Below are 72,089 nucleotides of genomic sequence, written 5' to 3'. Positions count from 1 at the left end.
GTTTATTTTTATAATATTCATTAAAATAATAACAGATGGTTCAGCTACAAAATGAAAAGGTTAAGAAGAAGTTACATTTATGAGTTGTTTTGGGTAGGTTTATACAATTTACAAATAAAAAAAACATATTATTTAAGACTTAATTATATATTTTTATATTTAAATGACATCTTAACTAAGAGAGTAAAATACAACTCAAGTATTTAAATTCTAGAAGAGTACAATACAATTGTTACAAAAAAAATCATTCAAATTTGTATGTTACATGATTTTTATTTTTCTCTTATTCACCCTAATTTGATTAATATTTTATTTTCCTATCATTTTTGTAAAACTTAATATTAAAAACCCATTTAATAAACTAAAATATAATATAATAATATTAATCAAAATATTTTTTAATAAAAAATTATTAAGATAGTTGACATAAAAAAAGTAGTTATTATGAGATCGATTTCCACTTAAAGCATGGATGTTTTCATCCTGAAAAATCATACTAACTTTATATATATATATATATGCCCGTCCCGGAGAGGCAGGCAGCCTAGGCCACGGCCTAGGGCCTAGGACCAAAAATGGGCCCATTTTTTTTATAAATGTTAGATATTAGTAAGGATTTTTAGTTTCTTATTCTTTAATTTTTATTATTATGTTAGATTTTTTGGCCTATGGCTCTATAGTCCAAATAGAGAAACAAACTAACACTATCAGACAAAAAATTGAAAACTCTACTGTCTGTCTCACTATCTGTCTTTCTCAGTCTCTGTAACCTACATCGACAACGAAACTCACAACGAAACCGACAACGAAACTGACAACAAAATAATTTCGACGGTGACTCTGCTTCGCTGGGTTGAGCCTTGAGGTAAGGTTTAACCATTAAAAGTGAAAATTCAACATCAGGATTTGATTGTTATTTATTTTTATGCTTTGTTTTGAGATTTAATGGACTTGCTATTTTATGTATTGAAAAAGATATTTTGGAATATATTGATTACGATACAATTATCAATGATTTTGCATCTAAAAATGCAAAAAGAAGTCACTTTCGTTGACAATTTATGTTGCATCTTTGTAGATATTGGAAGGTTATTGAAGATCAACGGTGAAACACAAGTGAAGTTTATGTGTAGGGCCCCAATTTCGTGCTTTCTCCTAAAGCCTAAAAAATCTCATGAAAGGCACTATATATGTATATATTATACATTTCAATTTATAATTATTACTTCTTTTAAAACTGTATATTAATAATACAAACAAGGGGTCCAACCTAAACCAAAGACGAAATGAAATTTTTAGACCTAATTGATTATTGGTTAAACTACTATTTATTTGTCATTTTTGAAATGTTTAAATAAATAGCTCAACTTAACTCAAACTAAAATATTGTATTTATAAATTTATGAGACTAACTTATCTTATGTTAATTTAAGTGACATAGTTTTTGCTTAAAAATTTAAAATTTTGATTTTTATTTAAAAATAAAATAAAATAACTTTATAAGAACTAGCTTGTTCAAACTATATTAGACTTTGAGAATTTAAATGATTGACTTTTATGACACCAAAGTTAATCATTGTATAGTTGAATTAATTGAATTTTGTTTTTTTAAGGGTAAATAAGCTAGCTTGATATTCATTATTTTTCTTTTAGTAAATTCCACTTCTCATATATTATTTCTTTTTAACTATACAATTAAAATATTTATTTTATTTTTATAAATTTGTTAGGATATAGGTCGGTGCTGGAGAACCGGGTCTGGCCGGTTTTCACCTTTTACTCAACGGTTGGTGTTTAATCCGGTTAGAGATTAACACCGGGTTTCAATACTACACAGGCTATCACAAACCCTTGAACCGAGTTCAAGTGCGGAAGTGGTTTGTTTCAGACTGAAGCAACACGCACACGGGATGAATAAGATCAGATTTGGATAAGTTCGGTTTGGAGTTTAGCGGGTCGGTTTGAGATTTGATAAAACGGTTTAGGTAATGTTTAATCGGTTAGGGCAGTATGAGTCGGTTAGTATAAATCGGTTAGAACGTGAAGCCGACAGAAAGTAAAGAACAAGACAGGTTTTTATGGATGTTTGGAGATAAAACTCCTACGTCACCTCTTCTTCTCGAAACCGCGAGAAGGATATTCACTAAGGAATACACAATATCCGATCAAGACTTATTTGTTGCTCGATAAATACTCGTACAACTCTCACCGAAATTGTAGTCTTACTTCAAATGCACACTTTAAACCTTGAATCTTGTAGAGAGATAAACTTGTAATTAATAACTCTTAGAACTTGTAGCTGGTGGAACTGGTAACTGTATTTACTCTTCTTCAGCTCCTTCTTTTATAGGTGAAATGTGTCAACGGTCACATTTCTTCTCCTTGAATTTGATTGGTTGAGCAGGGGTTCAGTGATTCAGACCTGGCGGTTTAGGCTTCCAATGCGTAGGTCAAACCGGCTAGGTTTGTCTTTTACTTAATGTAGCAACTGTCGGTTGGACAGTTGCCTGCACCTGGAAGGTTGCGCCTCTGACTTATCCCAGAATGGAAAGATCTCTTCAGGCAGTCTTCTGCAGCCTGCAGAGTATCCTCAGACTTGTATGGATATGGCAATGTTACAGTCTGTTCTTTTGTTATCATCTTCCGCAGATACTCAACGTATCTGTTTGCACCGATTTGTAGATTGTACTTAGTTTGATATTCTTGGTTTCTTTCTCTAAGTGACTTCTTCATTGGTTTTTCCGGTTGGATGCATTTCGGTTTAGGATGTCTACTGGTTGTTTAGGTTAACCGGATGACTTCAAGTTTTTCATAGCTTCAGGTTAACCGGATGACTTCCGGTTTTGGTTACATCTTTTTCCTTGTCTTCTAACCGGTCTTGTTTTTCTGATCGGTTGGATTACTTGACCGGTTGGATTCCTTGACCGATCCTAGTTCTTTAACCGTTCCTGCACAGGAAGTTTGTTTTTGTTAAGTTCTATTTTAACCGGTCTAATTTTATTTAACAATTTCTCCCTTTTTGATTATTTTATTTAAAATATTCAAAACCATGTAAGAATTAAATTGTAGGCCGGTTGTTTTAAAAGTTAATTTGGCCGGTGTTTTTGGAAAATGACTTAGAAGAATTTTTCGAAAAATTTTGGAAAAAATTTGGAAAAATTTAAGAAAAAATTTTGAAGAAAAATTTTATCTTATTAATTTCTCCCTTTTTATTATTTTATTTAAAATATTCAAAATCATGCAAGAATTAAAATGTAGGCCGGTTTCTAAAAATACTTTATATATATAGAAGTGGGAAATATATTGAAATTGACATAAGCAGTAGATAATTAAAAACTTCTATTCCCTCTTCTTAGGCATGAATTTTTCCCGTAGGTAGTCGGTCATCATTCCCTTTCCCGGATTGCAGGGATCGGCGCCAACTCTGGAGGAGGATCCCTGACCACCCGAGGTCCCGGTGAATGGTGAGACCGATGGAGGAACTATTCTGAGTGGAATCGCTTCGAGGCCCCGCGTTCTTTTGTGCAACGGCGGTATATCCTCTTCCTCGACTTCTTCATCCTCTTGTGAAACAGGGTTGAGTGGAGGAGTAGTAACCAGTTCAACAATGTTGTCCAATAGCTTTTTAGCTGCTGCCCTCTTGGAAGGTGCCTTTCTCTTTCTGGTGACCGGTCCGGTTGATGGAGTAGTCGCCTTTGATTTCTTATGTGCATCGGCGATATCTTCCATTATCAGCTGTTGGTTGAGTAGCCGAGTCGCATCTTCATTTTCTTGAATCGCTTGTATCGGTGCAGCATCTTCTACTCTTTGGACATGTTGGTCCAGGTCTGCATCCGCCTATTCCCTTTCCTTTTGAAGTCGTATCCGCTCGTCCTCGGGCTCTTGAATTTTCTAAGCCGCGATTTCATTCACTTTTTCAAGCACTTTGTCGGCTTCCAACTTTTCCGCTATCATCTTCGCCAGCTGTTCGGACACCGCCCTTAGCTCGGCTTTGGTCTGGGCATTCTTCTCTTCAAGCGTTGTCATTCTCTCAAATATGGAGCCGGCCTGAATACCGGATTGAGACAAACCCTATTCAACAGTTGTCAGCCTTTGATCTGTTGTTATTAGGTGTAGATCTATTAAATCGACCTGTTGGTTGGTGTGAGCAAGACCGGTCTCCAGATTTGACGTTCTTTGTATCGTGGAGCTGAACAATTGATCGATTATGCCGTAGTTGTCTTCAACGGCTGTAAGCCGTTGAACTGCGGAGCTCAATTTTTCATCGGTAGACTCAATTAACCGGATGGATTTCGTCGCGGTTTCCTTTATTTTCTTTTGCCACGGCATGATGGCGTCATTGACAAATTCCTCGATTAAGTCCTTGACCTTATCCTCGGTTATAGCAGGCACCGATGCATTGTTGGTTTGCGGAGATCCGTGCAGATCGGTGAGCAGAGTACCCGTTTCGATCTTAATGTCGTTGACCGTGGGTTCCGGTGGAGTAGATATATTTTTGGCCTCATTTGGAGTTGGACCGCCATTGGATTCGTCACCGCCCTCACCTTCGTGATGAGATCTGGAAAAGAGTGATGCTTCTTGGTGAGCGGGTTACGATTCTAATAGTGCCAACTCATCGGTCAGTTCCCGTTCCTTAGCCGTTAGCATTTCCAGCACTAAGGCCTCGAACTGGGATTCCTCCGTCCTAGGGATATGTTTTTCACGAAGATAACGAACGTGGCCGGAAAGTTCTATCAATCTGGCATGCGGTTCGACCATCTTTCCTCTTCGAAGAGCGGTCACCACGCTCTTAACTTTTGTAAGGTTGAGCACCGACGTTTCCATCTCAATCAGCTTTTCATACCTCTGGTTAGCGGGATGCACCGGTAACATATCGGCATAAAGAACTTCCTGCCGGTCCAGAGCCCATTGAAAGTAGACATCGCTCGCAGCGTGAGCCTAATTGTAAAGTTGCTCCAATATTTAGAAGACAAGTTCTTCTCCCAATTGCCGAACGTTTTCGTCCGCGGTTTCAAATCTTTCTGGTTGCCTGGCTGAACCGGTTTCGACATTATCATTTCTGGCCGGTTGTTCATCGACCATCTTTCCCTTCCCTTTGTCTAATTGAGTTTCCTCGGTGTTGTGGGAGTGAGTCCGGCTAGAGCTAGACACTGAGTTTTCCGGATTAGGGGTGTCGGCTTGAATATAGCTGACCCGGTCGTGTGCGGAACCGCTTTGTTCCGGGACTGTTCACCCGCCGGAGCCCTTTTCTTTCTAGGCTGTGATTTCCTTCGGGTGTTTTTACTGCCGGAGACCTTTGTCCTTCCCGGTTTGTCCTTCGGTTTCAGAAAGTGAAAGCATTTTATTAATTTTCTAAGAGGAATAAAAACGCCCGGGCCGGTTTCGGCATTGGAGTGTCGCATCAGTTTGCCAAGTGGAATGGCGTATCTCCACGACCGTTTTGAAGATGGATCCATCATCTCACATAAGTTAGAGAAAATTACCTTTTCCCAGTTGATTTTAATGTTGTTGACCAAACCGGAAATCATCTCAATCTTTGAGCGTGTGAGGCTATCGTAGTTGCCTCCTCTTCCTTGAACCGACTTTGAGAGAATCTCGTAAAGTGGCCTATATTTTGGTTTGAGGGAGGTTTTCTTACCGGACACTGCTATCGATTCTTTAGTATCTGAAACACTATAGCAAACCGCATGGAATGCATCGTCGTCTGTAAAAATTGAGAAGTCGCTCCCCTCTATCGGTAATCGGAGAACTTTATCAACCGATTCTTTTATAAGTTGAAACGGTTTACCGCCGATTGTTGCGGATATAACACCCTTACTGTGTACGACGGTTTGAAAAAATTCCATGACCGCATCTTGATACAAAATGAACGGTCCGTTCAAAAAGTGTTCAAGACTAGAGGCAGAGATAAGATCTAGCACCCGTTTAGCCTTCGTCGATCCGTTGGATCGAATTTCTTCAAAATCTACCTGGATGATGTGAGTGAATAGCACAGATTCGCGACCCATATTAACTTGGAAAGACCGAGAGATTGAGAGCATATTGAATGCTAGAGAGAGAAAGCAGTTTCGCGGAAGAAAGAAATAAAATGACTGATGAGGGTATTTATAGTCGCGGATAGGAATATAAACCGCCGTGAACCGTCACATCAAGAGTGGGCGGGAAATTTCCCTCCAAAATGTCTTTGGGCGGCAAGCATTGGGCGGGAAGTTTTGAGCGGGAATTTATTTAAGGCGGTAATTCTTTGAGCGGTTAATTCATTAACCGTTGAATAAGTAGGCGGTGATTTAGTGTAACCGGTTATTTATGAGGCAGTTATTTAACTGGTGATTTAGGGAAGCGGTAATCGATTTTAACCGGTTGAGAATTTAAACAGATATTTTAACTTTGTGACTTTGAACCGATTTTTGAACTTAGTAATTTAAATGATCATTTGATTGAGGAAGAAAGACATAATTGATATCGATACAAAGATCGGTTTGAAGTACACAAAAGAAATAGAAAATTACATAACGATCATTTTAGAAAGTTTGTCATCCACCACCTCCTCGTTGAGGACATTCGAGAGGTTTACCGGGGTACCCGGTCCCAGGTTTGGAACGTAGGCCTGAAGGACCCGGCTTAGTTGAGAAGCATAGCCGAAACCTCTCTTTGTTTCGATCATGTTTTTCAAATTATTGAAGATGACCGACGCCCAGTTAATGGGGGTGTTGCTAACGATGTAGGTCATCATATCAAAAGTCCTTCTAGAATAATTTTAGTTCGGAGATTGGTAGATGATGGACCGGTTGACGATCTCATGCAGGAGTTGGATGTGAGGGGCAAGGCTGGTTTTCAGCATAGTCAACTGCCACTAGTGGAAAATGAGGTTTTGGTAACGAATGTTAGTAACGGCGCTATATCGCCCTTACTGAAAGTTTTTATCAGTAACAGTTTAATATATCCGTTACTGTTATCAAGATATCAGTAACAGTCATTTAAAATCGTTACTGATAAGTGCATATCAGTAACGGTCATAAGGAATAGCCGTTACAGACACTAGTGTTTTTATTCTTCTTTTTCGAAATGAGAATATCAGTAACGGTTTTAAGGATAACCGTTACTGATATGCATTCATTTAAAAATTTTCACAAAAGGTATCAGTAACGGTTTTCAAAAACCCTTACTAATACATACATTTGTAACGGTTATACTAAAACCGTTACTAATATCTAAGGGGTATCAGTAACGGTTATCCTTAAAACCGTTACTGATATGCATTCATTAAAAAAATTTCACAAGAGGTATCAGTAACGGTTTTCGAAAACCCTTACTGATACATACTTTTGTAACGGTTATACTAAAACCGTTAATAATATCTAAGGGGTATCAGTAACGGTTATCCTTAAAACCGTTAATTATATGCATTCATTAAACAATATTCACAAAAAGTATCAGTAACGGTTTTCGAAACCCTTACTAATACATACTTTTGTAACGGTTATACTAAAACCGTTAATAATATCTAAGGGGTATCAGTAACGGTTATCCTTAAAACCGTTAATGATATGCATTTATTAAAAAAATTTCACAAGAAGTATCAGTAACGGTTTTCGAAAACCCTTACTGATTAATACATTTGTAACGGTTATACTAAACTGTTACTAATATCTAAGGGGTATCAGTAACGGTTATCCTTAAAACCGTTACTGATATGCATTCATTAAAAAAATTTCACAAGAGGTATCAGTAACGGTTTTCGAAAACCCTTACTGATACATACTTTTGTAACGGTTATACTAAACCGTTAATAATATCTAAGGGGTATCAGTAACAGTTATCCTTAAAACCATTAATGATATGCATTCATTAAAAAAATTTCACAAGAGGTATCAGTAACGGTTTTCAAAAACCCTTACTGATACATACTTTTGTAACGGTTATACTAAAACCGTTACTAATATCTAAGGGGTATCAATAACGGTTATCCTTAAAACCGTTACTGATATGCATTCATTAAAAAAATTTCACAAGAGGTATCAGTAACGGTTTTCGATACATTTGTAACGGTTATACTAAAACCGTTACTGATATGCATTCATTAAACATTTTTCACAAGAGGTATCAGTAACGGTTTTCGAAAACCCTTACTGATACATACATATTATCAATAACCGTCATTTCCTTCTCTTTCATCTCTTTTTCTTCCTCAAATACTCTTTGCAATTTCTCCATTCTCTTTCATCTCCCCTTCTTCAATCGACAAGTTTGGCGGTCTAGAAATCTTCCTGATTAATTCTCAATCAACACCTTTGAAGAAATCATTGCGTTTAATCTCCTCAATCCCTAACCTCTTCATCGGATCCTTCTTGAGAAGCTTCTGGATCAGATCTCATAGAAACGTCGTCTCTCCGACTAGACATGGCGATTATGAAGTATTTTGTTAAAGGTATTCTTTCTGTTTATTCCTTTAAAAGGAGTTATACCGTATAACATCTCATATAGAAAAGTACCTAAGCACCACCGGTCGACGGCGAAATCATGGTCGTTTCCATGTATAATTTCCGGCATAATATACTCCTCCGTGGCGACGAACGATTCTGATTTTGTAGGGATGGAAGCGAGTTCATGTACGGTTATTGTTGTTGTTGAATCGTCTTTTGATGTTATGCCGGAGTTGTGATATTTCTGAAATCGGAATAACCGTTTCTTCTTCTTGTTATTTTCCGACGGAGATTGTTTCGTTGTATGATGAATTAATTGTGGAGATTTTATAGGGATTTTTGTTGAGAGATCGAAATCGATTAGCATTAGATGACTATTTTCTTGGATCATTATGTTTTCCGGCTTTAAATCTTTGTATACAAATCCTAATCTATGTAAATATTTCAATTCTAGGACCAATTCAGCAGCGTAGAATCTGAGGTAGAAGGAATTGATTGAGTTAAGTTAAGCAAGATTAACAACAATTGAATTGATGATTCTCTTCATTTCATTACCTGATGATGTTATCAAAGAACATCTTCTTTGTTTGTGGATGATTGTGGTTTTTGGATTATGATTGTGGTCTTTAGATTGTGGTTTTGGATTATATTAATAGTTTGTAAAATGGATAATTATTATTGTTTATATAACTATAAATATGAAATATTCGGAAAAAAAATAAAATAAATGATTATGTTTTTAGTAGCGGTATTAACATAAGAAAATCGTTACTAGTAATATATCAGTAACGATTTTATAAATAAGAAAACCGTTACTAGTAATATATCAGTAACGGTTTTATAAATTAGAAAACTGTTACTAGTAATGCTTTATCTGTAATGGTTTAACCTTGGCTAAAACCGTTACTAATGTTTATCTGTAACAGTTTAACCTTGGCTAAAACCGTTACTGTTGTTAGAGGAGCATCAGTAATGGCTTTCGAAAGTCGTTACTAATACTAGAAGAGTATCAGTAACGCTTTTTTCTGTAACGAATGGTAACGGTTTTATTCGCCGTTACAGAATGTTATCAGTAACGCTTTTGAGGCTTTCAGTAACGGTTTTCGCCCTTACTGATACCCTTTTTACTACTACTGTGCTGCACTGCCCACCCGGGATGGGAAGTCGGAGAACCCTTCAGTGGGCAGATTGAACATTCCGGCGAGTCCGCTCTCGGGGAGAATGATAATATTGTTTTTCACGATCGAAACAATGGCATCGCCGAGCATGGATGCATTGTCGAAAAATTCCAACACCTTTGGGTAAAATAGAGGTCCGGATTCTTCGAGGAAACCGCGAAGACTAGTTTCGTCAAGGGATTCAAAAAGTATTTCCCTTACTTCAACATTCTCCATGTTGAGGACAGAGTCGAAGTCGATGCATAGATAGTTCCTTAAAGTGCGATTAGACATTTTTCAAATCTTGCTAAGAGAGAGAGAATTTGAAAAATTATAAGTTGTTTGGAAGTGTGTCGGAGTGAGAAGGAGAGGTTTCTTAAATAGATTTGAAATTGGATGGAAAGTTGAACATTTAATGTAGATATTCCGTTTTGTCTCATTAATGCTGGGAATATTTATGTTTTCAAAATGCCTTGGGAAGGGATTACTTTTTGACCGGTTGCGGAGCCCGAGGCTGAAAATCTAGTTGGAAAGTAACTAAGTTTATGTAATTACCCATGCATTTGGAATTCAAAGTTAGTTTTCATTAATGGAAGAGGAATTACAATAAACTGAAAGAAACATAGATTAACCGAAAGGGATCATAATTTAGTAGGATAACAATACAACCGGTACATGGAGCAAAATGACCGGTTGTGGAAGGAGTGACTTTAATGGCCGAAGTTGGTAAGGTGTCGGTTCTTCTTCTTCTAGGCTTTCTCGAATCGCTCATAGAAGGAGTCGGTGGATTCCCTGGTCACGACTTGTGACTGGTTCAGCCCCTCGCCCGGACATAGCGGAACCCCGAGTTCCAGGAGTAGAAAACTGATTTGAGGAATGAAACCGGTATGAGGAGTGGTGATCATCCAGATCAAGATGTCGAATAACAACCTAGACCAGTTGACTGGAGTCTTAGTTGTGATAGCGGTCATTAAGTTGAAGATAGTGGCGCAGTAGGTGTTTGTGACGTCTTTCCCCAAGATGGCCCGACCGATGATGTCATTGAGAAGCTGGTATTCAGCCCTCAATGATGACCGAGCTCCGTGGTCATCAACTGGACGGTTCGAGCGAGAGAAGTTCAAAGAGATTTCGGCTTTTAGTTCGACCGGAACATTCAGATCGGTAAGACCTTTCTTCGGAAGATCGAAGCACCGAGCAAAATTACGCTCGGAAAAATCAAACACCGTTCCGTTAACTCTAGATTGGATGAGGGTATCAAAGTACGGAGTACCACGGAAGACCCTGGCGTTATGGAAAAATTCGAGTACGGTCTCAGGGAAGATGGCATGTTTGTCATCTAGGAAGGGTTTCAGACCGATGTCTTCTAGAGATTTGATCATTTTAATATCTCATAGTGATCTATCCTTAGAGTGGAATCAAAATCAACTTGGAGAATGTTTTGGAACTGAGACATTTTTGTCTTAGTGAGATGATAAGATGATATTGTGGATAATTTGTTTGATGTTCACCTAACTTATATATTAGTTGAGGGATGATGGTATTATCCAGTAGGTATCAAGTGATTTAGTTTATTAACCATAGGATAGGGAATTTTTTATGAATTAGGTATGTCTACAGCCTAAGGTGTGAGTCATAGGCCTGAACGGTGAGAGATATCATATCTTCACGTCTTTTGAGGTATGACTATTTTGTTTTGAAAAGGTATCTTTTCAGAACAGATACATCTAAACACAGACAATTGTTTCATTTCTGTTCGGAAGCCAAATAGTCCAGAGTATATTATATTCAGACCGGTCGGTTTTCAGTCATTGGTCCCGATGTAGTTAATTAGTGTAGGCACTAAGTAACCGGTCGGTTTACTGTAACTGATAGACAAAGCGGTTCTTCAATAAATACGATGGTAAATTCGGTTTCCGACATTTTAGGAAGAACTGTCGGTTATGTCTGTCCGAACCGATTTTCCCTTTAGAGATTAAAGGTTTAAGAAATGAGTTGATTAATATCGGTTAAACCGAGGATGTTTCTGAAGTAAGAAAACTTAGCTTCCTGTAGAGGCTTTGTGAAGATATCGGCTACTTGTTGTTCTGTTGATACGTATTCCAGCCGGATATGCTTCAACATGACATGTTCCCGGATGAAGTGATGCCTTATGTCGATGTGCTTGGTTCTAGAGTGTAAAACCGGATTGTATGTGATTGTCATGGCACTTGTGTTGTCACAAAGTATAGGAGATTCTTCGGCGGTGATACCGAAATCCTTTAGTTGTTGTTGAATCCATAGGAGTTGTGAACAACAACTTCTGGCTGCCAGATATTCATCTTCTGCGGTTGATGTAGCAACTGATGTTTGTTTCTTGTTGTGCCATGACACAAGTCGGTCACCTAAGAATTGGCATGTTCCGCTGATACTTTTTCTATCAACTTTATAACCTGCATAGTCTGCATCGGAGTAACTTGTGAGGTTAAAAGATGAGTCCTTTGGATACCACAGACCAAATTCAGGGGTTCCCTTTAGGTATTTCAGGATTCGCTTGGCGGCTATATAGTGAGACTGTTTGGGATTAGCCTGAAATCTTCCACACACTCCGACCGCAAATAGTATGTCCGATCTACTTGCTGTCAGGTATAGGAGTGAACCGATGATTCCACGATAGGCGGTTAGATCTACTCCTTGACCGTCATCATCTTTGTCCAGCTTAACTGATGAGTTCATTGGCGTAGCGGCAGAGGAACATGTATCCATCCCAAATTTCTTCAGAAGTTCCTTTGTGTATTTGGACTGACTGATGAAGGTTCCTCCTTCGAGTTGTTTAACCTCAAGGCCTAGGAAGAAGCTTAATTCTCCAATCATACTCATTTCAAATTTGTTAGTCATCAATGTTGAGAATTTATCACATAGCTTAGGATCAGTTGATCCGAAAATGATATCATCCACATATATTTGAACAAGTAGAATATGCCACTTTTCCTCAAATTTAAATAAGGTTTTATCCACTAAACCTATGGTGAAATCATGGTGTAACAGAAATGCGGTTAGTGTATCATACCAGGCTCTAGGAGCTTGTTTTAAACCGTATAGTGCTTTATTTAGGCGGTATACATGATTAGGCAGGTCAGCATTTTTAAAACCGGGCGGTTGCTCAACGTATACTTTCTCACGTAGGTCACCATTTAAAAATACACTTTTAACATCCATTTGGAAAACTTTAAAATTCTTGAAAGCGGCAAATGCTTAAAAAATCCTAATGTCTTCAATTGTAGCTACATGAGCAAATGATTCTTCAAAATCAATGTCTTCTTCCTGTTTGTATCCTTGTGCCACTAATCTAGCTTTGTTCCTCGTAACCAAACCGTCTTCATTGAGTTTATTTCTGAATACCCATCTTGTTCCTATGACCGGTTGATCATTCGGTCTAAGAACTAGGTACCAGACTTTGTTACTCTCAAATTAGTTTAACTCTTCTTGCATTGCCAAGATCTAATCCGGATCCGACAATACTTCATCCACCCTTTTCGGCTCAATTTGGGATATGAAAGCGGAATTAAAGTATTCCTCCAGTATTTGTTGCCTAGTTTGAATGGGTTTTGAAGGGTCACCTATAATAAGCTCAGGATGATGATTTATGTTCATTTTGAGATTCGGTTCAGGAGTGTCTACTAAATCACCGTTTGTTTGATCAAGGTTAGACATATCGGTAGGCTAAGCAATAATGTCAGGCCGACCGATTTCCTCAGTTTGAACCGAGGTGTCAGCTTCCTACTGTGTGGCAGCTTGATCCGGCTGGGTTTCATCATCACCCATTTGGTCATAGACAAACCGTCTGAAAACCGGAGTCTCATCTTCACTATCAGAATGAATATTATTATTTTCCAATCTGTTGTGTAGATCAAAGGATGATGCAGTGTTACTTTCAACCGATTCATCGAATACAACATGAAGAAATTCTTCCACGGTTAAAGTTCTGGTATTATATACTCTGTATGCTTTACTAACTGCTGAATAACCTAGCATGATCCCAATATTGGATTTTGCATCAAATGCAGATAAATAGTTTTTTCCATTAATGTGAATGTAACATTTACAACTGAAAATTTTAAAATACCGAATGTTAGGAATCCTATCAAAATACACTTTATACGGTGTTTTGTTGTGAAACTTGTTGATCAAAGACCAGTTTTGTGTATAACATGCAGTATTGATAGCTTCAGCCCAAAATTTTTGAGCAACACCCGAATCGGCTATCATAGACCTTGCGACTTTCTTAAGAGTTTGGTTTCTTCTCTCGGCCAGGTCGTTTTGTTGAGAAGTTCTGGCACTAGACAACTCGTGTCTAATGCCAGATTCATCAAGAAATGCATTTAGAGTACTATTTGTAAATTCAGTTTCTCTATCACTCCTAATGTTGTTTATGCGTGTTGATTTTTCATTTTGCAAACGTTTAAGCAATGTAAGTAAATTTGATGCGGTTTCAAGTTTAGATGCCAAAAATATTACCCATGTATACCTAGAATAATCATCAATGACTATCATAGTGTAAAGCATACCACCTAAGCTGGTGACTCTAATCGGTCCAAATAAATCCATGTGAAGAAGATCTAAGCATCGGTTAGACTGAATGTGTCCTTTACTCTTGAAGGTTGACTTAGTTTGTTTACCAATTTGACATGCTGAACACACATTATCCTTATTAAATACTATATCAGGAATTCCTTCAACTAGCTTTTTACTGCGGATATAGTTTAAAGTTTTGAGGTTTAGATGGTTTAGCCTTTTATGCCATAGCCAGGTTTGATCGGTTTTAGCCACCATGCAAATAGGATGCTCTACTTCATTTTTCCAGTCTACTTTGTATATGTTTCCTAACCTATTTCCGGTTAGTAGTATATTACCCTGAGAACTTTTAACTAAACATGTATGTTTAAGAAATTCTACGGTATATCCAGCATCACACATCTGACTAATGCTTAGCAGGTTAAAATGTAGATTTTCGACTAAAAGTACATTATCAATTGTTAAATTATCATGGACAATCTTACTCTTTCCCATAGTTCTACCTCTTGAGTTGTCACAAAAAACAATCATAGCACCGATTTCTGTTTTGATGTCGGTTAGAAGGTTGTTGTTTCCAGTCATGTGTCTGGAGCAACCGCTGTCTAGGTACCACTCAGAGTTTCCTAGCCGTTTCTTCATATCCTGGAAAATATAAATATTTATAGCTATTTGGTACCCACATTTACTTGGGTCCACAATTGATTAGTCCCTTAGGTATCTAGACTTTAATAAGTCGGGCAACCTTCCCGGTTATGGTTCTAGCTAATTTTCCTGTACTCGGTTTGACATCTTTCTGTTTTCATAAGAGTGCCTTGTTTTGTGGTGGCCTTTGATTTATTCTTTGTGGTCGTAGATCGGTTTGCTTACCTTTTGGCCGATTGACTTTCCTTCTCTCAAGATGAAGTCATTTTTCGGATTCATTTGGACTTACATTGATTATTTCTTCCGGTTTTGAATCACTTTTTTCTTCATCGTCGGTTGGAGAACTCTTGACAAATCTTATAAAGGGAAGATTGTCTTTTGTGAGTTTCATTTTGTCCGAATGGTTCCGGTTGGAAGATTTGTTGTTTTTGTACCCAAGACCAAATTTGCATTTGGGATGTCTCTTATACCTAGACAACTGGTTCACAATTTCACTGGATCTTTTCCATGCGGCTATTCGATACCGGGTTTGGACATCTTCCTCTTCGGTTAACTCTTGAACTGACTCCTTGAGCTGTTCAGTCTTAGAGGATAGTTCAGGTGCTGTCTCGGTTTCTAGGATTTCATTAGGTTGGGTACTATTGGTTTTAGGTTCGGACAGGGTTGGTGCTATGGGGTAGGTTCTAAAGTTGAGTTGGGTTGGTATTAAGGTTAATATCTTCTTATACTCTACTACCATGTCATTTAGTGCATTAAATAACTCATCTTTAGTAAATTCTTCACAAGAAGTATCAGATACATGTTCTTCGTTTGCCATGAGACAGGTGAGTTCATCATCGTTGTCACTGTGAGCCCATATGCTTCCTCCATCATCGGCTATCAGTGCTTTCTGAACTTCTCTTCCTTCACCGGTTTGTTGATAATTGTTTATGTGGTTCTGATCATCCGGTTTCCAGTCATCCCGTCTTGGTTTCTGCATTCCCACCTGAAATGTCCCAAACAATTGCAATTATAACATCTGACATTAGATTTATCACTGTAGTCATTGTTTGTCGGCTGACTTCTCTTCATGAATCTGCCAAACTTTTGTGCAAGCATTGCCATGGAATCCTCATTGAACTGTTCGGCGGTTCTGATCGGTGCAGGAGCAACCGGTTCCATAGATGTGACTAAGGCTTTAGTAGAGGTTGAAGCTGATACTTCATCTTCGATCCTAGATCTCATTTCAAACTCATATGCCTTTAGATCTTCGAATACATCGTGTAGCTTCATCTTGCTTAGGCAGTTTGATTCCCTCATCACCATCGTCTTTATATCCCATGCGAAGAGATCTTAAAGCTTTCATGATAATTTCCTTGTTATCATACTTCTTTCCAAGAGTTGATAACTCATTTATCACATCTGTAAACCGGTCACTATACTCCCTCATGGTTTCTCTTGTTTTCATCTTGATGTTTTCAAACTTTTGGGTAGCCACCATTAACTTGTTTTCTTGGTTCTTTCATTTCCCTCATGAAGTTGAATCACCGTTTCCCATATTTCCTTTGCGGTTTTGCAATCTCTGACCTTACAAAAGGTATTCTTGTCCAAACCGTTGATGATGTGGTTTCTGGCATGGTTGTCCAAATTATTTATTCTCCTATCTTCTTTTGTCCAATCCTTCCTATCTTTGTCAATCTTTATCGGTCCTTCAGACATAATGAACGACATCCCATCATCCATAGTGATTAAGTGCAGGTGCATGCGTACCTTCTAGTTGACGAAATCATCACATTCTAGCATTGGAGGCTTATCGAGAGTCATGCTTGCTTGAGTATTGAAACTAACTGCTCTGATACTAATTTTTAGGATCTAGGTCGGTGTTGGGGAACCGAGGTCTAACCGGTTTTCACCTTTTACTCAACGGTTGGTGTTTAATCCGATTAGAGATTAACACCGGGTTTTAATACTACACAGGCTGTCACAAACCCTTGAACCGAGTTCAAGTGCAGAAGTGGTTTGTTTCAGACTGAAGCAACACGCACACGGGATGAATAAGATCGGATTTGGATAAGTTCGGTTTGGAGTTTAGCGGGTCGGTTTGAGATTTGATAAAACGGTTTAGGTAATGTTTAATCGGTTAGGGCGGTATGAGTCGGTTAGTATAAATCGGTTAGAACGTGAAGCCGGCAGAAAGTAAAGAACAAGACAGATTTTTATGGATGTTCGGAGATAAAACTCCTACGTCACCCCTTCTTCTCGAAACCGCGAGAAGGATATTCACTAAGGAATACACAATATCCGATCGAGACTTATTTGTTGCTCGATAAACACTCGTACAATTCTCACCGAAATTGTAGTTTTACTTCAAATGCACACTTTAAACCTTGAATCTTGTAGAGAGATAAACTTGTAATTAATAACTCTTAGAACTTGTAGCTGGTGGAACTGGTAACTGCATTTATTCCTCTTCAGCTCCTTCTTTTATAGGTGAAATGTGCCAACGGTCACATTTCTTCTCCTTGAATCCGATTGGTTGAGCAGAGGTTCAGTGATTCAGACCTGGCGGTTTAGGCTTTCAATGTGTAGGTCAAACCGGCTAGGTTTGTCTTTTACTTAATGTAGCAACTGTCGGTTGGACAGTTGCCTGCACCTGGAAGGTTGCGCCTCTGACTTATCCCAGAACGGAAAGATCTCTTTAAGTAGTCTTTTGCAGCCTGTAGAGTATCTTCATACTTGTATGGATATGGCAATGTTACAGTCTATTCCTTTGGTATCATCTTCCACAGATACTCAACGTATCTGTTTGCACCGATTTGTAGATTGTACTTAGTTTGATATTCTTGGCTTCTTTCTCTAAGTGACATCTTCATCGGTTTTTCCGGTTGGATGCATATCGGTTTAGGATGTCTACCGGTTGTTTAGGTTAACCGGATGACTTCAGGTTTTTCATAGCTTCAGGTTAATCGGATGACTTCCGGTTTTGGTTACATCTTTTGCCTTTTCTTCTAACCGGTCTTGTTTTTCTGATCGGTTGGGTTCTTGACCGGTTGGATTACTTGACCGGTTGGATTCCTTGACCGATCCTGGTTCTTTAACCGTTTGGATTCTTTAACCGTTCCTGCACAAGAAGTTTGTTTTTGTTAAGTTCTATTTTAACCGGTCTAATTTTATCTAAAAAAAATTTAATTTTAAATTTTAAATAATTAAACTAATTAAAAAATAAATAAAAATCCTCCAAATAACCCGACATCAAATGGGCCTTTTTTGCATTTTCTTACCAAAAACTCACTAAGTATTATTTTTTCAAACATCTAATTTATTAAATAAAATATTAAAATTCTTTTATTTTATTTTTATAAAATATAATTTTATAATAATTTAACTAATTAAAAATATAAATAACTACATTTTCATTAAATAATATTTTTACAGAATCGAATCGTAAAAAAATGATCGAAATAATTATAAACCGATCGAACCGAGTTTTGATAGGTTTATAATTTCCTATACCGACTATAGTCGATTTGGTTCGTGGTTTAAATAATGAAAAACCGACTGCTAAACCGACCGATCATATATATATATATTTTTAGATATTTTGTTTAAGTACATCTCCTTTTAGTTTAGTGGTAAAGATAAAAATGTTCTTTATGTTTTTTCAAAAATTCCAAACTCACATCTTTATTATTTTATATATTTAATGACTTTTTAATTATTTTTTAAATTTATTTTAATTTAATTAATATTTTAATATATTTTATTTTAAGTTAAATAAATGATTTGTTACTTAATTTATTAAACTTTTATTTATAAGAATTTTTTTAATCATTTTTTTATTCTTATAGTTTGTTATATTATAAATTTATTATTTTATTTATTTTATATTTTAATATATTATATATATTTATATGTTTGTTATTTTTTTAACGATTAAACTGATAAATTGATCGAAACAATTTTATAACCGAATTAACATTTAATCGCCAACCGACGACGGATGAATATTTTAATTAAAAAACCGACACTAACTATTGAAATGAATTTTTCGATGAAAAAACGATGAAACCGAACCGCTTAAACCCCTAATATGCCTGTAATATATAACATAGTATATTAAGGTTTTAATATATGAATCTATTTGAAGTTAGGTTATGAGCTAGCAAGTGTAAATCGATGAAATTATATAATCAATTCCAATAAAAATATAAATTAGAAGCCCATCACTCTGTCCTGGTTTGTTGGAATGGAATTATGGAAGTATATATTTCAACCGGTTCACATCATTATATAAGTTAATTATTATTGTATTGATGACATACTATATTATAATCCTATATTTGTTAATAGTCGAAAATAAATAAATTAAGAGAAATAGAAGAGGAAATTTGGGAGAGGGAATAGGGGAGAGAATGACTTGTTATCACATCACTTACTGAAAAATTAATAAAATGTGAGAAAAGAAAAAATTTTGTTATTTTTTCAGCAAATTGCAAGTAATTCTCTCTCACATTCACTTCTCCAAATTCCTTCTCCCAATCATTTCTCTTAAATTAAACAAGATATTTATTTTGAATCTAAATACAGATCTGACTCTGAAATTAAATGAAGAAAAATAGACAATATATTTTTATTAACTTTTTTTTTCCTTTTTAACGCAAGGCAAAAACCTTGTGACTTTGAAATTTATCAAAATCAATAATATTGATGCAATATTGCTTTGCTTTGGTTTTTCCAGATCGTTCATGTACAATTTCTTTTGTTCAATTGAATAATTTAGCTGTCATAGTCAATTAGAACGAGAAAGTTTTTTTTTATAATTTTAAATTCGAATTTACTACGTTGGTTATATTGTATCGAACCATATGTCTCATCATATATTTGACAAATTGAATGGAACGGATATTAGTCAGTTTGATAATTTTTTAGATATCCAACCTTGTTAACCTAGTAATTAATATTCAATAGTTAAGTACAAAATCACAAATATAATAATTTCAAACAATTTTTAATTAAATAGAACCAAAAAGATCAAGTTGGTATATGCCTACAAGTTATTTGTAACATTAATATATTTTTAGTTAGATTAAATTGTCTTAGTTATTTAAATAAATCATATATTCGATCTTAATATATAGATTTTTATAGTATCAAAATCTTATATGACTTTATAAACGACATATAAGATGTTTTCAATTCAAATTGAGTCAATATAGTGATCGGGCAATTCATATCGATTTGAATGCCCATCTTAAATAAATATATGTTGCTTTTGTGATTTATTGTGTATTAGAAAATCATAACTCATTCAATGTGTATTGAAAAATCTTAACTCATTTTGATATATTGTTTTTTATCGTATAAAAACTTATATCTATAACGGTTCAAATTAAGTTGGTATAGCTGTTGGACAATTCAGATCAATTTGAATGCCTTTTTTGTATTGAAAAATCGTGACTCATTTTAGTATATAAATTTTATCGTATTAAAATCTTATAATTGACCATGCAAACAACAAATTAGATGTTTTCGATTAGAATGAGTTGGAAAATTCAAATAGTTTGAATGATTACCCCTAAACATATTTATTAGAAAAGGTTGATAAAAAAAATCCTTACCTTTAACTAATTAAAATTTATTCTCTTCATTTATTTTTTACCTAGAAATATTTTATCTAATTCAATTATATCTTTCTTATCAAATAAAAAATAATCACTCTCAACTTTTATTTTGACAATTTTAAAAATTGATATTTAAAAAATTATAATTTTAAATTTGATTATGAATATATTAATTTATAATAAAAGGTTTCGTGGTGTAGTTGGTTATCACGTCAGTCTGAAGGTCTCCTGTTCGAACTCGGGTGAAGCCACATTTTTTATTTTAATAACGGACTCAAATCCAAGATCTGAGAATATAAATATATTGTTGTTAGACTATAAGTGGGATAAATTAATACTTCTTTAAAAGTTAATTTTGGGTTATCTATCCCTTGGGGGAATGAAGAAGTGGCCATCATCATCATTTATTATTTAAAATATTATTATTCCTGATCTAACCAAGATTAAGGGGAAATTTGATGAAATGGCCCTAATAGGTGTGGCTTAATTCCAAAAAAGGCCCGCGTCTGCTAATGTTTGCAAAATGGACCTTTTTGCCCTACGAAATGTCCATTTTACCCCTGTAATTGCACTTACTCGAATTACACTTGCGCGTAATACACTTACGCGAATTACACTTACGCGTATTACATTTACGCGAATTACACTTACGCGTATTACACTTACGCGAATTACACTTACGCGTAATATGTAATATGCGTACATTGAAAGACGCATATTAAATATACGCGCATTATGTAATATGCGTCTTTCATACTATATAAAGCGCCTAATTTTGATCCTCATTTTAAATCTCCAATTTTTAGGGTTCCGACTCTCTCTCAAACCCTATCCCTTCGATCCCGCTGCTCCTCTAAGGTAAGACATTCTCGTCTCAATGCATTCTTATGTATTTTAGGGTTTTGAATATTATCCAAGTGCTATTATGTTGGATGAGGATTTAGGATTTTAAGTAAATCTTACAAGTTTATCTATATAAATGACAATCAACAACACATGGGTTTGTACTTCATTGATCTATGGAAGCAGAAGTTAAACATTTCGACGGATATGGAAATTGAAGAGGAGAATCCGACGGAGCTTAACACTCTCAACATCGGTAGAGGATTCGCTAGCGTAGGCAGATTGATGGATGGAGTAGGCAGAAAGTTAGATTGGACGATGAACCATGAATTCAATGCTCATTTATATTAAAAACATGCTCTTTCATTTTGTCTTCCATCTTCCATTGATGATGAACCTATTCCTATTTTGATCTTCTAGAAGATGCATCCATATATTTTCTGCCAAATTTTCCTTTTGCTGCAATTAAGTAAATAACTTAACATATGGATTAATTACTATGGTACACATTTTCCATTTCTTGGTTTTTTGAAATAAACATAATTTTCAATTTGTTTGAACATTATTTTCCATTATTATAGGAGATTCTTGATGGAATTGAGTTTGTTAGGGGTGACTCCAAATCAACCTGGGGTTCCATGCGTGCAGCAATGGGGCACCCATAACCTTTTGACTTGAAATATGTTTCTATTGGGAATGAAGACTTTGTTACTATTCAATGATATTTTTTATTTAAAAAGATCCATATTTTATGAATAGTAATAAAATATGTTAGTATTCAATGATCTGCGAATGTGAAACCATCAAATGGCAAAATTCTGAAATGAAATGCATAATCTATTTGAAATTGCGAAAACCTACGTTTGTTTCAGGGAATTACCTCTAGTTCTATTCTGCCATAAAACACGCCTATCCAGACATCCAGATAATCACAATCTGTGACGGTTCTTCTCAACCATTGGATCATCCAGATGATTTTTATGATTTTCATGTAAGATAAGTAATTTTGCATAGATTAGAATTTGAACTGAATATTCTTACAATCTTCCTTCCTGTTATTAGATTTTTTTGTTAATAGATTGATTTTCTCAATAAATTTATAACAATGCATATGATGTCTTCTCTAAGACTTATAAGTTTGATCAAACATCACGAAATGGCCCAAAGGTACGCGCTAAATCTTGTCTTATATTTACTTAATTCCATAAATATATATTAACAAAAAGATAACTGTTGCAAGAAACATTTAGATGGTTCTGAGGCCGACTCTATTATTTCAGGCTTTCGTTAGTGAATACGCTGTGACAGGGAAAAATGTTGGTCAAGGAATCCTTCTAGCAGCATTAGCTGAAGCTGGATTCCTTATTGGTGTAGAAAAAAACAGTTTTTTTTTTATATAATTCTAAAAAAAGATCATTAAAAACTTGCTTATAGATGATAATACTTGGTTATATGTAAATATAGTTTTTTTCCACTAATATGCAAAAAATGAACAAGGAGGCAATTATATATCTTCTTTACTTTTTCGGATTTTTAACCTTTCTTTGCTCGCCTTTGATACTTGAATGCGGATGTTGTGTCAATGGTCAGTTATGCACCTCTGTTTGTTAACTCCAATGATAAAAGGTGCATATGTTTTATTTGACTCTTGTCTACTATAATACTATTACACTAATGATGGTGTTTATATCAAAGTGATACTCTATTTTTTTATATGATCCCAATGAAGAGTCAACATATTTTGTGAAGGTGGTACATAATGGAACACATAATCTGGAACAGCAGATTTAAGGAGGATTTCACCCATATATAAGTTCGTTGCAATGTGCAGTTGGCTCCAATCCAGAGTGTGTTTGATAACATAGACACGAAAATAGATGTAACGATCTCCCCGCATTCGTTTACATGTTTAGACTTGACAATTGATCAGTTTAACCATCTGCATACAATATCAGACAACGCCACTGCAGTCAATGCTTTCAACATGAGAAAGACTCAATCTATCTTACTCGAAATACAGTAATAAAATTGTGGGGGATGTATAACTATGATCACTACAAAGTAGTTAATTAATTATATATATGTTTGACTTCTTTATTATTGATTGTGCCTCTTGGACTGCACTGCACAGATGCATGTTTATTTTATTCTATGACTGTTGTTTATGTTTGAATTTGAGAAAAATATCTCATACTAATTTAAGGGTCAAAATTAATCTGGTTTCTTTTAGTACTTCCACTTAAAAGACAAAAAATATGTAGAAATGATCTCAAACCAGTCATTCTGGAAAATATAAAGGCAAACAAGAAAATAGAATTAAGCCACAAGCTTAAAGAAAAGATATCACTGTCATAGTAACATTTTTAACAAAATATCACAAACCAGATGACCATTATCTCACATTATGATTGTCTAATGTAACATTTTTAACAATGTTATTATTACAAATATCATATGACAGAAATTATTTGGTCGGTCGGTGTCTTATGAGTTCACACAGCTAATAAGTAACTTCATAAAGTCTTAGCCTGGTGGCCAGTTCATTTGACGTCCCCCAAGGAGATGGACATGAACGTGTTGATTTACATTCTGCTAGTCCATCATTAATCACAACTCTAAAGCCATCTTCAAGGCCTTCCTGCTTGGCAACAATTTTGGCAGTGCACATTAGTCGGCCAAGAATCTCACAGTGCCTCTCCTCAGCCTGACAAAAATATTAAGCAGCTATCTATTAGTTTTTCGTAGACTTCTGTTATTATGCAGCTTTCCATCTAGAAGGGTTAAGGTTTCGAACAAATTCCTTTTTTCTTATATAAAAATACAATTTTTTAGCTTGTCCAAGTTATATGCCCATTTATTCTTGGGAGTGAATGAAGCAACTAGGTTCAAAAGAAAATATAGTCAACCAAACCAATCCTTGGATTTGCACTGAAAAATGAGAATTCCCCATCAAATAATTGGTTTAGTTTAGTTATGTTGTCATAGGACCACAAATGGAAAGTTCTCAGGGTCATGTGGGCTAGCCTAAAAGACCCAAAAAAACTAACAAAATAGTTAGTTCAGTAAATTTAAGAATTTTTTAACCAAAATAGTTAGTACCTGAAGCAAAAACGACTTCATCACATTAACATCATAGACGTTCTCAGCAATCAGCCCCTCGATAAAAAGCCACGCCAAGGCTTTAGAACCTTTCTTGTCCTGCTGTGTTCCATATCTGCAGAGATTGATTACTATACTAAGAATATTGAGAAATTAAATATATAACAACTTGTGTAATGAAAATTGGAAGTAGAAGTGAGACATTTAGTTCATCACCAAACTGACATTTCCATGTTCAACTTATTAAAGAATGAAAAATGAATATAAATTATCATCTAGCCATTATATCAAGTATATAGGACCATATTGGCATATTCAACATAAACATTTTGTTCATTGCAAATCATTAGGTGTTTGAATCCCGTTGTTAAACCCTAAAGAAAATGGCACAAAATTTAACCTCATTATCCTTTTGTGACCACCAAATACATTTTTTTAATGTGTTTAAAGATCTTGAAAAAAAGAATCTAGTGCTGACATTACATACCAATTAAATAATCCAATCAAAATCTAATAGTGAAGAAAGCTGACCTGCAAAGTGAAGGCTCTGTCTTCAAACTTTAAATTGTTGAACTTCTTTACTAAGGAAATCAGCTCCAATGGTAGCCTTATACTGATTGCCAAACTTACGATTCACATACTTACAGAGTCGAAGCAATAAATAATCGAAGCAATAAATAAAACACTAGACAAAGAAATACATCAAAGAACTTCAACAAAAGAAATCAGAATGTAGGGTACCACATGATTCTTATTGATTCATCAATGACGTCTTCCCGACCTACCAGAAGAAGATGAAAGATATATCCATGTCAGCAAATCAAAACCTCGAACCTTAATATACAAACGAAATCAAAAGTTGAAATTCTACAGAAGGGCATGTTTTGACCAAATTCAGAAAATAATGTTTCAGATCTACGAGCAGCCAACATGATATCTCAAGTAAATGATTCGAATAGCAACATATTTAAAGTCAAAAGGTTATGGGTGCCCCATTACTGCACGCATAGAACCCCAGGTTGATTTGGAGTCACCCCTAGCAAACTCAATTCCATCAAGAATCTCCGGCAATAATGGAAAATAATGTTCAAACAAACTAAAAATTATATTTATTTCAAAAAACCAGGAAATGGAAAATGTGTACCATAGTAATTAATCCATATGTTAAGTTATTTACTTAATTGCAGCAAAAGGAAAATTTGGCAGAAAATATATGGATGCACCTTCTAAAATCCTAGATCAATAGATCAATGAAGTACAAACCCATGTGTAATTAATCCATATGTTAACTTCTGCTTCCATAGATCAATGAAGTACAAACCCATGTGTTGTTGATTGTCATTTATATAGATAAACTTGTAAGATTCACTTAAAATCCTAAATCCTCATCCAACATAATAGCACTTGGATAATATTCAAAATCCTAGAATACATAAGAAGGCATTGAGACGAGAATGTCTTACCTTAGCGGAGTAGCGGGATCGAAGGGGATAGGGTTTGAGAGAGAGTCGGAACCCTAAAAATTGGAGATTTAAAATGAGGATCAAAATTAGGCGCTTTATATAGTATGAAAGACGCATATTACATAATGCGCGTATATGTAATATGCGTCTTTCAATGTACGCATATTACATATTACGCGTAAGTGTAATTCGCGTAAGTGTAATACGCGTAAGTGTAATTCGCGTAAGTGTATTACGCGTAATTGTAATTCGAGTAAGTGCAATTACAGGGGTAAAATGGACATTTCGCAGGGCAAAAAGGCCCATTTTGCAAACATTAGCAGACGCGGGCCTTTTTTGGAATTAAGCCACTTATGAGGGCCATTTCATCAAATTTCCCAGATTAAGACACCCACTGCTAAGGCCACTTTGGTTTGTCCACAGCCTTTTCCTACACAGTTGAATACCAACCATTTCTTTACCCTCGATCATCATCCTTACATTCATCACTAGGTTTACCCTTTTAGGTCGTCTTCAATCTCGATTCTTTCTCCCGTTTTGTTTTTATTATTATTAGTGTTTTTATTAACCAAAAATGACACTTAAAAAAACTAGAAAAATCTCTCAAAAATAAATTACAAAATTTATAAATATATTTACTTCATTTTCAGAATCTTTAATATCAATGAAAATATTAGGGTGAAAGTGTCTTTCCTCCTCTTGTTTATCCTATTGAGATTCAATTTAATTACCATGTCTTATGTGATATTCTAAATTGATGATTGTCGGTTTAAATGTCTTACACTCTTAATGTGTGTTTCATCCAACATATATGTAGTTGTCGGTGAGAAAAATCTTGGATTAAAAAGTTTATTATACTATATGTTGAGTTTCAATTCTTATTGAAAATATCATATTAAAACGAGAGTCTTTTCCGAAGTTTAGGATGCCCTAGCCAGAGGTAGGTGCCCTAGATGGCTACCTAGCTTGCCTCACCTTAGGTGGCCTTGATGCTACCTATTTTATAGATTGGTCTAGGTGCACAAAAGTTGACTCTTAACATGTGGTAATGTATTTTTTGAAGTGTTATGTGGATTTTACCTTTGTTATTTTATAGAGTACTATTTGTAAATAATCTATAAGTTCAAGGACATTAATATAAATAATGTGGATTTTATAAATTTTAATAGAAAAGAAAAGAAAAGAAAAAAACTTTAAAATGTATAAAAGCAATCTCCATGACCCTTTAAATTTAATAAAGGAAATAAAACATGTTTTAAATTTGCATTATAATTACCTTTCACAATCTCCATTATTGATCAAACCAACTTGCTTGGATTTGTCAATTTTATGGTGTTCCTACTTATTGGGAAATTGTTATTTCAATCAACTATTTTATTTGTTATGATGGCATAACTTTAAGAAATGATTTTTTTTTCTTTCTTTCTTTCTTTTTTTTTTAGATACATTGATCTAATTTTGTTCTAAAAAATTCATATTAAATAATAGTAATAAAAATAAATTTGTACACAAGCCCAACACTTATTCTAATCCAATCCAAATTAACCAACAGCATAATTCTTGATCTCCCATAATAATGTCATACCAAAAGAATTTCAAATCAAACATCAAAGCTCTATATACAAACTTCAATGAAAACTTGAAGCACAGATGATATTAGTTGACTATGATCATCCTTTCCTTAAGAATATCATAACAAAAAATCTAACATCACCTAGAAAACAACCTTTTAAATTGTATTATACAATTTTATATCTCCATCAGTTGGAGACTCAACATTTTTATCAAAATCGTGTAATACTAGATAACATCGGAAGAATTAAGTATTTCTCCTTTAGACAATTGATTTTCTTCCAAAGACCTAACATTGTCTCTATTTCTTCACCCTTTTGCTTTACCAAACGTGTTTAAAACTTAAGACTTTTATTATTGCTTTCACATGCAAGATTTATCAATGTGTGCTTAGTAAAAAAAAAATAAAGCTAGATTCATTATGTATTAAGGCTCTCGTCTCGGACTATATAACCAAAAGGGACGTATCTTCATTAGATAGACCGGTCTAATAATAACATAATTAAAATGTGTAATTAAATAAAAAAAATAAAAGTAATATAATCATAAACGCTTTTATACACACTTTTACCAAATGATTATTTTTTTATAAGTGAACTCCACATAACAAACTTTATGGGTTGACATTCTCTTTATTAATGTATCTCATCCTTTATCTTCTTGATTAATAAATTAATAGATTATTGCATGGACCAAACTTATCCACATCCTTATGCTGATGTGTCAATGCATGGTTGAAAATATTAGGGCTCTTTGGAATCTCTTTTAAAGGCACTAGAACCACTTGCTTTTCCCACTTAGTTGAAATCCAATTGGTGCTTTTAATAATAATTATTACTATTGTTTTATAATATACATTTATCAAATAATCCTCTTTGTTAATTGGAGAAATTATATATGGAAATTTTGTCACTCTCCAATATATATATATATTAATGATATATATAATGGGTCATGGGTGTGCTAATGTTCTATTATGTAACATATTTAATTGATGTTTTATATTTAAAAACTTTACATAGGCGGTTGGATTTAAAAAAAAAAATAGAATCATATATGGCATTGCAAACCAATTTGAGTTTGAATCAATTCAAAATCGCTATCAAACTCTCACATTTTCCATATTGAATAATATGGCATGACATAAAGAAGATAAAAATCAACTTCTTCAAGTATGAACATGGAAAATCCAATTATGGAAGTGTTTAAATGACTTATGGACAAATCGAAATCGCAACTATTTGGGACCGAGGTATTCCTTTCAATGACACCCATATAAATTAAACAAATTTATCATTTGGGACCATTATATTTTTTTAATGGAAAACTCTTTACAAAGTCACATTTTCAATGTGTTTCCTTTAATATCTTCTAAATTTGGAATTGGTTATTAGAAGATCTAATACATAGAGTTGTTGAGTGAACCCAAATTCAATAGATTGTATAGTTGTGGGGGTGGGGCCTTTAAAAGTATTAATATTTTAATTGCAATCTTTTTTAAAATGTTTCAACTAAATTTCTCAATCTTGTGAGTGGGTGCGATCTTGTTTGATAGCAACTATACATTTAATTAGGCGTGCATAACAGGCAAAATTTGAGTCAGCTTCCTAACCAGGTTTAAAACCTAAATTAAATTTGAGGAGAGAGAGAGGAGAGAATAACGTGAGTGACTGGAAAAATGATAAAAGATAAAAATAGAGAAAATAGAGAAGTTTTTTTTTAGCGAATTAGATTATGCCACCATCTCAAATTTTCTTTCAAATCATTTCTCATTAAATTTAGATGTACTAACTATTTTTAATAATTATATTACAAATTTATTATATTTATTCAGAGTATTCCCAATTTTAGGATCGATAATCCAATTGGGCTTGAAACTAGAATTAGAAAACAGATTTTTTTTTAAAATCATAATATCACTTAACGTCTTTTCCTTTTTTTAGAACAAAAATTATTCTCTTAAAAAAAAGCTGAAAGAACTCCAATCAACTGCTTTCATTTAAAGCTATCTTAGGTGATATTCATTCATATCATGCAAGTATAATGTTGTCATCTATTTATATGATTTAGACTTAATATATCCCTTTATTCCCTTGTAAATTTTATAACTAGTACCAAATGTTTGGAGAATTATGCAACTTTTATTTTTTTTAATAATGTTTTTTAAATAATTTAAAAATTAATGATATGTGTAAAAGGATTCAACCCTTAAAATGATAATGATAAATAAAAATATTTTAATATTAAAAAATAAAATAATTTGAGTTTAATTATATATATATATATATATATATATATATATATATATATATATATATATATATATAAATATATATAAAGAAAGCTTGAAAATGAAATGAGTTGAATATGTTTTATAATATATATTATATAATAATAAAAATAAATTTTTGTCCTTTAATTTAAATTGTGATATAATATTAATTATATTTGATATTTTATTTAATATTTTAAATTATTGTAGGTTAAATACTTAAAATAAATTTCAATTTAATAATTTAATAATTTAAAATTTAATAATATTATATTTTTACGTTATTTATTTATTAAATATAAACTTATTTAATTATTATTAATTTATTGTGTATAAATAAAATATAATTTTAAAAATAATAAATAAAATAAATAGATATTATCATTTACTATTTAACTTAAAATATAATGCAAATTGATAAGAATAATAATATTTATAATTATAAATATATATATATATATATATATTTAAATATGAAATTATGATAATAAAAATAGCTTTGATGAAAATATTATTTTTTCATAAAAGATGAATAATGAGATAATGAAAAAAGAAATTGTTAAGTATAGAATGTATATTCAATTAAAGCTTGTACCAGGTAATGGCAAACTTATCTGGGTTAAATTTGGTTAAATATATGGTGCAGATGGTTAAACTCACCCATATTATTCAATTTAAATTAAATTTAATCAATTCATTATTCTATCTATATTAACAAATAAATAATATGAATAATTTGTAACACATTTATTATATTTTAGACTAGTTTAATATTTAATATATTTTTATTTTAGTCTATATATTTTGATTCATTTAACAAATATTTAATTCGTTTTACCTAATTTAACACATTTTTTATTTATTCAACACATTTTTAACTCATTTAACTAATATTTGATTCGTTTGATCTGTTTTAACTCGTTTAATACGTTTTAATTTTAATAAGTATGTAACTCGTTCGAGCTAATATGTCGGAATGAAAACATGGTCACAATGGAGGTCATGTACAAGCAGCCGAGAAAAAAGGACAGGGAAAAGAAAAAGAAGCCCGAGGCCACCCTCGAACAAGAGAATGTCAAGGTGGTCAAGAAATCATATATCGAAGTCCTCAAGGCAAATGAAAACCACAACAAACACGTGAATGAGAACTAAATCGATCCCGATCCCACCAAACCTGAAACCAAGGTCCCTTTCTCACTAATTAGGTTCAAAAAGCCCAGCGTCGACGTGGATGATAGAGAAAGCCAAAACATCTCGTAAACCATGAACTCTGAAACCAAAGAAAGCCGCAATGTTGTCAAAGAAATCACCTCAAGAGAAACAACTCATACGCTAAACTCCAAACTCAAGCCCAAAAGGAAAAAAAGTGACAAGAGAAGTTAGCAAAGACGAAAAAGTCAGTACTCTATCTAGAAATATATCCCAAAAAGACCTAAGGGTGACAAGAAAAAAGGAAAGAAAGAACAAGGCAAAGACAAGAGAGACGTGTCCGAGAAAATCAACCCCTATCGTTTTGTTTTAGTTGATTGATTGTTAGTTTCATCTCTTATTCACTTTTATATTTTGATCTCACATCCGTGTGTGTTTCTTAGGCCAATTGTGGATTCTGTCATCGTGTGTTGATTTTGAGCAAACGGTTGTAAGCTCAATTTCAGCTCTTATACTCTCATCTTTCGGGTTTTTTTTTATTAATGGCGTAAGAAAAGTATGTAACTTGTTTTAATTCATTTCACACGTTTTTGGCACATTTTTGACATGTTTAACATGTTTTTGCACGTTTAACAAATATTTGATTATTTTACCTAATTTAATAAGTTTTTGACTTATTTAACATGTTTTAAACTCATTCAACTAATATTTGATCCGTTTAACATGTTTTTAACTCGTTTAATACGTTTTTAGTTTTAATAAATATGTAACTCGTTTTAATCTATTTCACACGTTTTTGACACATTTAACACGTTTTAGACACGTTTAACACGTTTTGGCCTATATAACACACTTGTGACATATTTAACATTTTATGTCCGTTTAATATGTTTTTTGTTTCATTTAATATGTCTTTGACATTATATATGTTTTTTTTACTAAATTAGTTGAAAAAATAATAGGTAAGATTATAATTCATAAAGTCTTGAATATGATAAACTGATTATTTTAAAAAAAACAAATTAATTAAATAAAGTGTTTTAAAATAATAGTGATAGGTCTGTATGGCTAGAATATAATTAATAAATATATTATTAAAAAGTTTTAAATTCTTTAATTATTTTTCATTTGAATGTAATGGAAATAATGTAATAAAAATTAAGATAATATATTGAATTTGAAAAATGATTAGTTTATATTAGATTGATGAGAGATAATCAAATTAATTTGGGTAACCCAACTCAATCTGAAATAAATATAACTTGAAATAAACTCCGCCCAAATCCAACGCAATCCAAATTAACTTACTCAAATTAATATTTTAGATTTGAGATAAGATTGTGTAAACTCAAACTATGTTCCCCTAATTAATTCACTTAATTCACTCTACACGTATAAACCAAACAACTTATTTATACTGTTATATATACCTACATACTAACTAAACATGTATTTATAGTAACTAATTTCTTTTTAATATTAGACTTAAGACTAACATAAGTAGTAACTAATTTCATTTTAATATTAGATTTAAGACTAACATAAGTTTAGTTAAAAAAAATTAAATAATTTCAACCTAACCGAACATATTTTTATTATTATCTTTCTTATTAAACACATCGTTTCAATATATATATATTATTATCATGGTATATTAATACTTTTACGATTCTTTAAAAAAAATTACAAAATCACCTAATAACCCAACAAAATATTATAATTATAAATAAAACTAAGCTATGATTATCTATCTAAACCGAACCAAAAATCAACTAAATCAAACTCAACAATTCAATTTATTAGTCGAGTTTGATTGGTCGAGTATGGTTGAATTGCCAAACCAACAAACTAAAATTTACATAATTCAGCCTTTTTTTAATTTTTAGTAGTCAATATTAAGGATCCATTTTCCTATTGAAATCTAAACATTCTTCTTAACAATTATAATCTACTACAAGTGTTTTAAAAAATAAAAATAATAAGTTTTATTATTTTCACAAAGAAAAATTAATTTTACTAAAATGCAATTACAACAGTATTATTATTTTTGAATGATAAACCTACCATTATTATTTAATTAATGTGTCATCCAGTCATTCTTTGAATGATGAATTAAAAATTTAATTTAAATTATTATTATTTATTTTATAAAACAAATTTTGGTATAGAGTTAGAGTTGCTGTTAAAAGACTAAAAAATATTTATATACATAAATAAAATAAAATAATAATAATTTAAAATAGAGATTATTTTAATATTATAAATAAAAAATTAATAATTTAAAATAAAAAATTTATTATTTTTAATAAATTAAATAATGTGACTGAAAATGAAAACCTCTCCAATAATGTTTGAGTTATTGAAATACTTTAGAAAAATTTCAAATGAAAACCGACTGATTGATTGTACATTTTTACTAATAACAATGACTGATTGAGTGTACAATTTTTCAAATAAAAACGACTGATTGGGTGTACATTTTTTTCATATAAAAACCGACTGATTGACCGTACATTTCAATATATAAATAGATCGTACAGCCATATGAATGGATCATATTTAAGATAATTTAAGATAGTGTGGTTCCTTGGGTTAGTTATAAATGAGGCAAAGCAGTACTGCAGTAGTAACCTTGCGACATTATTGGGGACCAAATGGAGCCCCCAATAAATATCTCTTTTTTCTTATAATTTTTCGTACAATAAAAAAGGTGATTAATCCACCTTGACACAAGGCCATAGTTTTCTCCGAAAATTATATTCCTCGACAATGTTGTTCCTCAAACAATGACACACTGTCTTTCCGCTCTGTACGTAGTAGACTTAAGATAACTTGTTTGAACAAAAAAATCCTGAAACAAAACAAAGAGAGAAATGGCCCAAGTTGGGTTGCAATCCTACAAGGTGGGAAACGAATGCGATGAGGAGAAAAAGAAGAAGAAGAACGTGAATTTGAGAGAGTTCAAAATGCCTCTGCATTACCCAAGGTACACAAAAACCCAATACGAGTCCATGCCCGAATGGAAGCTCGATTGCTTGCTTGCCGACTACGGTCTATCCGTACAAGGCAATCTCGACTACAAGAGGAACTTTGCTATAGGAGCTTTTCTATGGCATCATTAATAAGATATGTGTAAAAACTTTATATGATTTATGTTTCAGCCCCCTGGTTACTAAATCAAGGAACTGTACTAAGTATTATTGCCTTCAGTCTAAAGTTGTGTCTTCATTTTAAATAGATTAAACAAGTCTAAGGAATACAATGATGTTTATGTAAGCGTGGTTTTTAATTTAATAAAAATGGTATTTTTTTTTTTGTCAAGAGTCTTGTCTAAGAGATCAAATATCTCCTCACTCTATCTTCGATACATATAAGAATCATCTCCAGCGTGGATCAAATTCTTGAGAATTGGCTCATTTTATTTCATTATTACAAATTTAATCAAGCTTATACTGATTGTGGGCTATAAGAAATAGGAGCTCTTACTCTTAGCTGGTGGTGGTGTTTGTTGGTGAGTCGTGGCGATGTAAAGCATATTTTACGATTTCATAAAAGGAGACGACGATCCCTGTTGAGGGTCCTGCGCGAATAATACGTGGGCCAGCTCCTGTGAAAAGACCCTTCACTCCTCCATCTCTGATTCATGTAACATAACAAATTAACCATTCACATTTTCTTGACCAATTCAAGCCTCCTCTATTAATACAACTTTATCAAACAAGATCTCAATAAAGGAGAAGAAAAGGTTAAAAAAAACATCATGATTACAATCACTGTGTTAAGTTTATGATCAAGACATATCCTACACCAAGTGAGTGAGCTCTGTCAATGCTTATTAAGGTACATAGATAGGTTGTTTGGGTAAAAAAGTATTTTCAATGAATAAATTGTTAATGGGAATATTGGGAATTTGGATATCATCTCAAATAACCCACCTAACACAATGTGAGCAGTAAGTACTATTTATTACTGTTATCAATTCTAAATGACTACAATAATAATAAGTAATTGGGTACATACATACCTCAAGATTTCAAGTAAAGTGTGTCTTGTGGTCATGTTTAGTGCACGATGTGGATCCTTCTGGAAATGTAAACAGATTGTTCAAATTTACCACACACAAAAAATAAAGAACTACTACTTGTAACAAGTGGACGATATAAGATGATGATAAGCAAATATGTCCGGTTGAGATGACTTTTACATATTTTTCAACAATACATAGATTTTATTATGAGAATTTTAGTTTAGAGAAGGAACCTCTATCTGTCTCCTTGTTTTTGCCACATCTAAAGGACAAGTAGCTGCAGCAGCAAGACTGCCTGCAATCAAGCCAGCAGAGAAGTTTGCCCCGAGGACACTAGCTGCATTGTTTTCATCGCCAGCAACTTTCAGGAATCTTCGCCTCAACTGCACCAGTTAAAGATAATGAGAAATCAAATATAGGTCATTAATCTTATTATGATCCCCTCAAAGATTAAAACCTCACAGGCTCCAATGTTGACCAGCAGATTGCAGAAAAGGGCACATCACGTGCAAGTTGAGAACCAAGACCAGTCCACAAAATCCGGTAACTTTGTACTGTTGAAATTGTAGTATACAAAATAATTAGTTTACAAAATATTGTTTTGTCGCAGGATCACGGATAAATAGGATGGCTACAGAATAGGGGTTTTATGATAAAAAAAAAAAAGAAAAGGAATTGCCAAGCCATCTCCCATGGTTGTTGAGATGATACCATTGGACCAGAGGTGTGGAGTCAGAGCAATCTAAGTATATGAGGCGGTGTTTGTTAATACAGCTTAGTGCTTATTTGAATAAGTTGATCGATAATTATCATTTAATTATCTAGATTCAACTCAAATTAAACTAAACAATTAAGCTAATAAAATTTGGCCTTAATTCGATAAGAGGTATGTAATGACTTAAAGAGCATCAAAAAGACAACTTTAATCTCGTAAATGAATCAACTTACGTCATATAAGGATAAAATAATTTTTAAATACTTTCCCCTAGATTAGTTCCATTTTATCAAATCAGCCTACACACCAACAACTTAAAATTCAGATATCTTTGTTTGGTTTATTCAACATTAGATACTTAACTCATTCAACACTTAAAATTCAGTATTAGAAATCAACATTTAAATTTTCAATTTTATCAAGCATACCCTTACTCTTAAAAATGCAGAATGTTACTGGCTTAAATGTGGCGAGGATTTAGGATTAAACAAACTTACAACTTTTAGTCTTGTTTATACTATTGACTGGGGAGACGATTTCAACCAATGTCTTGCAAATTCCTGGAGGCTTAACACCATGTTGTGCATCCCTGAATGCCTGAAATTACTCAAAAAAGTTGGGAACACAAACAAAAAATGAGCTCTAGCATGAAACATTTATACAGAAATAGCAGCTTTCTAGATAATAACATATTTGTGAATTAAAATATGAAGCATACACATTAACAAGAAAAATGAAGCACCTGCATTCGGGTCCTTGCTAGCTCAACAGGGTAACAAGTAATGCAAGCTAATGACCTTGCTATTGAGCCTGCTACTAATGGGGTATAAGGCATGACACTCGGTGCATTTGTTGATGTATATTCTTCCATGACATTCCGTAATATGTCATATAGGGGCAAGTAAATCCCAACCTGATAGAAAACAAAAGTTCCAAGTAGCATCAGCAGGAGAAGCTTTGCATAAAGTTGGAGCGTATAATACATCAATCTGGCAACTGCCTCAAGAATCCATCAGAAGTTTCTTATCAACATAAACTTACAGTAGGCACAGCTAAAGCTAAACTTGCATTTGTGCCTCTCCAAAGCCTTGAAATTCCTTCCTGAGTGATTTCAAAAAGGTTATATACATCAGGCAATAACCAATATTTGCAGACAATTTCATTTTAGAATACACGGAATGAAGGAATTCCCAATATGCAACAAGCAATTTAATGAAGAATAAATTACTTTGATATACTTTAGGAAAACCAATTGATATTTTTCCAACCATTTCTTTTGGCAATAACTTAATTCTTATATAGGAGAATATCAACTCTATTAAATCATAGAGTATTACAAAGTACTAAATTCAATGACAAACCTGGCGTATAACTTTGTAGAAAACATCCACAGTGCTTTTATACCTAGAACAATCACGAGGACACGCTGATTCAGCATCAGCACCAAGAACTGCACGATAACTGGATGAAGAACTTCTCATATTTGAAATCATCTAAAATAAAATAAACAGATACAATAAACAACAACGTTTAAAATAGAAATATAAGATTCAAAACTTCAATATCATTTGTATTCAAATTGGAAATTGATACTAAACTTACTTGATCAGATTCAGAACATTCAATGCCACATAAAGCATTGTATGGAACACCAGCAGCCTGTGCTTGCAACCGTGTCTGCAAAATTGAACCAGGACAGTAACGATTCATCACTTACAATCAGTAATCAATGAAACCATACGTAATGATGACAATCAGTACAGGAACATGAATTGTTTATGATAAGTAAAAACCTAATCAGTTCTTGATCGTACCTTAGCAACGTCAAGAGGATTCATAATAACAGCAGAGATGACAGCAGCTCCAGCTGCAGAGAAAGCTCTCTCTGCTAATCCTACATGGACATCCAACGAGATTGAGGATTGATCCGAACATGATGCCGGAGACTGTTCATCATCATGATTCTCAGAAACGAATGGCATGTTTCCGTCAATTCGAATTCTAGAAGCTACAACAGTCATCGGTCACAAATTCCAAGTGATGCTGGTAGAGTTTGTATGAAGATCGATTCGGAGAAGAGAGGATTAATCGTGCATTGGGAGAGATGAGAGAAAGAGAAACGTGATTCGTGGCGTGGAATTAAGGGCGCCAAACAAACTCGAAGAAGGAGAGGTCGATCAGACTATAAGATAATTGGAAATTGACGCTGTTTGTTTAGAGAGAGAGAGAGAGAGAGAGAAGCGGTTAGATTCGTCACCGAATGCGTCCTTTTTATTTTGTCATTGCGTGCGTCATTATTCTGTAAAAGGAGAAAGAGAAAGAAACTTGGCAGAAAAGAAAGAAACCTAGAGGCCCAGACCAGATGTTAGTTATTATAGGCCCTAAACTGTTACAAAAATCTTTTATGGGCCTTATTTGATTTGAGTTATTTAATTGCAATTTTTTATAAATTATTTTTATTATATATATATATATATATATATTCAAAAAGAATTATCAATTGTTCAAAAGGATAAAATAATTAATTAATTTTATAATAATGATTTATTTTTAGTGTCATTTGTTTATTATGTTTCTAAGGTTAATTTTACACTTAATTATATATAATAATTAATATATTACACATGGACAAGCTTAAATCCTTTTAAATGTGGGAAAAGTTTATTATTACTTTTAAGGTTAATGTTGAAGGTGATTATCTAACCGTGGCTCATGGCAAGAAAGATCATCATCGGGAGTTGGTGTCACTTGTATAGAGAAAGGAGAATAAGAATGTACACGAGGGATTAAGAAACACTACTTTGATCCTATTTATTGTCGCGCCTAGTAGTAATAAGAGGTGGATGTCCCTAACCGCGTCAATAAGAGTTGAATGTTCTTAACCTCCTCGATGTCATGTGTTCTAACTTGTCAGGTGTCAAGTTTTGCGACTGGTTAAATGGTTAAATGTGTTTGCTGATTAAGTGATTAACTCGCAAGAACTAGTTGCACTTTATAAAAAAAATGAAAGTCAACATTCTAAAAAAACATAATTTTCCATAATTTCACCGCGCCTAGCAGTAATAAAAGTATAACCCTAATTTTTCCATAATTTCACCGCTTATTTTTTTTATAGTTTTCTTTGCAAACAAATACTCTAAATTTTAATCCACTAATTCCTTATATTCTAATTATTTTTATTATAATTTTTAATATTTTATTTTCCTAATTTTCAAAGAGGTAAAATCTCGTTCTACTCAAACTTTTTTTAATTTCTTCTCTAATTTTTTTTTCTATTGGTATAATCGTCAACTTACTTATTTATATGAGGTTTAAAATTGATTTTATGTATGTTTGATTGAATGTACAATCTTGAGAATTTATCATGTTAACGTCACAAACTGATTGCATGAAATGTTTAATTAATTTTGTTCTTCTCCTTCTTTTTTTTATCATTCCATACCGATTGTTCGATATAATATTTGCTTAACTTGAATAGTTGAGTTTATATTAAAATTCAATATAAATATAGTTTGAGGGTTAAACATTTAATTGTTTGTCTAAATATATATAATAAATTTTGTTAAATCCAGTTAAATGGATTAAAATGAACTTAGAAAATAAGTTTATACATTGTTTTGATGATGCGAGAAACATTAAGTAAAACTTAGTTATGCACAGGCAAAGCTAAAGAGATAGTTTTAATAATGCAAATGAATAAAACTAAGTTGTGAAATTGTCTATGCACAAATATAACTGAATAAGTGTGTCCAGACGTCTTAGTGCAAATAGACGTCTTGAGCTAAGAAAACGTTTTCAGACGTCCAAGGCTGAAGAAACGTAAACAGACGTCTTAGTCAAGCAGACACTTCAAGCCAAGCAGATGTCTCAAGTTGTGAAGCATTAGCAGACGCCTTGCTTCAGACGTGCAGTCTGAAGAAGAAGCGTGATCAGACGGGTGAGTCTGAAGAAGCGCGATCAGACAGGTGAGTTTGAAGAAGCGCGATCAGACGGGTAATTCTGAAGAAGCGCGAACAGACATCTTGCTTCAACAATCGTCTGAAGGAGAACTCTGCTTATCATCTTAGTGAACAACAACATTCGTTATAAGAAGACGTCCTAGTTAGCTTATTACAACTACCACCTAACTTTCAACCAACAAAAGTCGACACGTAATATATAAATCAGATTCAACTGTTGCCTACACCTCAACAAAGGACAATCAATGTACAACGTCGAATCCTTGGACTTATGAGCGGTTGACCATTATAGTTTTGGTACAGTGAATCCCCAAATATCTGGATTTTATGTATGGAGAATCCTTCCAGATCTTCTCACAAACCAAAAGTCAGAGTCGACCGTTGTCATTCTTCATTATAAAAGAGCTTCTGAGTACAACGGTGATCTCGTTAGTTCTCATAGCGATACATAATAGTTCGACTAAGCTCAAAGTTTTATTCTCCTCTCTTATTGCAAAAACAATCATTGTATAAACTGAGAGCATATTCTTGTTGTAAGTTAAACATAAAGTTGTCTGTTTAATAGAGTGAGCGCTAAAAGTTCAGAATAGGCATATGTTAAGTCCTGGGTTTATGCTCTATATAAACCAAAGTCTTCTAGTGGAATCCTTCTGGAAGCATAAGAAGGGATGACGTAGGAGTTTTATCTCCGAACATCCATAAAACTCTCGTGTTATTTACTTTATGCATTTTAACGTCTTACATCCATAGTTTCAAATCTAGCAAGCATTCCGCACTTGAAACCGTTCAAGAGCTTGCGACAATTTGTGTTGAATAGAAAAATGTTTTAACTTCTAGCAGAGTTAAAATCGTATTAAAAATTAAGATTAACACAACAACATTCAACCCCCTTCTATTGTTGTATCCGATCCTAACAAATTTTGTATACTATTTAAATAAATATGCATCAATCTACTTTAAAGAAATAAAAAGTCATTGATATCTTCCATTTTTTTTAGAAAAAGTTCGTCATATTAGTGAACCCCACCCATTTTAGTATCTCTATAATCTAAAACCAATTTAGAAAAAAAAAATCTTTCGATTTCCTCTTCCAATCTAGTGAAGTTCTTATGGACGATTTTTCAAATTGAAGAGTTAAGATTGAAATTCGAGATTACATTAAATTTAAGTGCAACAACTTTAATTTATTATGTCCTTGTCTACCCTGTATTGCTCCTATGTTAAGCCAATTTGAATTTGTTAGAGCTCGAGAAAAAGTTACCCATATGTCACTTATTATTTGGTGGACAATTTGTCGTAAACGGAATAATATGATATTGGTCCAATTATCATTGAGGCTCGAAGTTATGGTATTTTTTATTAAATGAGACTCGAACTTTGAGTTGAGTCATTTGGAGTCCGAACTATTAAACATTTTTTTCTATTTGAGGTTTTTCCTCAAAGGATATTTATTTTGTCTATTTTAATTGACGTGACATTATATTGTTTTATTTAATTGTCGTATGCCAAACACATTATATCCTTCACATCTCCAACGGGTTCTCTTCTCTCACTTCCTCCAACAAGTTTCTCTTATTCTTCTTCCATTCCCCTTCAACGGGATTTTTTAAGAGTTTTTTCTTACCACTCTCGCGGTAATCAAGATGAGAAACGTTTTTGTTTAAGCATGTTGCATTGTGAATTTTCTTTAAAAAAGTCATAAGAAAGTAAGTTTTTGGTTGTTTTAACCCGCCTTCAATGTCTTAAGCCTTGTATCTCTTGGTATGTCTCAAGCTTAGTTGTTAGATTGTCTTGGTTGACTTATTGGAAGATAATTGTTATTTTTTTTTTGTTTTATTGGGCATCATAATTTTGCTTTGGTTGCGAAGATTTTAGTTCTGATTTTTAGTTTTTGTTTCGATTTTAGTTTTTTTTTTTACAAGGTTTGTTTCGTATAGGAGTTTTTTATCTTTTCCATTTTAGTTTTATTTTTTGAATTCATCTTTTATTTATTTTTTTATTTTTTTAATGAAATGTACTTTGTTCAATAAATAAATAATAAAAAATATTTTTTTAAAAAAAATTTAACGATGATAAATTTTCAATTTTACGGGTTTACGAATATTTGGGAATTGTTCTAAGTTGAGAGAGGTTATTGAGGTGCATGGAACGAGACACTATCTACATGTGTTAGAAATATTTGAAAAGTGATCAATAAGTTGTCTGAATAAAAAAAATGTATTACAATTAAACATGAAAATGGTATGAACTAAAAAGAATAAAGGAAACCATTATTATGTTGGAATTTAGACTATGTAGATTATTTCCATTATATGAATGGAAATGATAATTCAAAAACAATTCTGAGAATGGGTGAGTCCCAAGAATAAAATCGAGTTAGTGGATTTGTCCACATTGGTAAAATAGCAAAATGTAGCATTTTTCCATTAATCCAAGTGTGGTTTAATTTATTTGCATAATGCATTTTATTGCATAAAAATAAATAATATATTTGGATTAAATATTAATTGAATGAGTCAGTTAAATGGGTATTAATATCAATGTGCAAATGAGAAATTTTCAATCAAATGCAATGATAAATGCATACGTTTGAAACCTTTCACATGCAATTGATGAGAATGCAATTGATTGCATTAATTGATTTTATTCCTACGTTAAAAAAATTAGTCATTATGTTGATTGACTAATTTATCTTTATATATCTCAATTGATAATACGTTGTTAAGAAGAGATATAACAATTACGGAATTACATAGCTTTTTATCCTTCAATCACCCTAAATGAACTTTATTGGTTTTTATTTTCAACATCACAAGAAGCTAGCTACTTCTTAGTTTTTAGAAAAAAATCTTCCATTGATCATTTTAATTGTGGCTTCACACAATTCTGCTTTGATCCCGGTGATAGTTCAGGTACGTTGGTCAAGTTCGTTGTGTAGTGATTCTGGTGCTGAATCACTACTAGATTCGTTGTACCCTGGGAGACAGCCATCTACGATAAGCTCCAGCACAAACGGGAGACGATGGAACTGTTTTAAGGGAAATGTGTCTAACACATGCCTCGAATCAACATTTTATTTGGTGATTTCGTTCTTTGTAATATTGTATTTATTTAATTTGTTTGTAACATCATTTATATATATATATATTTCTGTTATTTTTCAAGACAAGAATACTAACAATCTTAAAACAGTTTCTTTGTGTTAAGCTATTTAATAGCTTGCGACATCGAATATTTTTTTTTGTCTTTGATGTTTCAGAAATACGAGTCGTGGTGTTGCGAAAGAGATAATGATTCATCTTAAGAAAAAAAAACAACAAATAAAGATAAGTCTTTATTATATATAAATATGTTGATTATTAGCACATATGTTCTTATGTTGTTAAAACTTAATTTTATAAGCTAATATATTTTGATATAAATTTTTTCTTAAAGAACTTTAATATGTATATTCATTATATAAATATTATATATAAAATAAATTAGAACATAATTAATTTAATTTGTTCTAGTTTTATTTTGAAGATTTGTTTGGTTATTAAAGTTATTAATAATAATGAATAAAAATAAGAAAGTAACTAATATGTTAGCTTTCAATTTTTATAAAATTTATGGTGTTAAAATTAATTATAATTGAAACATATGGTTTCAGTTTTAAAATAATTAATTATAATATATATCTTCTTTTTAATTAAGCAATATAATTAATAAGAATATGGTATGAAGATTTAATATAAACAAAGAGAGAGATATCTTTATTTATACATTGTTTTATATATTACATTTTATTACGGTAATAAGTTATGGTTTTAAATGTGCATATATTCATTTGTTGACAGAGTCTAGTCAAATATGAAGTATAAGTTGTCTCTAGAAAGAAGACAAAAGGTCATAAAAGCGGTACAATAATGAAATGGCGCATTGGCGCAGTGGTTTGAAGTTCAGACGCGCAAGGAGGTGAAAGGTCGCATTGGCGCAGTGGTTTGAAGTTTAGACGCGCAAGAAGGTGAAAGGTCCCTAGTTCGAATCTCTTTTAGCCAATGATTTCTTTCGTAGAAATCTAGTCACTTATGGTTTCTTTTGTAGAAATCTGATGTGTTAAAAAATGACACTAGTCATTTATGACGAAACCATTCAAATTTCTTCTATAGAAATTATTAGATGAATGTGTTAAAAAAAATGACACTAGTCATTTATGGTGGAATCATTCAAATTTCTTGTATAGAAATTATTATATGAATGGATAAGTCAATGATTTCTTGGTAGAAATCAGACTAGTTAAAATGACTTTATCATTGATGTTGAAACTATATTGAAATCATTCTAATTTCTTGTGTAGAAATAATATGAGATGAAGGGTAGTCAATGATTTTTCTTGGTAAAAATCAGACTTGCTAAATTGACTTTAGTCATTGATGTTGAAATCACTGCAATTTCTTGTGTAAAAAAAAATTGTAAAAAAAAAAAAAAAATTGTGAGATGAATGATATCTGATATATGATTTTAATCATGGATGTTGAAATCATTTTAATTTCTTCTATAGAAATTATTAAATGTGAATTGGCACACTTAATGATTCCTTAAGTGCTGGAGCCATTCTAATTTCTGGTGTAGAAATTATAAAAATTTAAGTTGCCAAAATGATGTTGTTATTAATATTTTGAGGCATTTAAATTTCATGAGATTAAATAAGTTATTTGTGTTAGAACTTATTATAATCATGCATTTAAAAAGACACGACTATGTTAGTCGAAATTGTCTTTGTAAAAATTGCCTCGGTGAGAACAATTTACCCAAAGTTATTTCTAAGCATACAAAGTCGTTTCACGTCGATTATTGTTCAGAATATGGCAATGTAAGTGTTTTAATTAAGATATAAAATATATTTATAATTATATTTTATTTGATTACGTTGCTAAGTGATTATTTGTATATATATCATGCAAATTAGTTAATAATATGATGATTCGTGTTCATTCGTAATATGTTTATATAGCCATTAGTATACATATATGAATAACGATCAATTATAAATGCATTTTGTTTTAATATAAAATTCTAAATTTTTTTTTTCATAAAACTATTTGTCTTTTGGTATGCAAAAACTTTTATGTAAAGTTAAAGTCATATAATTAATTAAGAAACGGACGAATTGATGATATGAATAATTATTTATAACAATTAGTTATTTATATTTGATTAAAGATAAATTGTCAATTAATGTATTCTAGAAAGATATTTGTTTAATGATATATGAAGTAATTATAATATATATATGACATATTATTTGATTATGTTATTCGATTATATATTTGATATACATGGTTCAATTTCATCATAAAGACTTGTTTAATTTGATGTTTTTGAAATCTAATAACTGCAAGAAAATTTGTGTTTCATTTGAGAAATAATGTGGCAAATGTGCCGATATTACGGGATGCAAACGTGCAACCGGAAATAAATGTTTAAGCGACTTCGGTCAAAGATGCTTGAAACATTATGATTTCTTTGGTAGAAATCATGTGATATGGTGAATATTTATTTGATTAAATATTCTAATTTCTTTTATAGAAATTAAGTGTTGAAATAAATATTTTAATTGATTAAATATTTTTAATTTCTTATGTAGAGATTATGTGAAGAATGATTTATATATATGAATAAACATTCTAATCTCTTGTATAAAAATTATATTTTATTCAATTAAATATTTATGATATGGTTATCTTATTCATTGTATGATGAGTATAACAAAAGAAATCTGTAAAAGAACTATGTGACAATTTCTTGATTAGAAAATCATTGATTTAAATCATACAAATGTGTGTGATTTAAAAAGGATACCAACACGAATGTGGGGGCAAATATTTTTTATTGATTATAACACAAAAATAATTGTGTATATTATGATAAATATAAAAAAGATTTGTTGTTAGAGAAATATGTTCTCTATAAAAGATAAAGTTGCGCAACTTTATAAAAAGAAATAAAATAACAAGAAAATACATTGTTTATATTTGCTGAGTTGGTGTTCAAATCGATATTTTAGATTTGAGGATTTTAAAATCAAGAGACGTGTCATATTTTGACATTATTTTCATAAAACTTTGAAGAACCAATGTCTTCAAAAGGATTTTATGAAATAAATGAAGAAGAAAATTTATAAAGTCTTGATATGACTTATAACAAATTTTATAATAATGATATGAAAATTTGACCATACTTTTATTAAAAAGTGGATGTGACAATTATATATATCATGAAGACAATGAAAATTATTTCATTACGTGTCTTTTGTACGATATTTCTATCGTTGAAAATTACGATAAAAATGATTAAATCCATAAAGGATATGAATTGCACTAAACGAAATATCATGTTGTTATCAAATGATATACTGATATTATTAAATGAAAGACTTTACGTCTTAAAGTGAATATGTTTACACTTAGAAGTGCAATCTACGTATGGAAATCTTCTAAGAATCTTATGATGGATAGATTAAACGTTATAATCTATATTTTTGACTTATGTCGAAAAATAAAATATTTTTATGTAAAATATATAATCGTTTACACGAAGGCAGAATAGTTCAAAGACATTTTGTCTACTAGTTAGCCAAGTAAACAATATTTTCATAAAAAAAAAATTAAATGATAAGCGTGTACGAATGATATGCTTCTTATTAGAAGATGTTCCAAGGTTAACTAAGAATGTACCAACATAAATTTCTAATTATTGTGATAGTAATTAGAAATTGGACAAGCTTAGAGTCAGTGACAAGTCTAGACATACACGTCTTAGACATAATGTCATTAGACTATACTCTCTAATAGAGTTATCAAATTTGACTATGTAAGTCAAAGATAACATTGTGGATCCACTAATCAAATTATTGAATAGAGAGATAGTTTGAAGTCTTTTGAGACATTAGCCTATTATAAGTTGGTATGAAGGAAAACCCAACCTATGCAGACTGGAGATCCCAAGAACTAGGTTCAATGGGACAACCTAATTGTACTAACTTGGAAAGTTATTGTTGAGGAATAATCCTATAATAAAACAATATATATTTTGACGAGGATAAGCATATCGCTTTTAATGATTCTTTGTGAGCAAAGAGATCACCTATGTGAGGGAGAAGTGGGGCCGCTTCGAAGGAATTGCACGGCTCAATTCTAGACTCTCTCACAGAACCAGGCGCGTGTTCCATGGCCAAAATGGACACAACCATGAGAGCTTGACATGTATCAGGGAGAATTCTATGTGAAAGTGTGTAATCGTTTACACAAAAGGCAGAATAGTTCAAGGACATCGAGTCTACTAATCAGCTAGTAAAGTTATATGCTTTCACAAGGGAAAGTTCAAAGGGTTACACCTACCTATCCTATGTAGAATTCAACTGTTGAACCTTCACCGGGTTAATCTTTCAATTTCCATTCATGTGGGGGATTGTTGGAATTTAGACTATGTAGATTATTTCCATTATATGAATGGAAATGATAATTCAAAAACAATTCTGAGAATGGGTGAGTCCCAAGAATAAAATCGAGTTAGTGGATTTGTCCACATTGGTAAAATAGCAAAATGTAGTATTTTTCCATTAATCCAAGTGGGGTTTAATTTATTTGCATAATGCATTTTATTGCATAAAAATAAATAATATATTTGGATTAAATATTAATTGAATGAGTCAGTTAAATGGGTATTAATATCAATGTGCAAATGAGAAATTTTCAATCAAATGCAATGATAAATGCATACGTTTGAAACCTTTCACATGCAATTGATGAGAATGCAATTGATTGCATTAATTGATTTTATTCCTACGTTAAAAAAATTAGTCATTATGTTGATTGACTAATTTATCTTTATATATCTCAATTGATAATACGTTGTTAAGAAGAGATATAACAATTACGGAATTACATAGCTTTTTATCCTTCAATCACCCTAAATGAACTTTATTGGTTTTTATTTTCAACATCACAAGAAGCTAGCTACTTCTTAGTTTTTAGAAAAAATCTTCCATTGATCATTTTAATTGTGGCTTCACACAATTCTGCTTTGATCCAGGTGATAGTTCAGGTACGTTGGTCAAGTTCGTTGTGTAGTGATTCTGGTGCTGAATCACTACTAGATTCGTTGTACCCTGGGAGACAGCCATCTACGATAAGCTCCAGCACAAACGGGAGACGATGGAACTGTTTTAAGGGAAATGTGTCTAACACATGCCTCGAATCAACATTTTATTTGGTGATTTCGTTCTTTGTAATATTGTATTTATTTAATTTGTTTGTAACATCATTTATATATATATTTCTGTTATTTTTCAAGACAAGAATACTAACATATTACACACAATTTTTTACTACAATTTCATAGCCAATATAAGTATTTCCAATAAGAAATATAATTTAAGAAGATTGGTAATAAGATATTCATCCCTTTCCATTGAAAACATCAAAAGATCTTCTTGAATCAGTCAACCATCTCCTCTTATTCTTAGCCATCATTAAACTGTTAGAAGAATTCCACCATGTTTGGATAAAACCCATCAAAGAAGAAACCACCATGAATTTCAGAGCATCTCTAGCTCCATTCCTCCATTGAAATCGACTAACCAAACTCCTAATACATCTCATAACAAAGAAACAAGGATTCCTTTTCTTTATAACATCATCATCATCATCATCATCAGATCCTTTGATCAAGTTCTTGATCCATAATTCTTCCCCAAAATAACAATTCAATTCATCAACAACAATCAGATTCTTCCTCCCTTCAAGTTTCCTTACTTCCTCCATTAACATCTTTCTTCTTTCATCAATCCTTGTTATGGAAACCGCCCGATCAATTTGGTGTGATAAACTCTGTCTCTGCTCGATCGATCGATGATTCGAATCATTTCATATATAATTAATCAATGATCGAAGAGCAATAATTAATTGAAAAGGAAAGATGGGTACTGAACCTGTAAAGAGATGAGCATGTTCTGAAAATGGTTCAATGAATCTCTAATGGAAATCAAGCTTTCTTTATCTTTCAATTGACAATGCCGACCGTTGTCCAAACAAAACCTGCAAGTTGTGATGTTTTCATGATGATCGTGTATTCTGTCACTTATATCATCATGTAAACTCCATGTTCTTTTTATCAAGACTTGCAGGTCCTTTTTCAGATCCATTAATGGAAGAAAGAAAGAAAGAAAGAACACCACAACTTGCTCAAATTTATCATCATCCTCATCATGTATATATATATATTGAGGTTATATAAATTATTTTAACAGCTTTTTATTGTTTATTATTTATTTTACAACTATTTTCTTCTTTTTCTTTTATCTTTTTCTTTATCTCTAAGAGCTTGTTTGATTTTGTTTTATGAGATTTTATCTAAGGCTTAAGGGCTGGTTTGATTCAACTTATTTACTAATCACTTAACATCATTAAATTTATTAACCGTTTATTCGATAATCGTTTTACTTGCGAGAAAAAAATTAAATAATATTTTTTTATTTAGCTTATTTATAATAATTTGTTTGCTAAAGTTAATATATATCTTTATTTGTAATAGAAAATTATTGGCAAGAATAAACAAAATCAAATTGGGATTTGGAAACATGGGGTGGGGTAAGAGAGAGTTCTTTTATGTTTATTTTGCTGGAAAATAACAATTTAATTGGAATTTTTCCTTTTTCTTTTGTGTGGGATTGCTTTAAAGTGAAGTTTTGTTTGGACCTGAGAAAGCTCTGATGTTCAAACTTCATGCTCTACTTATAAGGAGCCTAGAATGGGGGAATGTGACAAACATAGACATTATTACAAATCATATAGTTGGTCATAGATAAAAGAGTTCACTCATGAATATGCTCTCTTTATTATTCAAATTTATATATTTTAATACATCTACTTGAATAATGGGATGTGATGAAAGAATATTCCAATGGACATCTAAGAACAAACATGGAGAAGAAGGCCTTAAACTTGTAAGTTATTCGAATTGATGAGACCAAATTTTACTCGAACATGATGATGATGAATTGAGTCTTATTTTTTTGTTTGGTACTCAATACATTTTGGTATTTTCTCTTGTTAATTGTGTATTTCATTGAACATATAACATTCATGAAAAGTTTGTTTTATGATAATAATGATAATAAATTAAATCTCCTAAAAGTTATATTGTGCAATCAGTAAAATCTCAATAAAAACCTAACACCATCTTTCACGATGTAAAATCGATAACCTAAATTCCTTTATGTATGAGTCACTGACTCGGATAAGGGATTCAAAACTATTATTACTCTTTGAACTTGAAATAAAACATGACTAGATGAACAAAAAATATCTTCTCTGGGCGGTGAAAAATTCGAAAAATCGATAACCGAACCGATAATTTACATGTTTCATTCTACCGGTTTATCGGTTAATCAATTTTTTACCAGTTAAACGGTTCGGTTTTTGGTTGAACTATTTTTCTATCAACTTTAACTAATAAACCGGTAATAATTTAATCATATATTTATATTAGTTATTTTTTAATTTTTTAAATATTAGATATATTATAAATAATATTTAATCACATATATATATATATATATATATATATATATATATATATATATATATATATATATATATATATATATATATATATATATATATATATATATATATATTAGTTATTTTTAAATTTTAAATTATAATTTTTATAGAATTATTTTTAAAAAAATCTAATTTATATGAATATTAGTTATAAAATGGAGACTTTAAAATATATTATATTATTACAATAATATAATATACAATAATATAATATATTATAACATATTTTTAAATATACTTATGAAATATATTATAACATAAATAAAAATAAATGGAGAATATATAACAGTATAACGCAAAAAAAAATTGAAAAAAAAAATCATTTAATAAGTTTAATATTTAATTTTAAAAAATTGAATTATCGATTCACGATTAAACCGGTTAACCGATCGAAACCAGTAAAACCAAAACCGGTCAAATCGATACCAATACCGGTCGGTTAACCGGTTTATAAAGTAAGAGGTAAAACCGAATTTAACCAAAATCATTTAACTAGTTAACCGGCATGTATCTCCTTAAACAATTTAAACGATTGATTATGACCCCTTGAAAGAACAAACATTAAACCAAATATGGGATTCAATCCAAATTTTGATAGAAGAATTTGAGTATTTTGTTAAGTAGAGTTAAAATGGTTTATTGAAGAAAATTTTAAAATACAAACTTATAAACTATAATGAATATGTTCACACTTTATAATTTGAATTTATAAATTTGAATTTATCTTCTTGAGTAAAATGATTTGATGAGAGTATACTTGAATCCTTAAGCCAGTGTTGTTTAGACATCAAACAATAATAAAGGACATGGGTTGAGTCCTAAGCTTATGTTTAACTCACTTGTCCTTTAAAAGGACATATTTATACTTAGAGTCTGCCCGGGATAAACCCAACTAGCTCGTAGCAGCCTATTCTAAAGCAGTCCATTTAATAAAAATATTAAATTATTTATTTAAATTTATTAACTGTTTTAACGTAAAAGTATGTAACATAGTTGTCTAAAATATAAAATAAGATTTTTATTTGGTTAAAGGTTCGTACTAAAAAAAATAAAAAATAAAAATAATAATAATATATAAAATTGAGGGCACAAACAAATTTCCTTGCCCCAATCTTCTAGGTTGTTTATACTTTGGGTCTTGTTAGTTAATTAGTATTGAATAGCTTATTGGGTTATTTCACTAATTTACTGTCTTATATCTTTTTATATTAATTTATCAATTAAAATACTAAATATTGAGTATTTATATCTTTTTAAATAAAATTTTTTCATTATATATATACTTATGACCGATCAGGCTTAAGATTTAAAAAAAAAATGTATAATTTGATTACAACTTTTGTAACCCAAATTTATTTTAGGGATGGTTAATATTATCCGTTATGAGTAGATACATAAACATTACTCTTAATAGCTAAGTTTTTAAATGATTAAATGTGATAAATAAAAACATGTTTAAAATACTAATAATAAAAATAAATTCATACAAGAAAAAAAATACTTAGGATAAACCAATTTATATTGAATTTATTATTATTATCATTGTTGTTATTTTTTAAAATATATTTGGATTATTTAGTAATTATTTTAGGTGAATAAATAAAATCGATTGAAATGTAGATCCGACTAATAAATTGAAATTAACTGCTTAGATAAATTTTAAACCGATTTCAACTTCTTCTATTTTGCATTTTCGTGTACAAACTAACCGAATCGAACCATTTATCCTAACTCTCGTAATAATAAAAGTTTTAATTGTTCAAATCCAGATTAATCTCATAATAATGAAAAGTTTTAATATTGTGATAATCATAAAATAAAATCTTTTGAAACTTATCTATTAAATTTATTATTTAATCTTTTTTACAGGCTGTTATACATATTTTATTTAATTACTCCTTAATTTATTCAAGACTTATGTCTTTTTTAAATATGTTATTTATTAAAGTTAAAAGTGAAAAAAGTGTCCTAGTAAAAATTTGACTTGGATTTGATATAAAAAAAATTATAAAATTTTGGATAATGCTAAACAAAATTTGCTGACAAATTCTTTTGTCAGATAAATTTTCTATTAAATTTTTTTTTTTGTGTGTAAGTGATAAAAAAAATATATATGTAAAAATAATAATTAAAAAATGTAATGATTTTGTTGCTTAATTAAGCCCAATACTGGGCCTAGAGGGTTGAGGAGCATTGTGCAATTTATATATATATATATATATATATACATATATATATATATATATATATATATATATATATATATATATATATATATATATATATATATATATATATATATTAGTATTTCTTTTTAAAGGTAATATACAAGTTAATTAAAACAAAATCTTTAAGACTGTAAAAATAAAATAAAAAACTAAATTAACTAAAACACATTATAAACAAAATATTGGAACCCATAAATAAATTGAATTAAACAGAATTATAACATAAGAAAAACATAAATATAGAAACCAAAAAAATTGACACAAAAACACTAAACTATTCAAATTACACGATAATAATAAAAAAATAGGAAAAAGACACAAAAATAAAACAAACAAATCGAATTAATCAAAAAGAGAAAATATGAGATGCGACCAAAATACAGCAAAGATTTCGAATTAATTAGAGATACAAAATAATAAAGAATAATGTACGAGAACGACAAAAATATGAAAACGACAAAAATGAAAATAAATCATCTGAATTAATCTATCATATAATAAAAGTAAAATCTGAAAAGAACAAAAATAATAAATAAAACGAATTAATCAGAATTACAAAATAGTTAAAGAAAATATACGAGAACGACAAGAATAACAACAAACAAAATCGAATTAATCAAAATTATAAAATAATAATAATAATAAATAGGAAAACGACAAAAATGATCTAACACAACCGACTTATCAAAAAATACAAAATTATAAAAGCAAAAGTCGGAGAAACGACAAAAATAACAACAAAATACCGAATTAATCATAAATATAAAATATGAAAACCAAAAAAACATAATAAATCAAAATACAATATAATAAAAGCAAAACATGGGAAACAATAAAAATCACAACAAACAAAATTAATTAATTAGAAATACCAAATAATAAAAATAAATTGAACATTAAAACGACAAATATAAAAATAAAAAACTGAATTAATCAGAAATACATGATAATAAAATAAAAAATAAGAAACGACAAGAAACAAATTTGATTAATCAGAATATCAACTTAATAAAATCAAAGCGATGTGAACGACAAAATAATAATAAGTAAACTCAATCGATCATTAAATCGGGCCATTAGATCATTTAACCTAAACAAGAACGACCTTGATCAAATGTTGTCAAGCTTGGGAAATGAACTTTTATAAAAGAAAAACAGTCAAGCAATTGGTCAATTTGTGCATTTGTATCCATATTTTCTTCTCTTTGCAAACATGCCCGTCTTCCCTACACCCTTGATTACTTTTCAACTTTACTCAAAATTATAAGTTTTAATAAAATAATTATTTCATTTTAAATTTGAAACATGTTTAATCATGTAAATAAAACACAAAATTATAAGTAAAATGCAGAAGGAAACAAAAGCAAGAAATTGGTCAGAAATTTCTCAAAGACCATACATGTTATTTATACATACATATATATATATATATATATATTGGTAAATGACTAAGTTAATGCCATAAAATAAATTCAATTTTTTGATAAGTTTAAACTTTTTAAAATCTCACCCATGTCCTAATTAAGTTGAAATAAGTGATCAAAACAAAACAAAACAAAACAAATGCAATATTTGTAAAATGTTTATTTTGATTTCTTTTCCTATTACAAAGTTCCAAATTCGATTACAACAAAAGAAATAACTATTTAGTTGAATGATTCTTTTGTTTCTTAAGAGAAACAAAACAACCTAATCCTAATATTGAGTTCCCCATATGTTTTATACTCATCATCATCATCATAATAAACCAATAATAATCAAGAGAAAGTTTTAAACTAAACTTGTCCAAAAATCCCATCTTCTCAAACCACATTAAATCCATGAATTGTCATCATCGAAATAATCCCCGATCTCCAAATTCATGCCATCAAAGCAAGCATGATCAAACTCCATATCATCATCATCCCAAATTTCTGGAAAATCAACACAATTAGTCGTCGTCTGATCATCTGATGCCACCACCTCCGGCTGCTGCTGCTGCTGCTGCTGCTGCTGCTGCTGCTGCTGCTGCTGCTGCTGCTGCTGCTCGTTCATATCATCCTCCTCCTCCTCCTCCTCCCCCCATATTTCCGGATAATCAGCACGCATCTCCATCAGAGCTGACGCCAACCTCGTCGCATCATCCTCCTCCCATATTTCCGAAAAATCAGCATACATCTCCATCAGATCTGATGCCAAATCCTCCGTCTGCTCGTTAGGCGAAGGTGGCCTGGAATCAAAGAAATTGTTCAAGAAACGTAGATCTAACGCCAAACACTGATCATCAGCTGGAGGCGGCAGATCTTTCACGACGGGTGGTTCCACGACAAGAACAGATGTGGGTGAACAAGGGAGATTGCCGGAGACCTTCTTCTCCTCCGTCGTCGTCGTCGGAGGCGGCGGCGGCGGCGGCTGGAGAATGTTTGTTTGGGCATCCGAACCACGAAATGAAATAGCAGCCTTATCATAACTTATCGCAGCCTCCTCCGCCGTATTGAAAGTTCCTAACCAAACTCTTCGCCCTTCAACTGGATTACGAATCTCCGCCGACCATTTTCCCCACGGCCTCATTCTGACACCACGGTACTTCCTCTCTCCTGTTTTTTCAGACATCTGTTTATTTACAGATGTACCCTCCTTCTTCTTGGTAGGCTTCTTCTTCTTTTTCTTCTTCGGTTCTTTCACTACCAAAAAAAAAAAGAACAATCCTTTTGACTTTTTTTTAATATAAAATAATATACATAAACTAATAATTTAATCGAAACAGACAGAATGTACCTCCTTTGTTTGATGTCCGACCAGGTTGGATTCTGATTTCACTGATGTATCTCTTCACGCGACGGCGATTGTCGTTCTCCCGTTCGTCGCTTGATGAATCGGTCGCGTATGGGTCTGTGACCGATAGCCGGATGATTCGTTCAGGCGCCGGCAGATTCTTGTCGGAGGACTTCGAGGAGTCGACTTTGGAGGTGACAGACAGATGTTCGGAGTACTTGATCGGAGGAGAGAAGGCGGCGGCGGCTAGTTGATCAATCATCTCGATCGAAATCGAACCCATATGAGTTTTACGAGTTTAGTCGAAAAAGATTACGAGAATTCCGACATATTCAAGATTATATAGAGAGAGAGAGAGAAAATGACTGTCTTTTGTTCATGAAAATGAAATATTTGGTGGCCACCGTCCAATATATATATATCAAATAGACAATAGGAGTGAGAGTAATTATTTTCCCATAATAAAATTAAATAATTATTTAATTAATAATATTATATTATGGTTAAAATATCTGGTGGTTAAGGTAACCGTGAACGACTCGCCGCGATGGATCCAACGGTTTAAATTATGTTAAAGGATATGATCAATGATGAAGATATGTCTGTGATTGAAAAGTCAAATAGTCTGTGACTCAATGACAGTATGTGTGTTGACTGATTTAGAAAATATTCTAAAGCGGGAAATAGTGACTTGTGGCTTAATTCTTTAAAAAGTAAAAACTTAAAATCTCTAATATTTATTTATTTATTTAATTAATTAATGGTTTGTATGTAAAGATTGATTAAAAAAAGTTCTAATAATTTATTTTCTATTATTGTTTCATTTACCTTTTTTTACTCGAGAGAGAGAGAGTGTGTAAGATTACATATATTTGTTAAAAATTAATTTAAGATTCTAACGGGTATTTTGATTTTAAACTTAATTAATTAATCTATGACTAATAAGAGTTTGTTTGATGTTAGGTTATTTGAATATAATATTTTTTATTTATAATTAAAAATTTATAAAGTTAAAGTGGAATATATTTTTTTATTAATAAAAGTAATTTGGTTGATGAAAAGAAATAAAATGTAATAAATTAGTCCAATTTGAATTTTTATTAGATATATTTTATAAATATATAATAATATTATTTTAATATTTTGCTAGCTGTAAAATGAAATTTTAATATAAAAAAACAACTTAAAATATATCAGTTCTAAATCATCTTAATAACCAAATATTTATTTCTTATTTAAGAATATGTGATCTTATAATCAAAATAGTAAAAACAATATCAATTCAGTAAAAATAACACTTTAAAATTAGGCTTAATTTTTAATATAGAATTAGAATTATGGTTGTATTTTGACTCTCCAAGACTTAAACATATTAATATTTTAATTCAAATGTAATAATAGATTTCACTACTATTTACAAAATGGGGATAAACAATTATTAATAATGTGATTATATTTTAATCTAATCTTAATTTAAACTTACATTACTAGTTACTCTTTTAACCCCCGGTAACTTCCGAATAAATTTTATATTATTTAAAAAAAAAAAGTTCAAACAAATCTCTACGGAAAGCAATTTTCTACCTCAAGCATCATATACTAAGATTACAATAGTAATTTGCTATATTGTGTATCTTTTAAAGGTTTTTTATTTAATTTTTTGTTTCTTTTTATTATTATTTTCAAATAATTGACTTTTCAGAAAATAATTTTTTTTCAAATAATTCAGGGTCAAACAAGCTCAATCACATTAATATAATTTTTCTAGTTAAAAAATAAATTTAATTGAATAAAAAATATTTTTGAAAATATAAGTAAATATTTTTTGGAAAAAAAATAATGCTAACAAAAAGATGTGAAACTTGGAGTCATTTTCAGCTTTTTCAAATCAAGGTGTTTTTCAAATTATTCATCAGATTAACCTTATTTTTAAATTATTATAATACATAATTACATTTATAAATTATATAAAAAAGTGGGAAAAAAGTTACTTTATTAGAATTTTATATTAATATTGTGATATGAATAAATGAAACTTTTTTAAAGTGATTTATTTTTATAAATTTTTAGATTATTATACAATAAAATATTCTAAGAGAAAAGTAAATATATTTGGTAAAAAATATATGAATAAAGTGATTTTTTTGACAAATTTTTAATTCATGATAAAAAATAATTATTTTTTTATATTATTTTTGTCACTTTAACATAATGGAGAGGAAATAAATATTGAATGTCATTTTTATAGATCAATATCTTGCCACTAATAGTAATAAACATTCATTTTCCACTCAATATTAAAGTATTTTATGAATGAACCAAAAATGATAAGCAAGGAAGCAATTTTTAATTACATTGATATCATTTATGTATAATTTAAATTTATAAAAATAAATTATAAAATCATTAAATTTATTATTTGTAGATTAGTACGCTAATCATCATGACACAGGCTTTAAATATCCGACATTTTAAAATCAAAATCAAAATTGAAACTAATTTATTTGATAAAAATATATAAATGTTACAATCATTTCATAAAAAAACAAACCTATCATATTAAAAAGATTTTTTCAATGTATTATTACATTTGAAATTTAATTAATAATTGCAATAGAAATAAGACAGTAATGTCAGACAATTAATAATGTACGAAACTTTCACATAATCAAATGATTTATTTTCACCTAAAGTTAATCATCAATGGATTATTGTCTGTTTAAAATAATAGTTCTTCTGCAACAAATTAAGCTTATTTGAGGTAGGATTATTTATTTAGATAACCCAATTTTTAAATGAGAAAATTCACTCTTTTTAATTTTTTTTGAAATGATTAAAATATTAAAAGAATGTTTTAATTTGAAGTAAATTTATGAGGTAGATTTCATTCTAATTTTATAAAATAAAACCTTATTATTTTAAAGTAATTTTTTAATTCAATTTTTTTCATAATATCTACCTAGGGATAAATTAGTTTAGAATTTTTAATATTGTCATGGTTAATTATGGTAAAAAAATGTTACTTTAAATCTCATAATGCTAATGACAAAATTTATTGAATATCCCAAAAAGAAAAATTACTTAATGGGTTGAGATGTAGTAGGTGAAAAATTAAACTTGTTTTCCAAGTTTTTAAATTTCAGTAAATTAATCATTTAATTACCCCCATAATTGTGGTAATTAAATAAAGGGTAATCCTTTAACTTAATTAATTAAGACAGAAAAAATAATGTACAATGGTAACCATTGGATGCTTAGCTGTCTTTTATTTTTATTATTATTACATTTTGTTTTTAAACTAGGATAAATACATATAATATCAACTAATACTTTTTATGTTTATCTTAATTTTATTCACATATGCATTCACAAAATATTTTTAAAAATATTTATTTGATAAAGAAATATTGTCAACAAAATTTTATGTACTATAATATAAAATTTTATTAAAAATTATTTTTTATACACTTTTACCTAAAGTTTTTATTATATTTAATTGAATAACAACTATTATACTCATGCAAAAAAAAAAAAACGGTTATTTTATTTTATTTTATTTTATTTTAATACTTTTTAAAAAGTGATTAGGATTGTGGCAATAACTAAATTAACATATTTGAAAGATTTGAAAATTAAAAAAAAAAAACATAATTATACAAATCCTAATTGAGATTCTCTTTTTCTATTAATATCGCCATTTTTATTTATTTATTTATTTAGTATTTAGGAATTAAAATATAGCTGGTGGAAATGTCTCTTCTTTAATTTGATTATGTTTGTGCAAAAATTACAATAATTTAAAAATAATTCAATCCTGATTCAAAACATATTCTAACCATCCTAATTAAAGAAAAATCTATGCCAAATGAAACAAACAAATGGATTATAATAAAAAAAAATAGTTTATTTAACAAATTAACCGACACAAAATTACATTACAGTTTAGATGAAGATAAAAAAAAAACATTTTTAATTTATCAAATTTTCAATAAAATCATGTTACATTATGATTAAGTATAACAAAAAAAAAATGTTTTGAATATTTTTTTTATAAACTAGAACCAAGATTCGAAACATGTTTATAAGTTATTCTTTATTTTTAAATATATATTTTTTTTGTTTTATTAAGAAAAAGTAAGTCAATACATTTAAAATCATATTGTTTACAAATTTGGAATAAAATCTTTAAGTTCAATTATCTTAAAATATTTTATTAGAGATGATAATAGATGGGCAGGGATTATCATTTGAAAAAAATAATGCAAAACTATAGTAGTTTAAATTTTTATATGTATCTTCTTTTATATTTTTTTGTAAAATATTATTTCAAATAATACATAGAGGGCACACTGGGATCAACTGATCTCTTCCCGATAATAGATTATTGTATTAACCTTTTTCTATATACTATAGTCTCATTAAAAATTAATTGCTCAATTTTATTTAATTCAAAGTTAGTATTCAATAATACCATGTCACATGAAGTGCCACAAATAATAACAATTTTAAATTACTTTTTTATGAACTGCAACCAACTTTAGTTAACAAATATCCTCAAATCACAGCATAATTCAAATTATTTTAAAACCATTGTAATTTTCAAACCATTAAATATAAAATTTCCACTTATTGATCCAAATTCTTGCAAAAATAAAATGCAATGGTAGCTAAATTTCCATACATGTCAAGCACACATAATTTGATGGCCTTTCATTTTCTTTCACTCTAAAAAAAAAAAATTTGTACCCACAAAATAAAAAAATAATTATAAATCACAATTTTAACTAAATTAATATGTATAAAAATTAAATATATAATTATAATATCTATTATATATAAAATTCATAATAAATAAAAAAAATATTAATATAATTGAAAATATATATTAATTAATTTATAATATATATTTATTAATTAAATAAATAATAATACTATTATTTAGAAGAAAAAAATGTACCTCCCATACAATTGCATATGTTGACTTATATTCATTCTATGCAATTATACTTTATTTTGATTTGAGTTATTTAAGTTTAATCTCAAATAATTCCATTTCAATAATATCATTCAAATTATTGATAAAAATATCAAAATATCATCCCCTTTTAACTATATTTAAGAGAAAAGTTGGGTAATAAATCCCATAAATAACTTGGTTATTTGAAAATTTGAATGTGCACACCAAACAAACAAGGTTAATCAAATAACCAAAGATCCAATAAGAAAATAGGGAATTGGTTGGTTGGTTCAAAATACAAATAATAATAATCAGACAATTTTGTTTTCTAGGTTTGCACATAAATATCTATTTAACATTGTATATAGAAACAAGGCAACACCAAACAAAAGACAAAGACAAGACAGTTTAGATGGATGATGCATTTAGTTAGCCCATTGCATACTTCTGAGTCCAGCTCCTTGCGGTGGATTCATATTTAGCTCTGTCGGCTTTGTACATGTGGGCTATCTCGGGCACCAATGGATCATCGGGATTCGGATCAGTCAACAAAGAGCAGATCGAAAGAAGCACCTAAAGAACACACAATGGATCCCATCATCATTGTTTGGAAGGAGATTCAAGAAAAAAATGAACAAATCATTATCATCAACTCAAACAAACATTTACCTTGGAAATAGTAAGAGCCGGACTCCACTGTTCCTTCAAAATGTCAAGACAAATGCTTCCATTGCTGTTAATGTTTGGGTGAAAAACTTTCGTCTTGAAAGCAACCTACATATTAGATACATCCATCGACTCATTCATTCCATTTCAAACAGAAGCAAGATGTTTCTGCTAGTTAATGCTACAAAAATTAAAAAAATGTTACCTTTGGAGGCTTAAATGGATAGTCTGGAGGGAAATGGATTGTGACTAGAAAAACTCCTCCTGCATAAGGGCTATCAGCCGGACCCATTATTGTCGCTTGCCAATGAAACATGTCTTCAGCTACCGGACCTATATCAAATAAGGACATAAATTTGAAAGCTCCCCAAAAATAAAAGGTACAAATCAATTCAATATGTTCTATATGAACATGAAAACACTCTCTAGATCTAGGTTTGGATCCAGAACTAGATGAAACACCCTAAAAAAACACTGTTTTTGTCAACTATCTCATCTAGATATGGATCAAGACCACGTTTTGAAAACAAAACTTAGTTAGACACATATTCAAGATCTGGACCCAGATCCAAAACAAGCTTTCAAATAGGACTCGCTTGCCAATGAAAATTGTCTTCAACTACCGGTCCTATTGAAAGATCACAAAATCATTGTCAAAAAACTTGAATTGTATATGGATGTGATGTCCAAGAGATTAAACTATCACCGAGAATACACAAATAGCATCTCAAACGGGTGGTTAGCAATGTGAGGAGATGTAGTTTAACCACATAACAACAATAGACCTTGTGTTGGTAAAGTAAGAAAGTTGTGCTAGTAATCGATCCTAATCAAAGAGATGAATCAACTCCAATGGGAATGTTCTTCATCAAAGTATTTGTATTGTAAAGAAAATACCCATGAGATGTTCAATAAACTAATGCAATTCATGAAAGTTTTTGAGCACAAAGAAGTGTAAATGGTGGATGATGAGCAAGTAATAGTTATGAGTCTAAGTGGAGGCATTTGATCTAACAATTAGAAAGAATTGAAGCATAAACGAGTGGATCCAGATACAATTTTACATAAAAGATGAATACCCAATAAAATCTACAATCAGATAAGAACTAGTGAAAAACTTCAGAGAAATAGGTTACCAATCGAGAGATCGATAGATTAAACAGTATAAGAATTGATTAAGAACAATCTATGTGGTGACCTACCAGCGCTGCAAGAGGTGGGAGGGTCTTTCTGTAGATCCTTGAGTTCCTTCAAGATCCTTTTAGAGGCCATTTCGATCGGTGATGAATTGATGATGATGATGATGATGATAAAGAAACAAGACCCCTTCCTTCTTCCGCTGGAAATGTTGAGATCAGTGAAATGGGGAGATATATATCATCAAGATGATATGATATGATATATATTATATATAAGATCAATTGTAGATTTGATTGGAGGAGAGAATCGCTCAAGATGACCTAATTGGGTATTTTCTCTATTTCACTGTTAATATCCCCACTCAAATATAATACTTTTTCTTTTTTCTTTCTATTTTATTTAATATTATTTTCCACTCAAATATAATACATATTTGTTCACTAAAAAAGTTTTTTTATACATTTTTTTTATCATTTTCATATCAACAATCAATAAAGGTTAGTTGTGAATGAATAAAAGTTTGATAGTATTATTTTATAAAAATATTTTATTTAAATTAAAATCTTGGATAAAATTAAATCACATATTTTATATAAAAATACAAATAATATTATTTCACTTTTCATTATTTTAAAAATAATTATCATTGGGTTGATCTCAGAATAATATTATATATTAAAAATAAATAAGATTTCAAAACTGAAAAATTATATTTTTTATTAATTAGGTTAACCTTAGGGTCATCTAATTTTTTTTCTGAAATGAGATAATTCATTTCTTTTTATTAAGGAAGTGTTTTTAATTTGAAATAGGGATGTGAATTAATTACATCAAATTGATGACAAATAAATTGGGTCAATCACAAATAAACAAGAGATTTATCTTGAAGATTTTGACAAAAATTATTTGCAAATGATGTTTTCAAGGAAAATAAAAAACTAATATTTAAATTTGAATTTCAGACAAAAATAATTAATTAAAAAAACATTGTTCTGTTTTGAAACTAGGTTAGAAAAAAAAATTAACAATTTTTTTTTTTGGAATATTAATTCAGATAAAATAATACTTTAAAATATACCTTAATTATATATATCAACTTTAATTAAGTGTTAACAAATTTAATAAGTCATTATCTTTCATCTGATTAAATTTTCACAAATTGACCACAGTAAAGAATCTCAAAGCCTAATCAAATAAATGAAACTCCTAATTTGATTCAGCTAATTCTCAAATCATAAAAAATTGTTCCGAACATTATAATTTAGATAAAAAAACGTTATACGGTAGCTTTTTCGATAAAACCACTGTAACAACTTATTACACAATCACGACTTATTAATGCTAAAAGCGAAATCAAACTAGCCCAAAACCAGCTAAGATGTGTATACCAAATTACCAATAAATGATCCATTAAATAACACACAAACCAAGCCTATGAACAATTGCTAGGTTTTCTAATCAGATTCTTTACACCTATTGTAAAAGCTAAACCTGTCTCATATCAAATCGTCATAAAAAAACTCACTTCATTCTTCTGGTTAAGTTAGCACTAAACTTCGGGCTGAGCTCGCATTTGCATCCAAAAGCTTACTGTCCGCTACTGTTTTGTTTGAAATCCCATCTCCTATTATCTCATCAGTGGGGTTCTGTAATTCAAACCAAATTATGATAGGAAAATAATCATATCATATAATGCAAAATACAATCATACAGAAAGTGCAGCATTTTCAAGCTTCAGCTGCTCTGAAATCTCATTCAAGCGATCCATTTCAGATTTAAGCGAGAGGTTCTCCGCAGTGAGGGCCTCCACTCTTCTGGCAAGTTCTTCCGTCTCAGCCTGGTAGGATGGATGGATGTCAAGAGGATTGATTGGTCATTTATAAGCGATGATGTTTTTTAATGAAGGATTTTGCATAATTTCGATACCTGTTTCCTCAATCTAGATCTCCTAGCAGATTCCCGGTTGGATTGTTTCCTCCTTTGCCTTTTCACCTCCCTTTCATTCTAAAATTCGTAACAAAACCCATAAAAGGTAAGACATTTATAACTAAGCTCGAGCATAAGATTTTTGTTTTTCTTTTCTGATCAGGGACTTGTGACGATGGGGGTGTAAATATATAATGATTTAAAATAAATAAAATAAATAGAGAGTGTGTTGATAATTTGGTAGATGATTTGTATTAAATCTAAGATTAAATTCAAATAATCCCAAGATCAAACAAGCTCAGGGTCATTTTCCCTAAGCTATCAAAATCTTGTTTGATAAAAAGTAAACTAAGGGTATTTTTGTTAATGAATGAAGTGATTTGACAGTTGTTGAAACTTGAAAGGATATGTGATAAGATGAAGAGTTTTTTTGAAAATAACTCAAGAATAAACCGGTCCTCATTTCAATCAAGGTGATTTAAAGTAAAAGCCATGTTTTTGTTTAGACTGAAAAATAACAAAAGACGGGACTTTACTTGAAGCCAGGTTTCATTTGGCATTGCCGAACAAGGCTGTGGAACAATAGCCTTCACGAGCATGCCAGAAGGGTTCCTAACCTCGTTTCCTCCAAGAGCATCACTTTCCTTACCAACTGGGGACAGTATTGTATGTGTTCCATTAATGTTTCCATCTCCATCTGGTACAATATAAATATTACATATGCAGAAAATATCACAATGATGATGATGATGCTTCCACAGTCATTTTCATTAGGTCACTACACAAAATATTTCTCACCAATTCTAGGCTTTTCCTGACGATGATATCTTTTTTGCGCATGTCGGTCACTTGACTTATCTGTGTTGCTATTACTTCCATCACTTGAGTTATCTGTCTCCGTACTGTTTGTGAGCATAGAAAAAAATAAGTAAATTTAGCACAAACATGGACAATTTATATCTTAACCAGAAAAAAGCAAGCAACCAACTAACCTCTGAGAATCTGTTTGGTTAGCTACACCACCACCATTGTCGGCGTTGTTGTTACCAATAGACATAGCTAGTCCATCAAATCCCTTCAGTTTCTTCATCAAACTTTGTTCTGTATTTCCTGATGATTTACTAGGGGCTTCTGCATTCACAATTGGAGCCTGCATAATATTCAGTTCTATTAACACAAACAAGTCTGTTTTTTGCTTTATCCCAAATCTCAAGAGCAATAATACAAAAAACAAACAAAGAAGATGATACAAAAGAAACTTACAAGTGGAACACCAGGATTTGCGTAAACACCTCCATGGCTGTAGATTGCAGCATAAGGAGGCCCGTAAGAAGACATCATTTGCTGAATAAAAACAACCGAGATAAGCAAGGATATCTTTAGGGTTATCTTATCGCTTAATCAACTGAAATACCTTTACTTTAATTGCACAACATTTTCAAATGATATTTTTGTCGTTTATGTCAAATAATCCACTTTTTCATTAAACAAGTTTTGTTTCCTTAAAGAAATCGGTTACCTGCGGCGGAGGTCCCCACATGTAAGGGTGAGGTGCATGACCAGATGCGGCATTTGCACCAAAAAACTGGGGAACGACAAACCTCGGATCATAATATGCCTGTTATACAATGTCAATCATCTTGATCATTAGTCATTACAAACATCAATCTGTAAAGCTTGTGTCAACAAATTCAGAACCAATTGACTTCATTTGGAAATACTTTTTAAATGTGTTTTCGTCTTTGATCCAGATACAGTATCATAATAAAATTTCTGAATCTGTCGTGAACTAAGTTTAGTTTTCTATGTTTCTATATCGAGAAAACAAAAATAAAGTGTTTCCAAAACCTGCATAGCAGCCCAATTGAACTGCATGCAGAGGAGATTCACACTTGAACATCTTTTTGTGAACTAAATTAGAAATCAATTGAACTGCATGCAGAAGAAATTCAAGAAGAAACAAAACCTGCACAGCAGCCCAATCATGATACACATGAACATTAGCTTGATCATCCTGCCAAACATAAAAATGATTATTGACAAATGCTCAGGTTTATAGCCAAACCTCCTTATGCATACAACAATTCCAAGATATCAAGTATAAAATCAAACACCATTGTTCCTTCTTACCACTGGAGGTGAAAGGCCCTTCTCAGACTTCAGATCTTCACTATTTCTCATTGTAACTTTCAGTTCTAATAGAAAAAGGAAATATCTGCATCATAAACAACTAACAAGTGTTAATGTCAATTGAATTATGTTACTCATCCATTCAAAAACCTGATACAAACCCTTAGAAAACCCTAATCTTATCATTCAAAACAGGAAAACTAAACAAACTTTCATTATAAAACTCCATTTCATATCAAAACCCTAACAAAATATAACAGAAGATCCACAATTAAATTAAATTATTATTATTATCATGGCGGCTCATAAATTCAAATCAATTATTTTTTCCAGAAACGAAATTAACCGCTAACTCAAGTTCTCTCTTCATCTATCAACAAGTATGTAGATATGAATACCATAGCTAGAATCCTAGATCAAGTCATTACTCAAATATATATATAAACAAAGAAGACGGTTAAATTTGAGAGATCCACAATGAATTGTAATGATAAACAAATTAAGATATCCAAACTACCTTATCGAAGCAGAGACGTCTAGGATTTGAGACAGTTGTATGAAATGCTACAGTAGGTCTTCAATGTTGTAAAAGAAAGAAAAGAAGGAAGCAATTCAGCTGTATAGATAACAGAAGTTACGAAACCAATGAAAGCTTTTTGAAATAGATAACAGAAAGAAGAAAGATGAAGAAGATGATGATGATGAGGAAGAAGGGTTTACAGTTGAGAGAAGTATCGGTGAAGACGAGAGAGGGGCCGCCAAGACGATAACCACGTCACGATACACGTGTTCGTAAGGTGGAAAACGAAACCCCACGCAGACCAGGCTTAATGGGCCAAACTCCAAACTATATAATATTTTTATTTTCTTTCAATCAAATTCTTTATTTTATTATTTTCTTTCTTTTATCCAAATCAATTATTATTTGTTATATTATATATAAATAAAGAGAACCAAATCAATCTAAGCCTCAAATTTTGTGATTATTATAGTTTTCTATTGAAAAAAAAAATACAATAAAATCGTTTGATTAATATCTTTATTATCTTTTGACTGAGAAATAAATTGTAGTACCATTATTATTACACTATCTAAGAATATTCTAAAAAATCTTTCATCCCCTTATTAAAGAAAGACCTTAAAGATTAATTTTTATTTTTTCTTTAATCTTTATTTTTCTCTATTATTATTTTTAGAAAATAATTATTATTTTAGACTTATTTTGTTAATAAATAGTATAAATAAACAAACAAATTAAATGGGTTTTTAAATGGACTTTATCTATTTTATTAATATGTCTTGTGTTTTTGTTTTGCAGATTAAAAATAAGTAAACACCAAGCCAAATGGGGCCTCAATGAGATATATGCTTAAATCTTAAACCAAACCAGGCTCAGGGCTTAGACAATAGAAGACATGTTCAAACGGATCTAGGATTCAATGGTAGGGTAAAAAAAAGTTAGGGTGATTTAAATAAATAATCAAAAATAAATAAAACGAGTTAATAAAAGTAAGTTTTATTATATTTTTTAATAATTAAATAAATAAAATAATGAATTTTATTGAATTATTTTTTAAAATATGGAGATAATATCATATTTTAAACATAAAAAAAATCCGGAATAGGTTTTAGCCCACCCGAGACCTTACATAGATCCGTCACTATAGACCCTTATCTCATGATCCCCTAATGAGAAAGGGCATATGAGGCTATGAGCGATCAATCAAAAAGTAGACTTGTTAGTTGTTCGATCGGGTTTATAATTCAAAATGCACAACCAAATTGTTGGGGTCAGTTTATTTAAATTATAAACCGTTGATTTCAGTTTGACGATCAATTTGATTAATTTAATCGGTTAGATCAGTTTAAAAAACTGTTTTAAAAAATATCTAAAACTTAAAATTAATAAAATAACTAAAATCTTTTTTCAAAATTTGTTTTATACAACACCAAACATTACTCAATTTAGAAACCAAATTCAATTCTACGTTACTCAATTCTACAATTTAGAAACTAAAATAAATTATCTAAATTATCAATTACTAACCTCAACAAGTAAAAAAAATATCATACCAACTTCAAATTTTTAACAATTAAACAAAAATCTATTAACAATTTAACGAGTAAAAAAAAATACCAATTTAAGGTTTTCAATAATTAAACAAAAATCCAGTTAACAAACAACAATTAAACTCAAAAATTAAAATATTAAATGTAAAAAAAACACCAATATAACATTTTTCAATTTCAACCTCCAAATATATGCATACAAAAATATATATTAACTTTAATTATATAAAATGAAATACCAATAAACAATTAAACATGTTAAAAATATAAAATTTACCAATTGAAGTCAATCATAATTTATGTTTCGTCATTAACACCAACTTAATTAACACCAACTTAATAGACAATTCTACAAATACTAAAATAAAAAAATAAAAAATAAATCTTATGTATATGATACTTCTTCAATAACTTCAAGATTCTCCATATGAGCACATGTTTTGCCATTTCAGATACAATTGGCTTAGAAAGTAACCAATTTTGGGTTCAAATAAGAGCTTCAACCGTTGCGGAAGTCATCGAGCTACAATAGGGATCAAGAATTCTTTCTCCCGTACTAAAAGTCGATGTTGATGCAATTGAAGAAACTTGTACAACTAAGACGTCTTTAACGATTGAAGAAAGTATTGGATACTTCTATCCATTCTCTTTCCACTAGTTCAACAAATCAAATTTACAATCCGGATTCAAAACTACAATACTATAAGATAAATACTTTTCAATCTCATACTTAATTTCAAATAAATCCTTTCCATTATATTTTGCATAAATTGATAAGTAAGTGAGGAATCTACTATAATATTTTCATCCACATTATTTGTACTTGTATAGCTTTCAACATTCTCCACTTCATCTTTTGCTCATAAAATTCATATAATTTAGCAAATAATCACTCACCGAGTTAGTTTTTTTGGGATTCAATCTAACCGCAACCAATAATAACAAAGCTCTTTTTGTATATTTTCCCAATATTTTTTAAATTTTAGATACATCATCTTGGACATTCGACTAAGTAAATGATCTCCATTCTTACACACATTGCTGAACTTCAATTGAATTCCCATAAACTCTTAAAAAATGAGCTAGATGGAACACACAAAGTCGCATAAACATTATTAGTAGAGTTTAAAAAAATTGTAAGAAGTGTCTAGCATTTTCCAATCAATCGTTAACGGAAGACCCAAATATTATTTCCTCTTTCCTTTTAACTTGCCATTTTCATCCATTACATCTTCTTCCAAAAATTATGTCTGCAAATACTTTCGATCTTCCATTAATTAAGCGATCAAAACCTTTTCAAATTTCTCAACTGCTTCAAACATCAAATAAATGGAATTCTACCTTGTGGGGATATCTAGATGCATCATTTTTTTTTTTGTAGAAAAAAATAATTTTTCCGCTACCTTCTTAAACAACTCTAACCTATAAGGTGACGATCTTACAAAACGTATGGCAATACGGATTAACACAATTGATTGTTTTTTCTCTTTCAACACGTCTTTCACAATTAAATTTATATTATGTGCAACACAACGAACATGAAGATATTTGTTTTCTTGTGGATTCCCAATTTTTTGTCACTCGATTCAAATGACTCATTTCAACGTCATTTGCACTAGCATTATCAAGTGTTACACATAAGATTTTTTTTCTATTTCTTAATCTAACAAATAAGTCTTTATTGCATTTTCTATTGTCAAGCCTTCATAATTAGGAACTTGGAAAAAAAGTCTTATTCAAGTTCTAATTTTTAATTAATCTAGTGTGCTGGAATTGATGTGCATGTATCAGTGAGGGTAACTATCACATTGGATAAATAAATAAGGTGTAAAATAATATTATTTTAAATGATAAAAAATTTAAGATATAGACTATTAGTTGATTGACATGTGAACATTGTTCTGAGTCCTTTTCTCACGTGTAATCAAATACCGAACCAAAATAGAATCTCTAAAATGAGTTTGAACACGCGAAATATTTTTCTTTTTTAATTTCTCAGGAAGTAAATTATATAGGGACTCTAAAAAAGTCAAAACTAATCTAAATCAACGTTTTTAAATGCACTGTAGTCACGTTTACTATTTTGATTCTTCATCTTATGCGAGACTCAAGATGAATATGAGTTAGTGACACAACTACTAAGTATCAAAAATCTTATTACAGAAATAGTCGATTTAATATTTTAATTTTCTGATGTTATTCTTTGTTTCGTGATGTGTTTAAATGATTCTTATTTTAATATAAATTAAGCCTCCTTAGAAAGAGGTTTAATATTTGATGGATCATTAAAAAAAAATTATATATCACTTAATTATAATTATTTTTCTTACTTAAGTATTTATTAGTTACGAATTGAACTAAGAAAAATAACTAAACTTATAGAATAAATTAGGTTATTTAAAGAAAAAATATTAGTATATAATAAAAGAAAAGTTCTTATTAGTTGATAATTTTTTTTTTTTTAAAATACATGATTTAATCTACTATTATATAAATAACATCACTAAGAAATTAAATTATTGTTAAAATCACAATTCTTTGACTTAATTCAGAAATTGATTTGATAATAATAACACAAAGTTTGCTTTTTACACTATACAACAGTTTTAATTAAATCTTTAGCCGCCAGTTATTAAATACTCAAGGCTACAATGTTTTCTAATGTAAATATTTTTTCTTTGAATAAGGTAGATACTCATTTTAAATTTGAATAATGATATTGTATTCAAATGTAATAAAATATAACTAATATTGTTCTAGTGACTATACCAACATCTCATAAAATTTTAACTATTATATTTAAGGACAGATTTATATAGAAATTATGATGGGCTAAAGCTACTTGAAAAAAAAAATTACAGTTCAAATATGACATTATCTTTTAATTTTTTAAAAAATTCTATAAAATTTACTATTTTATTTATTTAATTATTAAAAAAATGATAAAACTTACATTATTTTTTTATTTATCCAAAATTTTCTCAGCCCACCCTAAACTCTTTTTAAACCCACCCACTGGTGAATCATGAGTCGACATTAATTTTATTTTTTTAAAATATTTTTATATTGATTTGTTGGACAAAGTTATCATTTAATAATCATGTGGTATAAATAAGACATCAAATTAATTATTATAAATATCTAATAATCAAAATAAAATTAGTATAGCATTTTGAAAATATATATATTTTCCTAAATTCAAACAAAACCTTATATTTACTTTGTTTTGCAGATCAGGCCCAAACGGAAGCCCATCCAAAATACCAAACAAAGGTTTTTTTTTTATACCAATTAGAGACAAGAAGAAAAAATAATTAAGAAAAAGAAGAGGGGGGCATAAACGGAAAGTCACCTACAAACACCGTACGCCGCGAGGTCTTCTTCGGGATTTCGATTCCAAATCACGGAAGCCCTAGATGAACGAAAGGGGAGCCGCAAATTTTGAGATCAAAATAATCTCTTGATTCTAGTTCTCCATCTGATCTTGCGGACGAAGCAGAAGCAGCGGTAACTCCTACTCTACCGATCAATGTAAGAGTTCACTTCCTTGATTCATAGCTAGATTGACTCATAAATCTTCTGTAATTCTTGTTTGGGAAGCTGTGAAACAGTTACAATGTGTTGATGTTAGTTTGAAGTTTTTGCAAATCTGATGAAATATCCTGAAATCAAAAAAACTTTGGAACTGTTGTTTGAATTGGATTTATAGCTGCAGCGTTATTTTTCTATTCCTGAAAGTTAGAATCATAGTAGCCATTACTTAGTATTTCTTAAAATGACAGGTGAAAGCTTAGGTATCGGATAGATTAAGATGATCTTGTGTCCTAGATGCTTCTCTTGATTAAACTGGATTTCATTTTTTGAAAATTTGCTAAGGCTGTGGTCCATTGTATTTGTTTGGATACAAGATTAAATGCAGATTAGTGATGAAAACTAATTGAATAGGTTGTTCGGCCATTTGATAAGCATGGGGTGTTGATTAAAAATGAGTTGATGTGATTCTGATTTGGTGGATTAAGAGTTATTTGGAGTGTTTGAAAATTTTAATAAGCTGTCTCCGATAACTCAATATAGAAATGAGCATCGAATGAAATCATTCCAAGATGAATTTGTTAAGTTGAAGTGCAGGCATTGAATTG

General features: G+C 30.7%; 6 protein-coding genes and 1 pseudogene across 8 annotated transcripts in view; 1 reads left to right on the top strand and 6 right to left on the bottom strand.

The window, feature by feature from the left end:
* Window positions 1-8,188: 8,188 nt before the first annotated feature.
* Window positions 8,189-9,001, bottom strand: LOC124932773 (annotated as a pseudogene).
* A 24,410-nt stretch (window positions 9,002-33,411) lies between these two features.
* On the bottom strand, window positions 33,412-37,738 carry LOC124921585 (mitochondrial carrier protein MTM1). Of its 2 annotated transcripts, XM_047462260.1 has the most exons (11): window positions 37,328-37,738; window positions 37,116-37,190; window positions 36,875-37,006; window positions 36,555-36,614; window positions 36,256-36,426; window positions 36,011-36,110; window positions 35,261-35,352; window positions 35,032-35,181; window positions 34,796-34,854; window positions 34,258-34,407; window positions 33,412-33,622 (listed from the first exon to the last, which is right to left on the bottom strand). In XM_047462260.1, exons 1-10 carry the CDS (start codon window positions 37,532-37,534, stop codon window positions 34,260-34,262), a joined length of 1,194 nt encoding a protein of 397 aa, XP_047318216.1. In that variant the 5' UTR covers window positions 37,535-37,738; the 3' UTR covers window positions 33,412-33,622; window positions 34,258-34,259. The 2 variants fall into 2 exon arrangements, with proteins under 2 accessions (XP_047318216.1, XP_047318215.1); XM_047462259.1 differs by lacking the exon at window positions 33,412-33,622 and having other exon boundaries at window positions 33,658-34,407.
* A 10,127-nt stretch (window positions 37,739-47,865) lies between these two features.
* LOC124914882 lies at window positions 47,866-48,654 on the bottom strand. The gene is made up of 2 exons (XM_047455507.1): window positions 48,447-48,654; window positions 47,866-48,351 (listed from the first exon to the last, which is right to left on the bottom strand). Exons 1-2 carry the CDS (start codon window positions 48,462-48,464, stop codon window positions 47,914-47,916), a joined length of 456 nt encoding a protein of 151 aa, XP_047311463.1. The 5' UTR covers window positions 48,465-48,654; the 3' UTR covers window positions 47,866-47,913.
* Window positions 48,655-54,119: 5,465 nt separating this feature from the next.
* Window positions 54,120-55,344, bottom strand: LOC124932762 (pathogenesis-related genes transcriptional activator PTI6-like). Its single transcript, XM_047473445.1, has 3 exons — window positions 55,065-55,344; window positions 54,392-54,883; window positions 54,120-54,220 (listed from the first exon to the last, which is right to left on the bottom strand). The coding sequence occupies exons 1-3, from the start codon at window positions 55,342-55,344 to the stop codon at window positions 54,120-54,122; spliced, it is 873 nt and encodes a 290-aa protein (XP_047329401.1).
* A 4,916-nt stretch (window positions 55,345-60,260) lies between these two features.
* On the bottom strand, window positions 60,261-62,138 carry LOC124918931 (ubiquitin-conjugating enzyme E2 28). The gene is made up of 4 exons (XM_047459005.1): window positions 61,887-62,138; window positions 60,890-61,017; window positions 60,688-60,792; window positions 60,261-60,591 (listed from the first exon to the last, which is right to left on the bottom strand). Exons 1-4 carry the CDS (start codon window positions 61,954-61,956, stop codon window positions 60,448-60,450), a joined length of 447 nt encoding a protein of 148 aa, XP_047314961.1. The 5' UTR covers window positions 61,957-62,138; the 3' UTR covers window positions 60,261-60,447.
* A 1,039-nt stretch (window positions 62,139-63,177) lies between these two features.
* Window positions 63,178-66,714, bottom strand: LOC124921696 (common plant regulatory factor 1-like). 2 transcript variants are annotated; one of them, XM_047462386.1, is made up of 12 exons: window positions 66,601-66,714; window positions 66,398-66,463; window positions 65,881-65,965; window positions 65,717-65,764; window positions 65,270-65,368; window positions 65,014-65,094; window positions 64,743-64,900; window positions 64,549-64,652; window positions 64,287-64,447; window positions 63,751-63,828; window positions 63,536-63,661; window positions 63,178-63,470 (listed from the first exon to the last, which is right to left on the bottom strand). In XM_047462386.1, the coding sequence occupies exons 3-12, from the start codon at window positions 65,929-65,931 to the stop codon at window positions 63,363-63,365; spliced, it is 1,014 nt and encodes a 337-aa protein (XP_047318342.1). In that variant the 5' UTR covers window positions 65,932-65,965; window positions 66,398-66,463; window positions 66,601-66,714; the 3' UTR covers window positions 63,178-63,362. The 2 variants fall into 2 exon arrangements, with proteins under 2 accessions (XP_047318342.1, XP_047318343.1); XM_047462387.1 differs by lacking the exon at window positions 66,601-66,714 and having other exon boundaries at window positions 66,398-66,531.
* A 4,601-nt stretch (window positions 66,715-71,315) lies between these two features.
* LOC124918930 overlaps window positions 71,316-72,089 on the top strand; it is a 2,933-nt gene continuing 2,159 nt past the window's right edge. The window contains exon 1 of the mRNA XM_047459004.1: window positions 71,316-71,481. The gene's annotated coding sequence lies outside the window, so the exon portion shown is untranslated. The remainder of the gene's footprint in view (window positions 71,482-72,089) is intronic.

This window comes from Impatiens glandulifera, chromosome 1, assembly GCF_907164915.1.
Source record: "Impatiens glandulifera chromosome 1, dImpGla2.1, whole genome shotgun sequence".
NCBI lineage: Eukaryota > Viridiplantae > Streptophyta > Magnoliopsida > Ericales > Balsaminaceae > Impatiens > Impatiens glandulifera.
The sequence above is the reverse complement of the archived record's forward strand: the minus strand, read 5'-3'. Positions and strand labels throughout refer to the sequence as shown.

What these genes read in the sequence shown, in the direction of transcription:
- LOC124921696 (XM_047462386.1), bottom strand. Translation starts at nt 65,931, where the DNA reads ATGAGAAATAGTGAAGATCTGAAGTCTGAGAAGGGCCTTTCACCTCCA. An exon ending in ATGATTGGGCTGCTGTGCAG is followed by an intron (nt 65,369 to 65,716) that starts GTTTTGTTTCTT and finishes ATTGTATAACAG; the next exon opens with GCATATTATGATCCGAGGTT. An exon ending in CAAATGAAACCTGGCTTCAA is followed by an intron (nt 63,829 to 64,286) that starts GTAAAGTCCCGT and finishes TACGAATTTTAG; the next exon opens with AATGAAAGGGAGGTGAAAAG.
- LOC124932762 (XM_047473445.1), bottom strand. Translation starts at nt 55,344, where the DNA reads ATGGGTTCGATTTCGATCGAGATGATTGATCAACTAGCCGCCGCCGCC. An exon ending in TCGGACATCAAACAAAGGAG is followed by an intron (nt 54,884 to 55,064) that starts GTACATTCTGTC and finishes CTGAAAAAACAG; the next exon opens with GAGAGAGGAAGTACCGTGGT. An exon ending in GTCAGCTCTGATGGAGATGC is followed by an intron (nt 54,221 to 54,391) that starts GTGCTGATTATC and finishes TTGATTTTCCAG; the next exon opens with AAATTTGGGATGATGATGAT.
- LOC124918931 (XM_047459005.1), bottom strand. Translation starts at nt 61,956, where the DNA reads ATGGCCTCTAAAAGGATCTTGAAGGAACTCAAGGATCTACAGAAAGAC. An exon ending in ATCCATTTAAGCCTCCAAAG is followed by an intron (nt 60,793 to 60,889) that starts GTAACATTTTTT and finishes TCTAATATGTAG; the next exon opens with GTTGCTTTCAAGACGAAAGT. An exon ending in CGGCTCTTACTATTTCCAAG is followed by an intron (nt 60,592 to 60,687) that starts GTAAATGTTTGT and finishes TGTGTTCTTTAG; the next exon opens with GTGCTTCTTTCGATCTGCTC.
- LOC124921585 (XM_047462260.1), bottom strand. Translation starts at nt 37,534, where the DNA reads ATGACTGTTGTAGCTTCTAGAATTCGAATTGACGGAAACATGCCATTC. An exon ending in TATAAACAAGACTAAAAGTT is followed by an intron (nt 35,353 to 36,010) that starts GTAAGTTTGTTT and finishes CAATTTCAACAG; the next exon opens with TACAAAGTTACCGGATTTTG. An exon ending in GCTGGTCAACATTGGAGCCT is followed by an intron (nt 35,182 to 35,260) that starts GTGAGGTTTTAA and finishes TAACTGGTGCAG; the next exon opens with TTGAGGCGAAGATTCCTGAA.